This window comes from Scleropages formosus, chromosome 5 (genome assembly GCF_900964775.1).
Source record: "Scleropages formosus chromosome 5, fSclFor1.1, whole genome shotgun sequence".
NCBI lineage: Eukaryota > Metazoa > Chordata > Actinopteri > Osteoglossiformes > Osteoglossidae > Scleropages > Scleropages formosus.
Genome location: NC_041810.1, coordinates 1 through 61,817, shown reverse-complemented (window position 1 = coordinate 61,817; position 61,817 = coordinate 1). Strand labels below are relative to the sequence as shown.

Below are 61,817 nucleotides of genomic sequence, written 5' to 3'. Positions count from 1 at the left end.
CAGTGTATAGGTGGCCCTGCTGTACTGCTTCTTATTTGTGGCCGTGTTTCGCTGTGGACTGTAAGTGTCTATAGGAGTTACTTTAGAATATAATTCTGCCTCCACTGCCCATCCCCACCTTGCCCTTCTGTCTACTCTAATAAATGGCCTATTGGCAAATGAAGTCACCCTTCCTATGACATTGACAATCTCAACCAATCATGACACTTTATTAAGGTGAATATAATACCACAGCTGTAACCACAGATTAAATACTGTTATTATTAATTGATTTTTCTGACAGTTTTCTCCAAAACAACTTACAGTGTTAAGCTACTTATGTTTATTTTACCACTTGTACAGCCAGGCCATTTTTGCTGTATCACTTCAGGGTTAAGTACCTTGATTAAGGGTAACACGGCAGGAGGTGGGTTACACATCTCCTCTAGCAGCACAGTGTCCATGTGCTTTACAGAGTGAAACACGGGCAGTGATATTGCAAACTGTATGTTTCTTTTCTATCATAAACATTTGTCAAAGTATTCCAGCGTCTCCGTCTAGGGTGCCTCCTGGGTAGATGTTGGACCTCTGTGACTCTGCACTTTACAAGCAGTTATTGTGATTATTAGGTATTAATGAATGAAAATATAACACTAAAAGACAACAGAGAAATATTTTGTTCTAAATATTACAAAATATGATGGTCTTTTCATCATGGATAAAAATACTGTGGTGTTTTATCCAAGTGTGTTTTCATCAGAAATATTGTTTATTTGAGCCCCTAACAAAGGCAATTGGTCTAATAGGGGCCTAATTTGACGGAACAATTGAACCCCGTTATGTGAGCAATGCGTGAGATGTCTAAGCTTGTGGATTCTTGTCACCAGAACGTGGTAAATGTGGCCAAGACAAATAAGCAGGATGAGCACACGGTGTATGCACTTGTGTGAGAAATGTCAATCTCCCACTGTCCCCTTGAATAAATGAGCTCTAAAAACAATCTGGGGAGCTGCAGTGAACAGTTCTTTGAAGCACAGCAGCATTATGTGAATAAGCTATTCTTTTTTTACCGGTGCTATTACAGGACACATCAAAGAAGTCCCATCTTTTCCATATGCTCAATAGGAGCGTAACCAAATGTAGTTTCATAATTAAATGCGGCGCCTTGGGAGTGCAGCTCGCAGCTTCTCTAGGAGTTTCATTAAAGGCGCCATGTAAACCAGTGGCAATCTTATCACTTCCTCCCGAGCTCGATTTATTGAAGCGTTTTACATAACAAAAGAGCCGCACAGCTTACATTTAGGGCAAAAAACGCGCAATATGGGAGAGAAAAATCTTATCGTGTTACTTCTTTCCGAAACGTGTTATCAGGCAGGAGGACACTGTAGATTTATGCAGATTGTGGGGAGTATTTTAGTGAGACTCACTTTTTATGAGTTGGGTTTTATGAGCAACTTTTATAAACAACTGCTTACTTGTGTCTCTGGGTGTCTTATCTCCCAGGCCAGATTTGGTGAGTTAAAATGAAATCCTGGGTGGAAAGTAGGGGAGTCTACTTCCCCTCCTCTCATATCCAGGTCAGCATGGTGTTTATACAGTAAAACTGTGTGTTGCAGGTTCGAATCCCACATCCTACTACGCTACCCTTCATGAAGCTACCTTTCACGAATTCATACAGTACAAATTACGCTGCTATATAGATGGGTAAATCAGTGTAAGTCGCTCAACACTAAGTTGCTTTGGAGAAAAATGTCAGATTCATGGACAAATGTAGGTAGTGAGGAGTTCAGTGGAAATTAAGTAGCTAAATATTATTCCTTTTGATTTCCACAGCAGTGCTATGAATCTTATTTTGTAATTTTGTGATGCCCAGTTTGATATCAACGGTCAAACTAATGATTTCATTAAGTGTTCACTAAAATCAAAAATAAGTCAAAAAAGCATTATATTTTGTTTGTATATCTTCTCCTCTGGATGTTTCCGCTGAGCATATTCCTACCTAAAAATTTAATTTGGATTGTTAGTAATTTGATCGTACTATGCTGTGAACCTCTGGAGTAAAAAACAGAAATACCAAAACAACTCAGAAATGGCTGCTATTATTACAGCCCCGTTGAGAGCAAACACATTTTATTATTCTTTTCATAATTTTGAGGGATTTTAACTTTCGAAGCGCAGTGTGATCTTTTCCATGCACCTTTGCTGAAACAGCTCTCTTTTTCACACGAGTGACAATGTGTAACATGGTAATCACAAGAAATGCTATACCTTGGCACCTCGACACTCTTCCTGCGCAGTGTGCCAGATACCTTGAGCCCAAAGATGAGCACAAGAAGTCTTTTCTTTTCTTTTCTTTTCTTTTCTTTTCTTTTCTCAGAGGAACCTCTGACGTGCAATATGTATGGTTTCTACTACAGTATCAGTTCAATATGGTTTGCCTGCTGGGATGTTTATTTATTCATTGCTTTTATTAATAAGAATGTTTACAATCAAACAGGAGTTATGTCAATTGTGATCATAATCCTTGTATTACGCAAAATATAAAATGACAAACTGACAAGCGGGGTTCCTGTCATGGGGTAGTGTCAAAATAAAGGGAAGGCCTATTCTGCAAATAATTTAAAGCTGTAAGGTTCTTTAAAATTTAATAAATTAAATTAAATTTGAACCTGGGCAACACGTGGCACAGCAAGTAGTGGTGCTGTTTTGCAGTGTCTGGGTGGTGCAAGAGAACGTGGGTTTGATCCCCGCTCAGTGTGTGTGGAGTTTGCACGTTCTCTCTGTGTGGGTTTCCTCTGGGTGCTCTGGTTTCCGCCCACAGTCCAAAGACTTGCTGTTCAGGTTCATCCATAGTGTGTGAGTGACAGAGAGAGTGTGTTCTGCTGATGTACGGATGAGTGACCCAGTGTAAGTAGTGTATCTAGCAGTGTAAGTCACCTTGGTGAATAAGGTGTGTGGGCTGATAACACTACATAGTATCCATTGGAAGTTGCTTTAGAGAAAAGCATCTGCTAAGAGGATAAATTTGAATTTCCTTATTTTCCATCATTAATAAATATATTGATGCTTGTACTTCCAATGTAGAAACTTAGCGAAGACCCTGGAAATGTTTCACATGTCTCTCTAATATTAATATCCACAGTCCCACAGATTTTCAGACCTCTTTGCATGAGGAGGGATGGAGAGCCTGATCTGTGTGTTAACTACAACAGAAAGATGATTGAGCTCAAAAAGCACGAGCACCTCAATTCAAGCAGATGTTTGACACAGAGTCTGAAACACGAGGCAACTGGTGGAATTTGTGAGAAAAAAAGGAAATGAAGCACAATAGAGCAACAAGGATACAGATTAATAACCAGAAATACACTTAAACTCTTCAGTTTCCTTTCTTTAAAGACTACTACAACCTGTTCAGAGATTATTACTGTGTGTGGTAACAATACAAAAAGGAATCTTATATGGTAATATGACAGGGAAATTGTTTTAATAATTTGAATTATAATTATTTCCAGTCAACGTTTATTTATACCACTTTGATGTACAAGTTCACCATGTAAAACCTTGAGCTTTGAAACCACTACAGCAGACTTGCATTCAGAATTAATAAAATTACACCAAAAGCATGTCAAATTATACATATTAGCGGGGAAAAAACTTAATTCCTGCAATGTATTACCAATTACTTTTTAAAGATATGAAAGTTTTATTACATTTACTTTTACATGTATTAATTTAGCGGTGGCGCAGTGGGTTGGACCACAGTCTTGCTCTCCGGTGGGTCTGGGGTTCGAGTCCCGTTTGGGGTGCCTTGTGATGGACTGGCGTCCCGTCCTGGGTGTGGGTGGGCCTTGTGCCCTGTGTTGCCGGGTAGGCTCTGTGACCCCGTATGGGACAAGCGGTTCTGAAAGTGTGTGTGTGTGTGTGTGTGTGTGTGTATTAATTTAGCAGACGCTTTTGTCCAAAGCAACGTACATCTCATCAAAAGTACAATTTATGCATTACATTGAGAGAAGGACACATAGCTGCAGACATGTGATTCAAGTAAACCTAGTTTGTTACCTACGACTTGCCGCACCAAGGTTCATCATTCAAGTAGGTGCATAAGACACAGGACAGACAAATCCCGATACTCTCCCACCAATTTTTTTTTTTTTTTAATATTATAAGATAGACAAATGAACAAGTACAATGCCAGAGTAGTGGCTGAATAAAGGTTGTATCTGGGGATGCTTATGGAATTACAATGCATGGACAGCTACACTGTAAATGAGCTGGAGAGATCTTGGGCGAAGTGGATCTGGAAAAGGTAAGTTTTCAGACCCTTCTTGAATGTAGACAGTTTCCGCAGTTCTGAATGAGAGGGGGAGGTCGTTCCACCACAACGAAGCCAGAACTGAGAACCTCCGCGCTTTACATAGCTTTATAGAGCTATAGGTTCCAAAAGTGGAATACCTGCCAGTGCTCTGCAACTGTGATGAAGAGGAACGGATCGTGAAAATGTTTTGCGTTCATATTTTCACCCCTCATTTCAAAGGTCTGAGTTCCATGGGATCCTGCATTTAAGAACCAGAAATCTCTAGTGATAAATCCAGAATTTATAATAATGATAATAATAATAACAAACAAAACAAACAGCGAAAGAAACACAGGACAGAATTAAATAAAGCGGGGAAGCATGGGGAAGCAGACTGCTTTGACAGCCATCATATTTTTATGAAAGCGCTATAAAACTAAATATGTTTCCAAACATCTATTTCATAAGTGCTGTTCACTTTTTATACCCTTTATTTTCACTTACAGTTTACTGAAAATAGAAAAACTTGTACGTTTTCAAATGTTTTTCTGATGGTTTGTTCAGTTTGCGAGAACTAAAGTAAACGTTTTTCAGCTTACATTCGGTGAGTATATAAGCGAACATCCAGAAATGACCCTTGTGTCCCTGGCAGGGTCCAGAAACATGGTAAAACAAGAGTTTAAATCACACATCAGCCCTGTGTGGGACGGATTATTTTGTGTGATTATTTCATCATTAGACGTGTCTTTGTCTGTCAGGACAAAGCTTCGGCCGACCGGCTCTGACCCCACATGAAAGCGGGAGCGGCGAAGCCCCTGCGAGTTCAGCTTGAGTTCCTGGCGCCCGCACTGGGAACTAACAAGGGCAGCCCAGCTCCGGAGCTTTCATTAGGAGCTCTCGAACCCGCGGGGTACGGGCCCACGAGCAGCGCGCTGACACCTTAATCTCCGCAACTCCTAGAGCCTCCGTGTTGCTTCTTTTGTTCTTAAGCCTGGTGCTCTCATTATGTGGCTCTCGATGGGCCCTCACGTCCTCAGCGTGACGAGCGCTCAGCGGGGCGAGACCGCGGGCCCGGCCGCCCAGCTGCGCCTACAAATTGGTCGGTTACAGGTGCGACCCAGGGGTGGCAACCGGAGCGTGGCATGCAGGGCGTGTGCTTTTCATACCTCTTCTGTGTTTGCGCGACCTGCGCAGAGGCAGATCTGGTCCTAATGCAAATAATAAACTGATGCCCGAAAATAAAAATTCCATTAAATATAGGAAACCGTGAATGAAAAGATTAGGTTAGATTTAAATTCAACTAGATTGCAGGTTGCTTGGGAGCTCGATTAATGTGTAAAGAAATTATATGAGGCCGCGGCAGCAAACACCTAGAGCGGCGTAACGACGGAGACAGTGGAAGCAGACTGGAAGCAAATAATCACTTTTAAAGAAATATGTAAGAACAAACAAATGCATGAAAATTAACAAAAGGAAATTAAAACGGAGGCGATACCTTGAAATCACAATAAATACGTTTAAGCGTATAGGAATTAAAAATACGCAAAAATGAATTAAAGAAAATAACTGGAAACCACACGGCATCAAAAGAGTCATCGACAGGCCCTGTGTTACAGGATTACTTCTCAATGAGAGGAGAAAATGGCTTATGAGTAAACGCAGAGCTTTGGAGATGTGAGACGTCTCATTAACTGAGATCCACACAAACAATGGCGGTCGCATCCAGTGGAAATAGCCGTTATCAGCCTTCGGCTCTCGATAACAGCAAATCAATGAACATTTGGGTTCAAAGCCCCTGTGACGCCATTACATCCTCAGATCGTATCTGACGGGATTCGCTCAGCCTGTCAGTGGAAACAAGTTTTTGGGGATCAAACATATTGGCCTGGTTTGAGGCAAAGAGCAAAATCTGAGTTTTAAACTGATACTGATGGGAAGTGTGCGCATCCGTGCATAGAGCTTTGCCAAACGGACCAATCAGCATTCCTCTAGACAGTGGTCCTCCAATCAGCATTCCTCCAATCAGCATCCCTCCAGTCAGCATTCCTCCAGTCAGCATCCCTCCAATCAGCATTCCCCCAATCACCATTCCACCTGTCAGCCTTCCCTCCAATCAGCATTCCTCCAATCAGCATCCCTCCAATCACCATTCCACCTGTCAGCCTTCCCTCCAATCAGCATACCTTCAATCAGCATTCCCCTTGTTTTTTTTATGAGACCACATACCTAGTGCCACGCGCAGTGCTGCTCTGTTCGGATGAAGTCATTTGTTTGAGGCAGTTGCTCCGTCGGACCACCTGTGCGAATTTATCACCCCACCTCATTTGCATGCACGGAGCCGTCTCAGCGCCCGTTCACCACTCTCCTTTAAAGAACACGACGAATCAAGTGCCAGAAACCAATTGAGCCGTTGGCAAACAAGCACGGCATATCAAAAAAAAAATGCTTCACAAAAATTCTTCATCAAACAAAAGAAATATTTGCTTAAGGATCTGGTGTATCTGGTAGCATCTGGTGTGTCGTACTAGTTAGGGAATCAGACGTTTGCCAGAAATTCATGTGGGGTACAGCTCTCCTATTACTGAGCAAAATAATTTGAGCAACAAAATTATTTCAGCCGAATGTTGTCAAAGCAAGCTTGCTTGTGTTGGTTCATCCTTATGATGCCTTACTTTTCTCAGCAGTATCATATATCTTACATTACAATAACTACATCGAAGGACAATAAAATGAACAAACAAGCAAATAAGCAAATACACAGAGGTTTTTTGCTTTTATTGACTGCATAGATGCTAAAGGAAACTGAAAGTGACTAGATGCTGACAAATGTTGCACATGTTAATGAAAGATAATGAACTGAAGGTCTGGCAATGGATTTGCAATCAATTCACAGGGTTCCCTCCTCACACACTGCGTTTTCCAGTATAGGCTCTGGAACACAGTGATACTAAATAGGATGAGCATTTAAGAAAAAGCAAATAAATAAATGAAAGTGTCACGGGGCATTTTTTTAATTTATGACGGCTTTAGCTAAGGTTTTTCTACAGGTCATAACGAGTGAAAAAATCAAGGGATGTCTGTATTATTAAGCTTTTATTGATTGTAGTGCAGTGGTTGGATTTATGACCAAATTGAGTTACAAACAGATTTTCGGTCCCGTAATATACTCTGCTGTATACTCTCCACTGCGGGCTGTGTCAGTGATCTGCAGACGTGAACGCAGTACAGCTCCGGGGTCGCAGACCCTATCGCTCGCACTCCTTCCAACTTTATTGTGCCATGAGAAACGTGATTAGCTGCCTCACCCAGTGGCCTAAATGAAGGAAGCGATCAATTTCTTGTCACCACAGCAAACTCACTAATGAGCTCCACATACAGGCCTTCAGCACAAACAAGAAGACATTCATCGATAGAGCACAAAGCAAAAGAAAAAATAATAATGATCCTCATGTGGACACGTATGGTCATGGGCTCCAATATATTGCACTTTTAAGGTGCCTTTATTTTCAGATAGCCTTAGACATAGAATCAGTCACCCATGACATTCAGATGTTGGTGCAAAAATCATGGCAAGGAAGCAGGTAAGACTAGGCCAGCGTGCTTCCGTTGCAGTAGAGTCATTGTGTGGAAGCGAAGGTATGACATGCCGACAGTCCAGTTTCCTCCCAGACAGCTTGTAACAACGCGACGCGCTTCTACTTACGTAACACAAGTGTGATGCTGTTGATTATGAATTCATATATATGGATTTAACTATATACAGTGATTGCCTGGTTAGTGTCAGGGATGGCTGTACATATTGTTATTTTAGTATAAACTTGTTGAAATAACTCATTGCACATTAAAAATAAGCACCAGAGTTGCAAATAAATAAAGTATTTGTAGTTCGTAGATGTTCAGTCATGCTCCTCTTCGAGTGTGACCAGAGTATTTGGTGGACCACGGAGCTCGGACTGCTCTTCATTCGCTTGTTGCCTAAAGCGATTGTATTTGCATGATGTGTTCCTTTCACTATTTGTTTAGTATTTTCAATAAAACAGTCCAGCTCATTCTGCCTCACGCCTAGACACCCCCCGAATCCAGCTCACCCTGTGTGCCACAGCTTTTTTCAGTAGTGTTTAATAACTTCTTGTATTTGTCCATGACATCAAATGATGTAATACATACACAATACACTTCATCATAAAATATTAATAAAAGTACAAATGTTTATATTTCTTTTACAGTTGATTTTGATGTATTTTTACTTCCTCCTGCCAAAAATGCAGAGAACCGGAAAACCTCACCTTCTTCATTTAAACTTCCGTATACATTATAGTGTATCTTTTTGCTCTTTATTTTCAAATTGTTAATGAATATTGGTGTTCCTTTGGGGACTGTGGTGGCACAGCGGGTTTGGCCAGGTCCTGCTCTCTGCCCGCTGTGGGGTTCAAGTCATGTTTGAGGTGCCTTGTGGTGGACTTGCGTTCCCCTCCCCCCTCCAGCCTTGCACCCAGTGTTGCCGGGTTGGGCTCCGGTTCACCCTGACCCCGCAGGGGACAAGTGGTTTCAGACCATGTGTATGTGCTGGGTATTTCTTTTACCATGTAATCAAAGCACACATCTCAGCTGTCCTGCCCACAAAGAGACAAGTATTGCTGATAGGTCACACAGGTTCGGTCAAAGGCATGAGCATTAATGACAAAGTGACCTTTAGTGGACATGGGCCAAAGAGAGCATCACCCATTACCATGTATGGCTCTATCCACCTAAATTACCTTTATGCATTTAAAAAGACTGCTCCTCTTGTAACAAACTCACAAAAATCTGACATTTACTTTCTGGAACCACACAGGAAAGACGCCCAAAAACTGGTTCTAAAATTGGCAGAATTTCATTTCAAAGCGAGGATGTGCTGAACTCATTTTAAACATGACTCGCCTCAATAAGGTGCAGCTACACTTGGGAGTTCTAGTTCAACAAGTTCCACAAGTATCTGTGTACATTTCACTGATCACAGTACAAATAAAAATCCGTTCTGTGTTAAAATTACTCTTGGAACCCGACTGCCTGATTTGCCTGATCACGTGTGGTCGATATGGGCAGCTCAGTTGAATGCAGTAACCTTTTGGATAGAGACATCACTGCAAATCGACAAATACGAAACGTGCATCAGAAACATCAACCGTACAGAACGGTGATTCACATTCCAACTGTACACCCCTGTAATGGTAAAACTGGTAGAAAGAAACCCTAAACTCCACAGGGTGCTGTATACAATTTTGTCTCATACAGTTATTCTATTACACACACATCATCTGAACCGCTTGTCCCAGATGGAGTTGCGGGGGAGCCGGAGCCTAACCCAGCAACACAGGGCATAAGGCTAGAAGGGGAGGGGGCACACCCAGGACGGGACACCAGTCCATCACAAGGCACCCCAAGCAGGACTTGAACCCCAGACCCACCGGAGAGCGGGACCCGGTCCAACCCACCACACCACCGCGCCCCCATATTCTATTACCTCCTCCTGTAATACATAACCTTCTATACGGTATAAAATACATACCGTCATGCACATAAATGCACTGAGTAAATTTCCCTCTGGGATTAATCAAGTTTCGCTTTGTTCATTCATTCATTCATTCATTCATTCATTCATTCATTCATGTGGCTCAAGACATAGAGAGCACCCAGTCCCCAGACCCCGCAACACACCTGAGCCCAGACTTGTTCAGGCCAGCCAGGTGCAGCCCTCCTCAAACTATTTAAAGCAGCACTGCTCAGATGGAAACAGTTGCTTTGCTGTGCTTTTTGGTGACCTGGAAAAGAGGTGTATTTTTATTTTTATTTTTGCGTTTCTTTTCTCTGCTCGCTTCCAGGCTGGACGTGGCCCAGAGCACCACACGCTGTACCGCGGTGGAGGTTGGCTCTGCTGGCTTTTCCCGACTAATAGTCTGACGATACTTATACAGTAGTCTAAATATAATGCTGCATATTAATGGTTTAAATTACAGCACGGGGAAGAAAGTCACTGTGCATTCTGGGATGGTACTGGCCGGGGTTTTTTTGGATTTGGTATTTATCACTTTCCTCTTTGCAAAGACATAATGAATTGGTTTCAGCTTTGTTCCATATATTTTTGTCCAAACTGAAACCAGTACAGCTGCATGCAGGGTCATACATAACTTTTCTCGGAATTATGGAAATAAATACATTGGAACACTTTTCAAGGACTGATTTTACTCGGAGGCAGTTTACAGTCTGCATACGTTCAGCGGAGCTCATTTGAGCAGTATTTAAAACATCAGACAGAAGCATGAAGTAAGTGATAAGAGTATAATTTGTGTAATGATAAAAATGCCACTTTCAGAAATGTAAACTTCAAAGCTTTGCATAGTTTCAAACAAGCAGCTTCGCTCTATGTGGTCCATACTTGCTCATACATAAAGGGGTTTTCAGATTGGGTTTTTTTTTCATATTTTCTGTCTCCAGTAAGAAAAAGTTTAGTTTTCCAAGACCTTTTTTTTTTTTTGGAAATTATGCATAATTTCTTACGTCCTACAAAGATACAGTAAATAAGGCGGCCAAGGTGTTCATGGTCACCATGCTTTCCGACACAGTACATATGTGTAATATTGCATATGGAAAGATGTGACAGAAATATGTAAAACAGTTTGTAATTAACATGAAATGCAGTGCATGTACAGTATGTTCATGCTCCTCTGCTATAGATTTATTGTGTGTAAAGCTGCACATGCTATGTATAACTTGCTTCAAGCATTTGTTGTTCTGCCAGCGAGCAAATTTAATACATACACATCATCTGAGATCCTTCACAGCTTTGATATTTTAAAAGGTAATATGCTGACAGCCTGATGAGATCATCGCAAATTACGGGATTATGAATTTTCCCCGCAAGTCCTCCTATTGCAGCGAGAAACCTGGCGCCGTATGGATATTTAATAACCCCGGCTGAGACCGGAGGCCTAATAGAGCGACTGCATTAATATCGAGGCTCCCGCTGAAGTGTTTACAGGCGGATCGCTGCCACTTGATTAAGCGCACATGCAGAGTCACAGGTCCAGGGGATTTCAGCGTTTCCCTCCAAAGTGCGATCGCCTCTCTCCCGTAATTAGTCCGCTCCATCACCTGGCCTTATTTCATCATTTGCGTGCAAGGAGCGGAAAGAAGACGGGGCAAAGCTGCGCACCACCTTCTGGGTCCTCAGAAGGGACGGAGGCCCGAAGAAGGAAGCCTTCACACCTTTCCGCTGTTACGCCCGAGCTCACCTGCGCTCGGCAGGACGCCGCGCCTCCGTTTGCCGGCTCCCGCCTTCCAGCGCTCGACACCGCACGCACTCCAGAGACATAGTGCTCGCGGATTGCTGGCGGTTATGCGGAGTTACACTGCCTCTGAAGGACTGGTCATAGGAAGTACACAATCGATAGGAGTAATCCCGTGTTGTCGGGCCTGGGTTCGAGTTTGCTTTGATGGATTGTGGACAATTAAGTGCGGGCAGTTGCCTTTGTTTACTTCGGCTCTGTGCGATATTAGCCGGCTCTTCTGTGCCTCTTTCCGCCCTGCGTCTCCCTCCTTGCGTGTGCTGTCTCATTATGTTGATCTCAGAGAGGCAGCGAGCCGAAAAACCTGCTGGGAAGGAAAAAAATCACAAACATATTGAACCTTATATGTCTGGCGCACGTCCAGCTAACTTACAGGACAGAAGCTAAAGCAGCTTCTTTTTTTTTTTTTTTTTGCAAAAGTAGGCTTGAAAACAGATATTCATCTCAGCAAAGGGATGGACAGTTTCCTTAAATGAACTGCGCTTTAATGCTAATACTTAAAAATAAAATAAAATAAAATCAACTTGTTGTGGTTTCGAACACAACAGGTTGTCCCGTTTAGTTTCAGGATTTTGATGAAATGCAAAAAAAAAAAAAACCAGAATCCGGTCGGAAAAATTGAGAAGTCACCCAAATGAATGAATGAGTAAGATTTATGAATGAATGAATGAAATTTCTAATACAAATGAATTAGTAAAATGCATGCAAGTTAGTGTGGTGGAACAATGTATCTGGTACAGAACAGAACGGAAAAAACGAAACCCTGCACTGCTTATACAGAGGATCCCTTCATCTCTTTCTTTTTCACTCATGAAAAATAACAATAGGAATGAAAATGTTATTTTGATGTACGCTAAAACACTGAGGCGTATTGCTCACTGTCTCTAGGTGCTGCGGAACGTGGCCATGGAAGCAATTAGAGTAACACCTGAGCGAGTGTGAGCCGGCGCACGGTGGCCTTGTGGGGGGCGTACAGGTGGGACCAGGTGTCACAGCAGGTTATTCGCAGGTTTGACAGACGAACCAAAACCTCCTTAAAGAAGGTACCACGGCAGAGGACAGTGAAGAACAATCTGGAAAAACAGGTGGGACTTGGGGTGAAAGCAGAGGTGAATATTACAGATTACAATACTGCTATAAATGTCAACAAGCCGCTAAAGGTGGGCACACCTTTCCTCGGATGAGCGATGTCATAGCAAGGGATCTTTCTCCACAATAAGCAACACAACATGTTTAATATGTGATGGTGGAATAGAAAAGAACAGAAAGTCGGATCTGGTCCAGACCACACCGAGAAAGATATAAAGTGAAACAGTTAATGATTTGTGACGTGTATCGTGTGCCATTAACTGCACCATCCCCCACCCCCCACCTCCCCGAAACCCAGGTTTGAGATCCTTTAGGAATGTTCCGGCACTATGCCGTATATACAGTATTGGCAGTTTGTTCCTGGAGCAATAGAGAGGCTATGAGCAAAGCTCCTGCAATTGTCTTTTTATTGTAAATGAAAAATAAGTCATAAAACGAACGATGTTTGTGGGCGATACAAGGTGCGAAGGGTGAGAACGTTCAAGGACAGATTGCGCGAGCTCTTTTGCTGCAGGAAACGCTTCTGCGGCATCTGAGGGGGTTTTTATATGGCAGGCGAAGCCCAGCCCTTCTCCGCTTTCCTGGAGTGAGAAGCAAACACTTTTGTCTCAGGATCTGCTGCCTTTTTCTTGGAGAAAATTTGGAGAGATTAAGTGCAAATGTGAAACACTGTAATAAAAGTCAGGTTTTTGGGTTTTTTTACACTTTTACTTTCCGCTTGCATGTGGATTTCTTTCTGTGTGTGTGTGTCCTGTCCTCACTCTGTATTGTAATGACCCATGTTACTTGTTTTGTGTAAATAGTTGCATTCTGGGAAATCTGTAAATAACGTGTGTAACCACTGGGGACACGTCGGGGGGAAATGGAGGGTTGACTGTGGCCCCCAGTGTGGTGGGGAGATAGCCCTGGCGGTGCTAAGTAGGCTAGGAAGACTGGCTTGGTGTAAGTGTAGGTCCTAAAGGAAATGGGTTCTCTGACCAAGAGCATGGTTTTCCTGGTGCTGTTGTTCTAATAAATTGTTCCTCATGAATGGCGGTAGACCACTATGACCCTGCACTGGACAAGTGATTCGTATGAATAGAACAGAGTCAAGTGAGCTCTGCCATGTTGTACGGACTGAGCACAAGAGCGTTAACCAGGTGGAGTACTAGTGAGCTAATCAGTCAACTGTCAATGGACTGAATGGTTAAAGAGAAATACCCGTGCAAAAAATGAACTCCCTGTAAATCAGAATCAGAACGAGCTTTATTGCCAAGTATGTTCACACATAAACAACTAAACACATAAAAGGGTGATCGAATGAATAAATACATATAATGAAGAAATAAAACATGTCCCTAGAGGAGGTCTCGGCGAATGTTCTGAAACACGGATTCGAGCAGAAGGATCACGCGTGGAGGTGAAACGGGAGGGAGCCTTGGGCTGCCGAAGGTCGGCTGAAGGACTCGGCCTGGCTGCGCTGGGGACGCAAACAGCTGCGTGCGCTCCAGATGTTCCCACGGAGCGCCCAGTCACGCTGAGGGCGCAGATGTATGGGCCCTTCACTCTCGAACCGCCTCTTCTAAACGTACATAAAGTGCACGAATTAAAAATGCATGCGCAAATTTGGATAGGTCAGATCTTTACAGTGCTGAAGCTCTCATGAAAATTTAATGCAAGCCTCCGGTCTCTGGACTGGAGGTGCTGCAGTTTGCTGGGTTTAACATAATGTTAGGAATTCATTAGTAGTCAGCTGATATTCCCATTAGGTGCAAAATGTAGTGAAGTGAGAGCAGACAGTTGGAGCGTGTGCGGGAGTCAGGAACGCAGACAGGTAAAAAACAGGGTATAATGTCTTCCACAAAGTCTGTCAAAACAAAGTGTCCAGTATACGGATAAACGCGTCCAGTTACTTATTACCGATTTTATAAATACAGCGCGTGTTGTGTTTACGACGTTCGTCAGTCGTGGTTTCCTGTGATGTCGAGGAGGACTCGCGCTCGCGTGTCAATGAATGGCAGCTGCGGGTATCCGGCATCGGAGGGACGCGCGGAACGCCACGCCGTGTCCATGGAGACAGGAGCCACTCTCGCTGCCCTCGACGTGTTGTTTGCCTCCATCCCGGAATATCTTCGCATCGATTTGCTCCATTTCACCTCAAGCGCCTGCAAGGAGCTCTCGGCCGTGCCGCGCGCGGGGGATTAATTACCTGCGAGCGTCCGCCCATTGGAGTAGCCAACATGAGTAGCCACCTGTCCTGGTCACCTCACACGTGAGGGCCTCGCACGTGTCAAACTCGGCTCGTGGGGGTCTGGGGGTGACCCTCCGTCTCGGCTGCTCCCCCAAAGTTGCCGTGACAGGTGTGCGGCCGCAGGGCTGGCCGAGAGACTGCCCCCTAGTGGGTGAAAGCTGCCAGCCGCCCTTTGCCGCTTTTTTAAACACGGGACGGAACGGAAGCTTGACCTACACGCAGGCCACCGCTTCTCCCGTCCGTTTGGCCTCGTTTCCCGAAACATAGCCACTGACACGGACACACGCCGCTCCCGTTGGGTTTAGTGGCGTGGAATTACCATAATTAACTGACAACATTAACATAATTAATTGAGAAGAAAGGATAAGGTGACACTTTGCTGGCCAAGTACGTTGGCACACACGCTTCACTTGATGTGGTGCTCATTTCGGACACGCCGGTAACAGAGCGATGCAGTCTGAAAAAATGCATAAAATACAAACGAGCACAGTTATTTACAGAGAAAAAATGTATCTCAGTAATTTGATATATGAACGATATGAGCTATGAACATGAAACAGGAACCCATAGAAAACCAGAGCTTTGTACAGACATACTGTATGTTTTAAGTTGAGTGCTATGAGAAGACTGGGATGAACTGATCTGAAACAAAATGTCCCGAAAGCCCAGTGCTGCCACCTCGGGAACCCAACTGAGATGCCCTCTGGTGAGTTGCGACCAGCTCCCTGATCCCCTGGCCACCATCCCCACGTGGGCCACCTGCACAAGGGACTCAGCGGACACTTCCTTCGCTGAGTCTTGTTCCTACGCCAACAAAGACTCCAGACTCCTCTCCTACTGCCATTGTCCTGGAGTCTCCTTCCAAAAGTGACCTCTTCTATTTGCTCACGGTCCTGTGCTGACGTAACATCGAACGACTGATTGAACTGATTGAGAAGATTCTTCACCGTAAATAAACTTCACACCAGGATTCACCTCCAGCCCACACGTCAGTGTCATTTTAAAATAATGATAACGGTAAACAGGACCTGTGGTAATGAAAGCTCCACGTGGGGGAGAAATTACCCCAAGGAGTGTGTAGGGGAGTGTAGTGGACAGTCTTTTGGTTTTTGGGCCCCAGACATCTTGATGACTTATTGAATAAAACACCGATATAATTACCCTGTTGTGCAACAGAGGTAATTGAACGGGATGGGAAAGTTTTGATACAGATAAATGTATATAATAGAACTAATGTCTCTTTGATTTGCAAGCTGAAAAAAGCCAGACGCCTCAATGGATTTGGGCAGATAATAAAGAGGCTTTTATTACACGCCGTGTCCTTTTCACCACATATAAATTCTCATAACGGAGGACTCGGCAGCCACTGGAACTCAGACCTTAAGGAGGAAGATTCATACGGCTGCATTTCACTCAGCTGTCACAAGTGTTCCGTGTCCAACCGCAGTGTGTGTGATCATACACTCATATACCATTATTAAAAACCCATGAATATTCATTACATTAAGATTTATTTAGCAGACATTTTTCTCCATAGCAATTTAGAGCTTTAGGCTACACGTAGTGATTTATAGGTTTACCCTTTTGTACAGCTGGGTAATTTTTACCAGTTAAAGTTAAGTATCAGGACCAAAGGTTCAGAAGGTGAGATTTGAACCCAGGACCTTCACATACCAGGCAGCAGCTCTGACCAGTATGCCTTGCTGCTACCCTGTAGGGTTTTCACCCTGTCAGAGGACCACTCGTATGATACACAGCGACACTGTCCACTCCTACATGTCTTCACTAGTGTGTAAGTGATGAGTTGCTGCCAATGTTTTGGAGGGTCTGACAGGTGTGAACAGCTGATGTGATGCTTTCCAAGCCCCCGGTGTCTTCCGCGTATTGCCTGGTCGTGTGGTTCTCATGGCAACGGGAGCCACGGACTGCAGGAGATCACTCCTTGGGGAGCTTGCAGGAGCTCTGTTGTCAGATCTGGCTGCCATTCAGGCGGAGCATGTAGATGACGGGATGCAAACCCCTGACCCTTTGGCACCCCTTCCTGTGTGGCTCAGCCTGATCCTTGGGACAACATCATTCTCCCACACGCACACCCTTGTCACGCCGAAACGTGTCGCCAGGTCAGACTCACACCTCAGACCCGGGGGAAGGGACTGTACAGAGACAGATTGTTCAGCGTTCAGCATCTCCTATGTGCAGAAGCAGAAATTCTCTCCGTTTTGTAGCTCAGACATAGTTCAATAGTGGGCACAAGGTGGAGGCCTGTCATCCTCAAAGACATATATAATGCATATATAATACATAATTGAAATGGAGCATGGGATTTGTGGGGAGAGAACACTAGCAGCAGATGACACTTCAATAAAGTAAAATGTGTTTTATTTTTCTTAGCAATAATAAAAACCGCGTCTATTCAAAAACCTTATAACTTTCAGCTCTAAATGAAGACGTAAATGCAGATTTACCCATTTATACAGCAATTTTCACTAGATCTATTCACAGTAAGTACCTTGACCAGGGGTACTATAGCAAGAGGTGGGATGTGAACCCAAGTTCTTTGATTTGTAGCCACCGCACCACCTACCTGTAAGTTTTTGGGATCCACCGGACTCAAGCATGTAATGAGATGCCTCGAAAACTAGATGTAAAGATGAAAGACTTAACCAATGTGGATGTGCCTTACCCAGAGTGCCTTAAAATGGGGCCCTTCAGTTGACCTGTGCACTGTGGTCAGTGTCAGCTGCAGCACCCTGTAGAGCTCCATCCTGAGCTCATCACCAACATGAGTAACACAGAGAGGGAAAGGAATTTGTTGACATGTGTTTACGTGTGTGTGAAAGGTGGTGGTACAGTAGGAAGTGGACAGTAGGAGATGATCCAGTAGGGGGTATGGCAGAAGGTGGTACAATAGGAGGTACAGTCGAAGGTGGTACAGTAGGTGGTACAGTAGAAGATGGTACAGTAGGAAGTGGACACTAGGAGATGATCCCGTAGGGGGTATGGCAGAGGGTGGTACAGTAGGTGGTACAGTAGAAGATGGTACAGTAGGAAGTGGACAGTAGGAGATGAAGATCCAGTAGGAGGTACAGTGGAAGGTGGTACAGTAGAAAGTGGACAGTAGGAGATGAAGACTGAGTAGGGGGTATGGAAGAAGGTGGTACATTAGGAGGTACAGTAGAAGGTGGTACAGTAGAAGGTGGTATAGTAGGTAGTACAGTAGGTGGTACAGTAGGAAGTGGACAGTAGAAGATGAAGATCCAGTAGGGGGTATGGAAGAAGGTGGTACATTAGGAGGTACAGTAGAAGGTGGTATAGTAGGTAGTACAGTAGGTGGTACAGTAGAAGATGGTACATTAGGAAGTGGACAGTAGAAGATGGCACAGTAGGAAGTGGACAGTAGGAGATGAAGATCCAGTAGGAGGTACAGTGGAAGGTGGTACAGTAGGAGAGGAGCTCGTGACCCTTTGAGCCAAAGCACAGCAAAGCTGAAGTTTGCACTTTGAAAGCTCTCAGAGCATCATTTCCAAACTCCCTCCCCGTGGATCACCATGTCTGCTGCTTTCATTTTAATCATGTCTCAGAAATTAAAAATATAGAATTATGGATCTGCTTCTGGACATGAGCTCAATATGCACGCAATCAATTATGAATAGCAAACACAACACGAGACGCATTTCTGCTCGTTTTATAATGTGCTTCATTGATCAGCAGTTTAATGGCTTTAAGTTTAAGGTTACATTGCAACGTGCCAGTTATTAAAAATAAAACTGCTGCAGCAGACAATAACCGGAGCCGCGTGTCTTCTGCCTTGGGTAGTGTGTCCATCGTCTCCTGCTGCCTGCGCGAGCTACCCTTGCCCCCTGTGCACGGTGCTGTTGGCGCTTCGAACCGGTGGCACGGGTGACACGAAGTCGTCACGCTCCGCTGACATGCTGCTTTCATACACGTGTAATGAGACATGTTACCTTACCCATGTCCACACTGCACGCGCGCACACACAAAAAACTTAATTTTATGGAAATATAATACATACAGATAATATTGTACGGTATATTTTAATTCAAAGTGCATAACAAAAGATGCAAGGAAACATTTTTAATATTTTCAGCCGCTGGCTTTAAGGCTGCTGCTCATTTATGTCGACATTTATTTAAGAATGTAGGAGGGAAAGCTTCTCATATTGAAACAAAGTATAAAAAATTCATTTTAAAACTCATCTTCAATAATAGCATCGTAATAAAAGTAAAAGAGAAAGCCATGCCTTCAACATGTTATTGTGTTAATATTTGTATATAAATATTAGGATATCCCCATTCGAGTGGGAGGGAAGACAAGGGAATTGCTCCCCCCCACCCCCACATGGGGCCCCCGCACGTTTAAGGGGATACAGTGAAAACATAGAGCCATCAAGCCGACAAGGCACAATATCATTTCTGACATAATATCATCAGTTCTTCACACAACCACATGCGTCCGAATCCCCTGTAACAACACTGCACAACCAATAAAAGGTCACAAAGTGCTGCAGGGCTGGCAAAAACCTGTTAAAGTGTGGTAAAAACATGAAGAAACGCTGAACTGTACTGTAATTCCCTCCTTAATGCAGACCTTTTTCATGACAATGTTTATTACCTGGTGTTAAGTGATTCTTAGCATTTATCAGCAGGCTTGTCAAATAAGATATTTCATTATATCGTCAAGTGTATGTATTCATGTTTAGTGGCAATGTGTTCGTGCATGATGAGTAAAGGCGGTTAGGAAATGAGATCTAGAGTTCAACGATGAAGAAGGGGGCATGGCGGTGCAGCAGGTTTGGCCTGTGCCTGCTCTCTGGTGGGTCTGGGGTTCAAGTCCCACTCGGGGTGTCTTGCGCCAGACTGGTGTCCTGTCCTGGGTGCGTCCCCTCCCTCTCCAGCCTTGCACCCTGTGTTGTCGGGTTAGGCTCCGGTTTGCAACGACCCCACTTGGGATGTGTGTGAGTGTGAGAACATTCAATAATGATGTTCCCCTAAAACAGATGCTGTTAGGACCCCCTGCCAGTGTAAGAACATGAGGGGCTGCACAGCTGTGTCCTCAGTGAAGAGCCATGAGGATGATGAAGAAGCGAGGACCTGCATCACCCTATTTCGGGATTATAATGCGCCGCAGAGTCTTGCGCAGCCGATGAAGAAGGTTGTTCTTAGAGGAGCGACGAGCAGCAGAAAGGCAGCGACCGACACACACCGCGGAGCCGGTGCAGCCGGTCGGCGTCTGCAGCATCCCAGCAGAACATGCGCACAAACGCCAACAGTCTTTACCAGGGTATTCAGGACACTGAGACATCAGCACCTGTGAGCAGAAACAGGCCGCGTGTTGGGTTGCCTCTCGTTAACGTTACCGATCATTCATCTGGCTCACGCTTTTCGCCGAAGTTACTTACACTGATGTACCCATTTGTACAGGAGGGTTGTTTTCACTGCATCAGTTCAGGGTAAGTACCTTGCTCGAGGGTACTGCCACAGGAGGTGGGATTTGAGCCCCGGGGCCTGCGAGAGCTAAAGCAACAGCTCTAACTGCTATACCCCCCGCTGCACTGGGTGCTGTGAGAAAGTGCCGTGAGAAGATCTGCGGGTGACAGAACTCGTCATTATCTCATCTGGATGAATGTGAGGAAAGCAGGGAAAACAGCAACGAATCCGAAATGCGAAGGATGCGACGAGTGCGATGTTCTGAGAGGGCGGGCGTTGCGAACTTTCCGCTTTTCTCATTTTAACGCCATCCTCTCCGGTCTCCGAGGCTCTGAAACCTCGTGGAATTACCTGGTGGTCCTGAGGAACAGGAGAAGGGCTGTGAACAGGTGAGACATTTGGACCAATCGGAGGGCTGCTGCGAACCGTGAGCTATTAGTGTGTCCGAGGGCACAAGGAAAGACGATTTAAATGCTAAAGAGCCGCGTGACGGACATCCATCTCGTAGCGTGACTTCCAACATCCGGTCTCATTCATAATCGCGCACTAATGAGTTCCCCGTCAGAATTAGTGTTATACGCAGTGGTGAGGGCCTTCGCCCCACCTCGAGGAAACCACACACACGCGGCCGAAATGAGTGTTTGATCTGCACGATAACTCGGAGGAATTCCAGAGTGTGAGGGTACTTATTGAACAGCACCACGTCATCGTACCTGTGAGACAGTGTGACCTTTTGACCACGACTTGTGGACACGTTCAAAATTTCTGCGTGCTGATTGTGTCTGTGTTGCAGTGACTCTGTGCTGCTCAGGAAATTAATATAATATATATACACACACACACACTGCTTGGCCCAAACGGGGTCGCGGTGAACCAGACCCTAACCCAGCAACTCAGGGCATAAGGCCAGAAGGGGAGGGGACACACCCAGGACAGGACACCAGTCCATCACAAGGCACCCCAAGCGGGACTCGAACCCCAGACCCACCAGAAAGCAGGCCCTGGCCAAACCTGCTGCACCATCGCACCCCCCAATACAGTGTAATATAATGTACACACGCACTTTCAGAACCGCTTGTCCCATATGGGGTCACAGGGAGCCAGAGCCTAACCTGGCAACACAGGGCATAAGGCCGGAGGGGGAGAGGACACACTGAGGACAGGACGCCAGCCCATCGCAAGGCACCCCAAGTGAGACTCGAACCCCAGACTCACCAGAGAGCAGGACTGTGGTCCAACCCACTGCGCCACTGCACCCCCCATAATATAATATAATATAATATAATATAATATAATATAATATCATATAATATGCACAAGTATTGAAGGTTTATTCTGGAGTTTTTTCAACCATTTCATGGACATGGTGAATAAGTTGTCATTGAGCACTATTAATCCTGCTCTTAATTGTACTCCTCACCGTATATATTGGTTAGCCCCACGTTTTAAAGCAGTAATTCTTTATGTAACGGAGAGCACAGCATAGAGCTCATCAGTGGCATTATTTTTACGTACACAGCACACCTGACAGCACGTGTTCCTGTGGCCGTTGTCCAGTGCAGGAATGTACCCGACAGGGGCCTCCTGTACATCATGGGGTCTTTTCATAATATTTAATAATAACACGGGACACTTTTCTTTTCAAAGGTGCTCCTGTTTGCTTCCTCTCTCATATCCTCATAGGAATATTTATGAAATGTGCATAAATTCTCCAGCAGTGAACCTCGCTACCCCGCGGAGCTCCAGCTCACTAAACTGGATGTTTGATGCAAGATGCTCCTTCAGAGCAGCTCCTCTGGTTTGTATAATAACGCAGTAAAAATAAAGGAAAGATACCAGATTATTCTGTCGGCTGCTTTCCACACTTGGCGCTGTGTGCTGTGGGTGTCATTTGGACCTCGATGGATCAGAAACCAGGTCTTTCTAAGCTGCTCATCCTCAGACAGCTCTGTTTGCGGTATTATTCTTATGTTTAGTATACTTATTAATAAGGATTAGGGGGGTGCGGTGGGTTAGACCACAGTCTTACTCTCGGGTGGGTCTGGGGTTCGAGTCCTGTTTGGGGTGCCTTGTGACGGACTAGTGTCTTGTCCTGGGTGTGTCCCCTCCCCCTCCGGCCTTACACCCTGTGTTACTGGGTTGGCTCCATGGGACAAGCGGTTCTGAAGGTGTGTGTGTGTGATAATTAGGCACTGCAGCAATTAAATGTGATTTTTTTTTTCCTTACAAAAAATACTGATCGTCTTGTTTCGGGGGTGTGGTGGCGCAGTGGGTTTGGCCTGTGCCTGCTCTCTGGTGGGTCTGGGGTTCGAGTTCTGTTTGGGGTGCCTTGTGGTGGACTGGCGTCCTGTCCTGGGTGTGTCCCCTTATGCCTCGTGTTGCTGGGTTAGGCTCTGGCTTGCCATGAACCCGATTGGGACAAGTGATGTGTGTGTGTGTAAAATCTTGTTTCATGACTAGTTGCGCTCTTTGATAAAGCCGACCTGTACTTTTGGACATTTGGAAAAAAGTTTTGAAAAAGTGACAATGAAAAACACATTGCAGAGAAAAGGACAAACAGAGCTCACTGTCTGCCAAAAGCGCTGCCGACTCCTTTTTCTCTCTCATTCTGCATTTATTTGGGGGAAAAAACGTAAATCTTTCAGAAATGAACTTTTCAGCAGTGGACCAAAGCCAGGGACACACCTCCACCTGGTTTTAGTAAATGTGTAAAAGGCTCCTGCTGCATTTAATTTTTCTGAAATAATTAGCAAATGACTCCATTTCATACAATATATAGGAAAATGTAGAGGGTGCGGTGGCGCAGTGGGTTGGACCACGGTCCTGCTGTCCGGTGGGTTTGGGGTTCGAGTCCCGCTTGGGGTGCCTTGCCATAGACTGGCGTCCCGTCCTGGGTGTATCCCCTCCACCTCCGGCCTTACGCCCTGTGTTGCCAGGTAGGTTCTGGTTCCCCGTGACCCTGTATGGGACAAGCGGTTCTGAAAATATGCATATGAATTTTGGAGCCCATATTCATGACTTCATACAGGAAACTGCCCACTCCCACAAACACTCCCTGCTTGGACTAACAGGGCTGGGAAATCATGAGTACCAGGTGTGGTCAATTCTGAGCGAGAACTTTCTAGACACACCGACGGTTGCGCACTGGTTTTACTTCGCATCATCTTATTTTTCCTAGTCTTCTGGAGAACAGAACACCGTAAATCAAAGTCTACGTTTTTAAGGCTTGCGCTCGTAGGAGGGAATTGAAGTGAATTACGGAATCTGAGCTCTTAACTGCGCTCCTCGCCTGGTCGCTTCAGGAAGGCCGCGTACGTCGGTACGTTACAGCGCTTTCGGTGAAAATTCAGGACACGGGCGAGAACTCCTCGCATGAAACTTTTGGGACAACGCGTAAGGAATGAAGGAGGCTAAAAAAAGGTGCCTACCGAGGGCTGGCTGTTCTCACTCAGTGTGGCCACTTGGAAAGAGTCCAGACGGGTGTTTAATTAGAGAGGCTGGAGAACATATTGTACCCGCCATATATAACCAGAGAATACTTTCATAACAGCAAAAAAAGAAGTTTCTTTGCATATTTTCCCTAATGCGTAATCGTGGTATAAAAGTCTCTTGTGTTCACACTTGTTGCAATATGATTGAACCAATATTTACATATTTAAAGCAGAGCGGATCGGACCGAGTTCTCCAGTGTCATCATACATTTACATTTATTTATTTATTTTGCGGATGCTTTTCTCCAAAGCGACTTCCAATGAACTCTATGTAGTGTTACCAGCTCACACACCTTATTCACCAGGGTGACTTACACTGCTAGATACACTACTTACATTGGCTCACTCATCCATACATCATTATACATGAATACAGTTTTAATGTAATTTAACTCAAATGCATTACAGTAACACTGAGGTCAGTGTGTCTTTCCATAAGCGAAACGCCCTTGACGAGAATGGCGTACACCCAGCCAAATTGGCGTACCGGGGTAAAACTTCCACCTTCACCTAGTTCACTAGCTGTTGGTGGTGTCAGAGTGTAAATCGATTGGCGCCGCAGGCAGCGTTTCACCTGTGTGTGCGGCTCATTCCGCTTACTGGAACAATAACTCATCGTGCCGGACTCGCGGAAAGCTCTGGAATTCTTCTCTTGGTTTGGACAGCCGATCCGCGTGCTTTCGTTCGTTATTGGATTCCATGGAAGAATCTGCCAGTTGCACCTTTGCTGCCACTATAACACTAATAACACAAAGCTGCAGAATTTCCAGGCTTTGTTCGAAACATCATTATAAATTATATATGTACTGCATGTACACAGTAAATGTACTTTGTTTTCCGAAAATGTTTCCCTGTATGTTCTGAGAGACAAAGATAATAAGAATGAGGTGCGCGTGGGAAAACCTGGTTTTTGGACAGTTATGACCAAACTCGAGGTATTTTGATGCTGCTTGCCGTTTGAGGAGTTATGTACCACGACTGCTGGGAAAATCCAGTGTTAAATTGCATCTTGTCATCTGTGGAACTTTCCCACGTAAACGAAAAATGACAAATTACTGCATATCTTAGATGTGTGTAAAATGACCACTTTTCCATCTGATTGTCAGTTCCTTTAAACACACAGGGCATCTGAAACCGCTTGTCCCATATGGGGTCGTGGGGAGCCGGAGCCTAACCTGGCAATTCAGGGTGTAGGGCTGGAGGTGGAGGGGACACACCCAAGACGGGACGCCAGTCTGTCGCAAGGCACCCCAAGCGGGACTCGAACCCCAGACCCACCGGAGAGTAGGACTGTGGGCCAACCCACTACGCCCCCCCCTTCCTTAAAACACTTGTTTTAGAAAATATACCCAGTAAATAGAAGTAAGCTTTGTAACAATTTACTTTTATCCTCAAGTCCTGAAACTTTATAAAAACAGCTGAAAATACATTTTTTTATTTTTGATAATTATTATTAATTATTTATCATGCATTAAGAATTGGCAACAGGTGGCGTAGAAGTTAGAGCTTTAGCTCACAAACAACCCAGGCTAGAATCTGAGCCACACTGTAGTAATGTTGAAGAAGGTATTTACCCTGCAGTCATACAGTAAAAAATAATCTTGCTGTATAAACGATCAAATCAAAGGGTCAGATGAATAAATACCTAAAATTCATAAGTGGATGTACATTTTTTTCGTCTGCTTCTGATAATTCTTCCATACTCTGGGCACCAGACTCGACCACGTTCCCCCGCAGACTCGACTCGAGGGAGGCTTCGGCACAGCAGCCGCGCGGTCACCTGCGTGAGAGGGGGCCTTTCCCGAGGCCGGCGACAGCGTGTCCCGGGTGCGACTGAAACGGGAGACGATTCCAATAAATGTATTTCTGTCAACACTGGTACAGTGCGTTTCTAATGCAGCCCCTGAGGATTATGGGCACATACAGCCCAAGTCCAACTCGATTTCCCCAACCGGGAGAACGTGTCACAACAGCGGAGAGGTCACGCGCCCCGTCTGGCTTCTCCTCCTCTTACTTGTTCATTAGGGCTTGTGCTGATTATTTTGTGCTGCTTGGTACATGGAGATCAGTAACAAATTCCTCAAGACAGGAATTAGCGTGAACAAAGCGCTCACCCGATGCGCTCGGTAATCATTACGAGAACATGCGCTGCCGTTCGCATTCGCACCGCATGTGTCAAGGCTTCATCGACGGATTTGGAGTCGACCGACCGGCTCCATCAGAAAGATGAGAGGTGCTGGATTATCGTAAACGTATACGTCTCTTCGTCTTTATGGATTCTGGACTCATTTTAGGGTATGAATGTGGATTTCCATTTTCAGGGTTGGAGTTGTCCAGAGTCCATCCCAGAAATGGGGGGTGTGAGGCAGGGTATACCCTGGACAGGACAGCAGTCATCACAGTGCAGTCACACACACACACACACACACACACACACACACACACACACACACACGGTTCTGTTTAGTCACCTGTTCACGTGAAACGTGTCTTAGGGAGGAAACCTGCACTAACATGGAAAGATATACAGACTCCGCAGAGAACAAGCTGGATTCGATCCCATGTCTAAAAAAATTTAGTGTAAGTAAAATGTCAAAGCATCGTGATGTTTTTATTACGCGTAATAACCAAATAGGCTGTTAGGTGTCAGAAAACGTTAACATTTCAAACGGGAATTTTTTTTTCAGAGTTTATCGCGAACCAGCTCCTTCACCTGTGCATCGTGGAAGGGAAACTACAATTGTTAACACCAAGAACTGGGGCAGGCATCTCAGCCACATACGGTGAAATGAAAACTGAAAGATGTCTTTGTTTATGAGGGGTCTGTGTATCGCTTGACCGTGAGTTTATGTGCGGAGGAAGTACTCTGGAGATGGGCAGTTTTTACTGCATCAATTCAGGGTAAGTATCTTGATCAAGGGTTCCTACCACAGGAGAGGGGATTCAACCCCGTGTCCTTCGAGCTCTAACCGCTGCGCCCCCTGCCGTCCCAGTCCCATCACTTTATGGTCTTGCAGTTCAGTTACCCCATTAATCCCGAGCTTTTTTGCCTGTTAAATCCCCATGTCTGTGCATCACAGTTATTGCCTTTTGATCCCTTTTGGCTTTTTTGTATTTATGGACTTGGCGTTTTTATGAAACCCTTCATTTTTTAGTTTTATGGAGCCCTTTACTTCGTCTGAATACGCTTCAGCGGTGTGTTGCACTGCTAAGGACTTATGGTCGGTGTCAGACAGTGGCGTCAGCGTCATGTCTAAAATGTGATACTTTATGTTTTCGAAAGAGGATATTTGTTAAACGGGCCAACAGATCTTATGGCTGCAGTGAGTTGCCGTCGGGCTGTAATTCCCTATGTGATGTCACAGCGGACAAGGTCGGCCGTTGCCTTGTTGACGCCCGTTGCCGTGATACTGTATCAGTTCTTTGCTCAAAGTGAATGAGCAAGAATGTGGAGCCACCTTATTAATGCAGGTACCTGAGGACAGACCAGGTGTATCTGACTTACACACACAAACACACACACACACACACACACACACACAGATTCCCAGCTTCTGTTTTTCGCTCTCGATCTCCTTCGTAAAAATAACTTGTACATCACTCTTTTCTGGTTATTCATATGAGCATCATTAAGGTAAATGTCGGGCTTTGGAGTTCAGCTGAAAAGATATAACTCCTAGAAATCATTTTCCTACCTGAAAAAAATTTGGATTATAGCTATTAGTGTTAAGCATGTCTTATGATGATTATGATGAGCTGCAGGTACAGGCACTCCAGGTGTTTGTGTAAAGCCCCTCCCACTTCTGTCACATATTTGCCTTTAAGACCATGTTTTCTGGCACAGCTTCACATGAATATTAGTCTGTATTAAAAAAGCTTTTTTTAAACACATAATGTGTGTAAAGTGTTTCCTAAATATGTACCACGGTAGGGGGTGCGGTGGCGCAGTGGGTTGGACCACGGTCCTGCTCTCTGGTGGGTCTGGGATTCGAGTCCCGCTTGGGGTGCCTTGCGATGGACTGGCGTCCCGTCCTGGGTGTGTCCCCTCCCCCTCCAGCCTTACGCCCTGTGTTGCCGGGTTGGGCGCCGGTTCCCCGTGACCCCGTATGGGACAAGCGGTTCTGAAAATGTGTGTGTGTGTGTGTGTGTGTGTGTGTACCGCGGTATTCCTGTGTGTCTGAGTGTTTGGGAAGAGGTGAACGTTGCCCTGCTCTGTTTACTGGAAAGGAAAGTTTACATTTATTCATTTAGCAGACGCTTTTCTCCAAAGCGACGCACTTGTACATCTCACAGAAAATACAATTTGTACATTACATTAGGAGAAAGAGACATAGTTGCAGACTTATGACTCTTAAGTAAAGTTAGTTTCTTTCCACTACATGCAACGATATTCATCACACGAGTAGCTGCATAACACTCAATACATGAATCCTGATCATTTTCCTACAATTTTTTTTTTTTTGTTTTATAATGAGGTACACAAACATTTAAGTACAGTACAGGAGTACCCGCTGTATAAAGGGTTATCTGGGGCATGATCGTAAAGTTATCGTGCATGAACATCTACACCTTACATGAACTTAAGAGATGATGGGAGAAGTGTGTCTGGAAGAGATGAGTTGTCAGACCCTTTTTAAATGTGGACAGAGTTTCAGCAGTTCTGAGTGAGAGGGGAAGGTCGTTCCACCACAAAGGAGCCAGAACCGAGAACCTCCGTGCTTTACATTTTGTGCGCCGGACCACCAAGCAAGCAGAAGTAGATAAGCAAAGGGGTCCGGCTGGGGTGTAGCGGTTGATCAATTCTTTTAAATAGCTGGGAGCAGTTCCATTGATGCATTTGTAGGCAATAACAAAGGTCTTGAATTTGATCCAGGCAGCTATAGGAAGCCAGTGCAGAGAAACGAGTAGAGGAGATACATGGGAACGCTTCGGCAAGTCAACACAATTCAGGCAACAGCATTCTGTATCTTCTGTAGAGGTTTGATGGCAGTAGCCGGAAGGCCAGACAGGAGATACTTGCAGTAGTCCAGATGGGATGTTACCATGGCATGGACAATTAGTTTGGCAGAGTCAGTTTAATGTGTACCATATACACAGAGAAAGAAAAATATTGGTCAGTTTAATGCCTTGAATGCCAAATGAATGCCTTAAAAAAAATCCATCGAGTTATCGTTCGTTAAAGTAACAACCAACAAATAACACCGTGCATTATATTGAAAAAACAAAAATAAAAAGAACTGAAAAACTGTATGTAGACAAGCAAAAAGGCAAAAAAAGGAAAAAAATACTACAGATGCAGTGATAATACAAGAGGAATGGAGACAAAAAGTGCCTTTTCTCCAAGGTAAATATTAAATTATGGCTGAGCAACAAAGCTCATTAGAGTGATTACAGAAAAGGAGTCACCTTCTTAGTGCGATTGCTTTGTACGCCGCTATAAAAATCAATTTCCTGGGTTTCACTTCCATCCGTTAATTAAGAGAGCTTCTCCGTGTAACACCAAGTCAGCTCGCATTGATTGATACCCGATTTAGCAATCATGTGAAAAATGGACACTACGGCAGGGCTGGCGCGGGGGGGGGCGGATGAAATGAAGTTGCCCGGGTGCGAGTGTGACAGCAAAGGCCCGGAGAGCCACCGCTCGGGCGATCTGTGACCTTGGCACAATTTTACCACACGTCTCAGAGCTGTTACCGTGTTCGCCGCTCTGCGCGCGCGCCCATGCAGCTGGAGTCTTTCTGAAGAACTTTCCGGAATGGTGCTGATAGTAGGTGCAGCACACGGGATGCAGCAACAGTGCATCGCACGAGCCTCAGCGTTGCTCCGGGCACAAAAGAATTTTTTATACTGCGTAAAATGCGGAAAGTTTTCATTTTCGCTTGTGGTTCCATCTTTACTGCATTCCGCCTTCTGGCCTCAGAGAGGTATCTTAACTTCGTACCATTTTATTACTGTTATTTCCTTTCCATAACGCAGGCGTCTTTCTGACATCTTTGCTTTTGCGATAAAGGCTTTATTAAACATTTTTTTTAATTCAATAGTACTGACAAGCACTGTGATGGCCAGATTTAATAAGTCATAATTACCGTTGCTGCAGTCACGGTTATTTACCATTGTGTCACATTTACCCTGTTATTCATTTCTGATGTCACGTGTGTTCTGTCTCTGTCACCAGGCGTTTGTGAGATGACAGACGATAATTCGCTGTGCCGTTGAAATGGGCCTTTGGATCTAAGCTGCTCTAGTGGGGGCCTCTTCTCTAGCCGAGCTCCCCCCACTAGAGCAGCTTGGCGACCGACGCTGGGAAGATTCACTTGAGCCGTGCGCAGCTCCAGCGTTGGACTAATTCTCTAGTAATTAGCAATTCTCTAATGAGCACAATTGATGTAAATGCGGGGAAAACGATGCTTCGAGGGTCACTCACCGAATGGGCAGGGCACCTCACGACAAACACCTTCTCTGCACTTGTGCTGCTCCTCCAAGCCTAATGCATATCATAATGATGACATAAATATTAATTTCCCCAGGGCTTATGGTAAACCTGGAGAGAGCTTTAATTTAGCTAAATTACCCATTTTATTTAAAAGGGGGGGGGGGGGGGGGGGGGGGGGCACGGCGGCGCAGGGGGTTGGACCACAGTCCTGCTCTCCAGTGGGTCTGGGGTTCGAGTCCCGCTTGGGGTGCCTTGTGATGGACTGGTGTCCTGTCCTGGATGTGTCCCCTCCCCCTCCAGCCCTACGCCCTGCATTGCTGGGTTAGGCTCCAGCTCACTGCAACCCCATATAGGACAAGCGGTTCAGATGGTGTGTGTGTGTGTATTTAAAATGGTTAAAGCTTCATCAAGACACAACTAAATACCACTGACTTGGTGGGCAAAGTAACATCAGTCACTGGCATCAGTCATATATTTACAGTATCTCTGTTGTTATATATTTTGGATTCATATCAAGGCAATGTGTCTGTGTAAACACACACACACATATATACACACACGACATATTAGAGCACTTGTTACTCTGAGAGTTTCACATAAGCACAATATATGGAAAAATCATCTCTCACTTAATGTACCAACCTCAACTTCCATAGTGTTTAACGTGCTGCTCCAAGCAGCATTATCAAGATCACTAAGATTGAAAAACTGATGATAAAATAAATTCCTAATATTTTTATGACCACAGTGTGGCCGCTTCCGGAGGAATACATCCAAGCCACTCAAGGGTAATTTTCCCCATATCTAAGTAGTGAAAACACATTATTATCAACATGAATGAGTTGACAAAGCAGCAGGGCTTGTTTGTGTATGCATACGTGACATGGGTATATCCACCGATGACGATGATGATGATGATGATGACAGGAATGCCACGCACGTATTTGGCGAGTTGGCAGGTTGACCGGAACATTCCAATTTACACTGTAATGCAGCCCCAGGTCTATTACAGCCCTCTAATGGACTTGCACTATATTAGATTAAATGTCCATAGAATTTCTAAGGCATGAAGCGTTTTAATAAGAACTTGCGACTGTGTGGAATCTTTTAATAGGAGAGCGATCCATGTGTCCAAGCCCGGCCTTTGGTTCGAAGAGCTCATTCGACTTTTCCCTCTGATGTGGATGACTTCATTAACTCTCAATTATACGCAATTGGGTAAAATACTACAATATGTCAAGTGCTTGTTAATAGCCTTGAAGTTCAGTTGAAAGGTGGAATTTATTTTAAATGCGTGTTTAAATTAATCATCAGACTGAGTGAATGCATGGGAGTTCAGTTCCGCTGGCTTTTTGGGTTTATATCACATCATTTCAGAAAGTTATTTCCGTGCAGCTGTGTAATTTTCATTTTGTTTCATAATGTCACCTAATGCAATGGAAGGACACAATTCAATGGGTCTGCAAGTTAACGCAGTGCCTCTGACACACACACACACGCACACCGCACACACACACACACACACACACACACACACGCACACACACACACAGAGTACGCCAAGTATTTGGCTTTCCTTTTCACTCAGAGCTCTTGTTATAGAAGAGCGCTTTATTCTGCCATGTACACTGAATTATTAACATTCTCTAACGTTTTGCCATAATGCATTAAATACAGACGACTGGATTAGAAAAACAGCGCGTTTTGGCACAGATGGGGTCTCGCATTAATAATGGAACATCCTTTTGACACGTCTCGCATGAAAACTGCATGCGTGTGACTTGTTACACGTGTAGCTCTCGAGAAGAATCACAAGCGCCGTCTCCTTTGAAAATCCACGCTCGGAAGACGCAAAATAAATATTTATAAGACGTCTGAGCTGAATAAAAGATTGCGTCGATTCGTCGGCACGTTTCGTCTTCTGTAACAATGGGTAATGTTTGGGAGACATCTAAAATAAGAAATAAACGTTAAAACCCTTAAAGGCGGAAAGTCCTGCCGTAAAAAGAAGTACGTCTAAAATATCGCGGCGCTCCTCAGCGCGGCCTTCCTTGCTTTTAACATCCATTAAAGCCTCAGGCTCATCTAATATTTACTAAGTGTGCATTAGACAGGTTACTTCTTGACACTGCTTGTACTTCACAGGCACTTGTGGGTCAGAAAGCGGCTCCCTGTTTCTCAGAAGATACCCAGTGCAGCCCCATACTGAGAAATGGGGAAAATACATTATTATAACACGTGGCTATTTGTACAAGGAGCAGACAGACTGCGGTACCTCCTCTACAGGCGCTGGGCGCTGGCGTACCGTTGTTGTCAAATTTGACGTGGAACAAGCCTCATCCGGGCCCCAGCGCTCCTGCATTCATAAAGCGCGTGCGGTGCGCATGTGGGAGGGAAGAAAGGTAACAAAACGTAGTCAATATAGGATATGATTTATATCATTTATATCACATGTATCCTCTGTTTTTCTAGTGTCTATTATTTCTCTCTCATATGAAAAGTATACAACGGAAATCCCTTTTATGAATTAAATGGCGTGTCAAGACATGCAAATGAACCTGCTTGGGTCATAATCCCGGGGTTAAGCAGCGGCCGCTGCTTTCTGTAGCTCATGCAGTTTGTAGGTCGTGCGCATTGTGCTGAACTTGTGTTATCCAATATTCCCGCAATCAATATGCAGTATATGCATGCAAAGTGGACCCTTTCAGGGTGTCTTTTAGATTAATCTATTTTAATAAAGGCAGAATCTGAAAAGTTCTTAATCATTTATGACATAGATGAATTGGACTGGAGGCAGGATATGGAGGCAATAATGTGTTTTACCATAGTAGTAGAGCGATACTCTTTAAAAACCAAACGGCCCTTTGAAAATAGAAACCGAGTGTCTCCCAAATATCGTTTAATGCACGGTCCGATTTTTCCCAATGAAACAGACTAATCGTGATTGTTTATCGCTTTCTTTATTGTTCCATACCGGTCGCTTACTGTTACGGGAAGAACGATCAGCTGAAAATGTAGAACCCCAGTGCTCCCATGTCGTTAATTCACAAAAATTTAAATTAATTATCAAGAGGGATAAAGACCACTATGGCTAAACGGAAGTGAAGATTGGCACTTTGCAGATGAAATATCGGCTTTCTGGGCAAGAGTCATACTCTGCAAGGGAAAGGATGCTTTAACAGATTCTTTGTTCTTCTGTTCCAAGTAATGCACTCGGAAAAATCTGAATACAGTACAGCAATACAATGCAATGCAATTTATTCTTATGTAGCGCTCTATTGTGAAGGCAGGCCAAGTGCTTTCGCACTAACACATAAAGCAAAAAGACAAACCATAGCATGCAACACATTAGCATAAGATGTCATACAGTAAAAAATAGGAACTGCTGGAATAATAGAAACAGAAGCAAACAAATAGGTGATTATAAAATTCAATAAATACAGTAGTATTGAAGATGTCCTTTATGATGAGGAAGTGGCCAGTGGCGGTGGAAGGGAGGGAAAAAACATTTTAAAGATATGAACACATTATCTGAGGTGTATTTTTTATGGAGTTTATCGGTCTTTTTAAAAACAGGATGTACTTAGTATGTTTAGAAAAACTGCCTGCTGTCAGCAATGTAATGGAAACACGTATGCCATTAATATCTACTGAGAATAAGAGGACATTTTCAAAATGGACTCAGTATAACAACAGTTCGTAAAGCTCAAAACGGTTCTGCTGAAACAATGCTGCACACGATTATGCTTCAATAATTGATATTGTTTAATATATCCGTATTGTGACACAATGATTATCCGACTGTACCGTAGTTATTATATTGTATGGAGACCAGGGCTCCATGGCGTGAACAAATCTGCTACTGAAAGAGACAAATTTGCACCAGATTAACAGAATGCGAATGCTGCAACAATATTAAAATTATAGTTATACACGGAATTAGGATAAAACGTGTGTATTTAACTATTCATTTTATTTCGCTCATTATTATTGATCGTAATTTAAAATAATGAAGCAAGCATTCCTCTGCATTGGCCTAACTTGTATTTTACGACATGGTTTAACATAAATGAGAAATATTGACAGCATAAGTAGTATTTGCACTACTGATGTGATGGGGCATTTGCTTATTTTAATGTTAAACGTATATTTGGAATGGGATTTATTTCAGACAACGCTGAAAATGCAGAAATCTTATTGCGTATGCCAGCGTGTGGAGACGTTACAGTTTGGGCCAGCAGCGGATATGAGTATCATACTGCATTTTAAACAAATGAACCTATCTGCCCTTGTCATCTCCGTGTCCCGCAGGCTGCGGTCTGTGTGGCGTCTCCAGGGACCCCCCGTGTGCTTTCAGCCGCGCTGAACGCAACCTGAGAGGGCCCACGGTGACCTTTTTACCGCATCTGCTGGTTCCTCAGTGGCTCAAAACGGCAGGGGCCCAGCGTACAAGTGTGCGGAACTCATGGCGTGAGCTTTTAAAACCAAATTTGATATTTTCTCCGTGCCAGCCGAGCTTGGGCATACAGGTGTTTCAGGCCAGCGCTGAATTGAATATGTCAGTATGATTTACATATTTATATGTGACTCGCGCAAACCTGTTTTGACTTGAGTAAATTTAGATTTAACAGTTTTGAATCCTTATTCATAATTAAACGAGTCACATTTAAGATTCATTCCTCGTCAGTATTCCGTTCAGACCGTCGGGTATCTGTGGTTTCGGACAGAAAACTGAAACTGACTTTTCACTTGTTTTGGGAACAAGATGAATAATTATCATGTGCAAAAATAAGCACTCTTTTTTTTTTTTTTTTTTTTAACAGAATCTACTTAATTTATACATTTTAGCTGTATAATAACTGTAACACTATCGAAAGAAAATAAATATAGATGTACAAAACAACTCAACATGTATATTTTTAATATGGAAATAAGTTGTAAATTAAAACTAATGAAGAAGTAACTAAGGGTGAAACTGTATTGCAGCAGTTGTGCTTTTCGATGTGGGTTTGAATCTAGCTGAGTGTGTTTGGTGCTCTGGTTTCCTCACACATTCCAAAGACATGTTCAGATTCAATGCTGACTCTAAATTGCCCACAGTGTTTGTGCGTGAGCGACCAAGTGTGTGTGATTGCCCTGCGATGGACTTGAATCCTGCCCAGGGTGCACCTGCCTGCTTTCAGGGTAGGTTCTGAACCACCGCGCACAAGCAGTTACTGAGCGGAAAATAACAGAAGGAAAAACTTAGATGCGCTGTATGTTTACCTTTGTTCTGCGGTCAATTTCAGACATTACAAGGTGTTTTGTGTTCAACCGTGATACAGTTTTAAGGGGTTTATACAGTGTGCGTTGCACATTTTTGCTCCGGTTTTTCATTTGCACAAGCACCACTACCCATGTGCTCTGATGAGCGTTTGCCCGGAGGTCCTACCGGAGCACACGTAGACCCCGCTACCCTCCCGCTGCGCGGCAGGTGAAGGTGGATCTAAGTTAAAGTGCCCTTCGTTTCCGTGCTGCTTGGGGGCCACCAAGGTGCAGACAGAGCGGTTAAAGCGCGGGTGGCTGTGTCTCCTTGGAGGAGGCCCTAATTATACAGACGGAGCTATGGGTCCCCTGCAGTCTGAAGGTGGGCCGAAAACATCGCCCGTGATGCGTGTGGTGGCCACGGTGCTCTCCTTTAGTGTCCCGCTGCCTTTGGGGACGCAGCTCTGCTTTCAGCCACTTAACGAAGTAAAAACAAACTCATAGTCAAGAGCCGTTTCAATGTCGTCGGCAACCCGTGAGCCCCTTTGGCACGCCATGTGTAGCCTCCGCCTTTCCCTACAGGTGTGTGGCTGCGGTTTGTTGCTCAAATATGTGAATTATCTGGTATCTGGATGCTTTACTCTTAACTGGCTGACTTGACACACTCTTTTTTTTGGCACAGTCTGCCAGGTTTTCACTGGAGTAACAAAATTTAAAATCAAACTTTAAATGTTTGAAAAACAAAGCAGCAGGTGTTGTAGTTACATTGGGGGACTGGGCTTGGATCCGACCTCCTGCTGCAGTACCCTTGATCGAGGTGCTTACCCTGAACTGAAACGAACGGGTAAATCAGTATAAGTAGCTTCAGGTTGTGAGTCACTTTGGACAAAGGCACGAGACAAAGTAAAAAAATGTAAAATGTTAGTCTTAATACCGGAGTATTTCTGGAATTTTATTGTCGCTGTATCTAAAACTACTTTATTTTGAATTTTGCCAGTATTTCATTTGGGCTTCCCTGAATTATTATAATTACCACAAACATGAATCTGTGCGTAGCCATTCAAGCAACACGTTGTCTGGCTGTTTCTCCCCAGTTCGGTAGAGAATGAACGGATGAAACCGTTATTGTAAGTTGGAGTTGATAAGGAGTCGTGCAGATCACGGGTGAGGTACGTGTCACCTTGGTACCCCATGTTTCAGAGCGTGTCTCGTCCCACAGAACTATTAATACACTAAAGTCCTGTCATAACCAGCTCTGTCGTGCGTCTCGCCACAGGGCTGTATTTCAAGGCTTATCGATTGCCGCTGTGTCTCTGCTTGATTAATGTTGCAGGAAGGTGTCAGGACCCGAATCCATAGTCGTCTTTGGTGGAAAAGAAAAACGCAATAATGATATCATCCTCTAAATGTATGAAATTTCAGATAGATTCACAGAAGGAAGGCCTTTGAGACAATTGGGAGTGAGCTCAGTGCAGCCAGCGGGACACAGGGATGGCAGGCAGGGCGTTGCGCTGGTGGACATGGCCACCAGAGCGAGTCCTGAAGTGTCCGCCAGGAGACGTGAATGTGGCCTTGCAGATATGTGGCACCTAAAGTGTCCAACACGAACGTGTTCATAACTGTGGTGACAGGGCTTTGACTCTGTTTGATCCGAGTTAGCTTTGAGGTTGACCTTTCAAACTCGAGTTATTGAAAAATTCACATTTTTTTCTTTTTTTTTTGTTTTTTAGCAAATTATTCAGAGTATCGAAAATATTCTCTCCTGGCCTTTACTGTAATCATTATGTCAGAAACGCGTTTACAAACTGCAGAAATGGGGTTTCAGAAATTAGAAAATGCCCCCAACCTGCCTATTTTATCCTCCCCCCAGCCCCATCAAAATTACAGTTTTACACACACACACACACACACACACACACACACACACACACACACACTTTCTGAACCACTTGTCCCATACGGGGTCGCGGGGAACTGGAGCCTATCCGGCAACACAGGGCATAAGGCCGGAGGGGAAGGGGACACACCCAGGACGGGACGCCAGTCCGCCACAAGGCACCCCAAGCGGGACTCGAACCCCAGACCCACCAGAGAGCAGGACCCGGTCCAACTTGCCGCACCACCGCACCCCCCATTACAGTTACATTCTGTTTTAATTCTTTTTCTATGGAGTTAACCAGTTTTTTTTTAAAAATCTTTTGGCTGGAAAACCAGCTGTCATACTAGTCCTAAAAAAACTTGTTAGAACTGAATCTGAAGAAAGTTTAACTAAACCCTTACTGTATGTCCTCAGTAACTTGAGTGTGATTTCAGATCTGCTTCTTTAGTGAAAATTCTGAAATGTGTTGCTCTGCTGGAAGGTCAAAACAACTCATCTTCCACTGAATATTATTAGCCATTTCCATCAGTTTTTTTTAAAACTTGATGCATGAATATGGCAGCTCTGGTGAGAACTGTTAAAGATTTATGGCTGGCAGCTGACGGTGGCTTCATTTGAAAAATTTTAATATTGAACAGAAGTGTACCACTATGTGATAAACAATAATAAATATTTTATACTGTGAAGAGGAGGACATCACTGGTTTCTCGGGCATTGCATGTCATTGATTTAAATCTTAAGTGGCTCGAACACGAATTTGCTATAATTTACCTGTGGGTCTGTCAGAAGGTGTTCCTCAAGGCTCTCTTTTTGGACCCATTTTAAACATAGCCACACTGATTGTTATGGCATATGCCATAACATGATTGCTGAGAAATTTTGAGCTTGCTGCATATTTACTGACTTGATAAACAAAATGTTACTAACTGAAAAAATTATTGCAGTGACAAACCTTTTGTCTTTAAACAAAACTCAATAGCTGGATGCACATTTTATGAGACCCAACTGCAACAGTGTTTATGAGCTTCCAGGCACATTTTCTGTGTCCTAAAAAGATGACACAATTCTTGCATTGCCAGAAATGCTGGATTTTTACTGAAATTTTCCATTTGAGCCACACATCAAGCATCTGTGTGGAAAATTGCTGGTATGGGGTCATCTTTCTTATTCGCTGATCCCGGAAAATGAGGACGGTTCTTTGTAGCAGTCTTCTCTAACAAGTGATGCTGTCCTGGTGTTCCAGCAATACAGACATTCCAGAGTACAACCATACATCTCCACTCTCACACCTCCAGCACGGATAGCATAACTCCTGTACTTCTCAGATCTCTGGCAGAAAAGCTCAGAATAATCAAAACCACCCTGCCCTCCATGATTCTCTAAGTCTTTTTACTCTTAAGTCTCATTACTGAGCCTCTGCAGCCATCAGTCCCTGGGATCAGCTTGCTTGAAGGCTGCTGATTCCAGTGCTGCTTTTGTAGACCTAATGACATCTCAACCCTTTTAAACCTAGAGCTATATTCAAAAGTGAGTCAGACTTACTGTATTTCTGGATCAGTTTTGACCAGTTGGCAGAATAACTTCGCAGAAATGATTTTACGACCATCGGAATTGTATGTTACCTAATTTACAAGCATTCAGATAATTTAGAGTAGAAACTGCAGTTTGCAGTTCATAATTCCTGAGTACTAAATTTATATTCTGATACACTGTTTTCATTACTAAACCAATATTCTATTATTTTGGCTATAAATTGAGTTAGAAGAAAAATTTCATTTGTGCACTTGACTGATATTGGCTCGTATTGGGGACTGGCAAGGCAAAACTTTTCAAAGTCCACCCCAGACTAACCACAAAAGTGATATGTGCTTTCCTGAAACTAATATTAATATTGAGAGACTGTATAGTAGCCATGCACACATGGGAAGATCAGGATGTTGCATTTACATTCTTTGATATCAGATCTTCAATTTGTGCATGCAAATCAAGACCTTATTCCTCAGAGAACTCATCATGCCCAGCACTGTATTTAATATCCCACTTACATTCCAACAATTCTTTGTCTCTTTCAATATCGTCACGAAATATCTGAGTAGCTCCATGGACAGTGAACCGCTTACTTGTGTTTGAACAGAGGTGGATTCAGAGTGAAGCATGAATTGGCTCCTGCACTGAAAGACCTTCTATACACAGGTTTATCACCACGATAGAGAATAGTCTGGATCAGCCATCGTTTGATCACTCATTCATGTTCTGATCTCCTGTATTGAACATATGGTCATGGGAACCAGCTCTGAATCTGAAACCAGGCTGTCTCAAGGTCCGTTGAGACACACCAACAGGCAATTTAGCATCAGCTGATTTAAATGGCATGTCGACTCTGAGGATATCATGGAGAACAGAGAACATGCAGAAGTGTTAACTAAAGGCCCGCGTTCTGTGATGTCACAACCCTTGTAGACGCACAGTCATGACTGCTCTCTCATAGGCAGAAAGACAATACGTTCCCATGAGGAAAAAGCGTACATTTTCAGGTGTGAAGTGTCTGCTTCTCCTCTGAGAATTTGTGGGGAAGTTCGTATGCACATTTGCATATGCAAAGCGTCACACTGTAAGCACAAATCTGAGGCCTTTTGCACTTTCCCTGCACTGCATAGCATTCACAGTGATCTTTCACAACCGCTGACAATATCTTTGCATAGAAAAGAAATTTAACAGATTGTATATATATTCTGTTTTTGTTGAAATACCTTTGTTGAGGATGTCACCAGGTTTCAGGTAAAAACTGATGCTACATTCTGAAATGGGTCACAATATGAGTCACTTTGTTGCACTTTGTAAAGAATCTCTCTCACACACACACACACACACACACACACACTTTCTGAACTGCTTGTCCCATACGAGGTCGTGGGGAACCGGAGCCTAACCCGGCAACCCAGGGCGGAAGGCTGGAGGGGGAGATGACACACCCAGGACGGGACACCAGTCCGTCACAAGGCACCCCAAGTAGGACTCGGACCCCAGACCCCCTGGAGAGCAGGACCCGGTCCAACCTACTGCACTACTGCGCCACCGCACCCCCCTTATAAAGAATCAACCAAAAATAATAAGTAATCATAAATGAGGGTCTAATGTGTCTCCTGTGTGTACTCAGTAACTTTCTGTAGCTCCTTTTGTGGAACCTCCTATTCTGAGACTTGAGCATTTTTGTACTGACCCGTTGGGAAGCTCTGTGGGAGGAAGTGTTAATGACAACTTGTCTAGGAGTATTTTGCTGATGCAGGAGAAGCAGAAAGAGAAACAGGTGTGTGTCCTACAATTACCTCTAGCCCTTCAGAGACCCACCAAAAGCTTCACAGTCTGTTATTTTTAATTTTTTATTATTTATTTTTTTTTATAGTATAGTAGTTACCAGTTCCCTTTAATTTAGACTCCAGTAGCAGATTTTGAACTAGGAGAAACTGAGCTGTAGATGGTCATCACAGAGACATGCTGTGATGTGTGTGGAAATGTGTTTGTCTGGGGAAAGGAGAGTTGTGATACTGCTTACATAGTTGTGATGACAGGTTTTGGCAGGTAACAACTGAGCCAAGACAAACGACATAAATAGAGATGGGACCAAGCACTGAGTCCTGTGGAACATCTGATGAGTGAGGTTGAGGGACAAAGAAAGAGCCACACCATCCTAGCTCATAATATCTAGCTCACAGGTAGCATTCAAACCATTTTAATGATTGTCCTTTGACAGGACATCATTCTTGCAAGGTGGGGGGGGGGCGGGGGTGCAGTGGTTGATTGTGTCAAATGCAGCAGAGAGATGAAGAATGAGCACAGAACAGGAAGGCAGCTCCAGCAGAGTGAAAATCTTCTGACACTGAACGATGAGTATAATTTACTACTCTCTTATGTACAGTCCTCTAAGCTTACCACCCAAATTATTTTGCACATCCAGGTTCATAGCATATTGTGACAACATCCAGTGTGAAAAATAAAAATTTGAAGCCACAAACTCTCTTCTGGGACATAATTCTTGCAGTTTAAATAGTTAAGACCATTGCACAACTCACACTAATCCAAGAGGTACGACATAGTATATGTAGGATCCATCCACATCTAGAAGGTGACAAGTGTCAGTCATGGAAAAGGGGATGCATTCCCAAGGCTGATGAAAGGAGACATAGAAATTAAGAGAACTGCAGAAGTTCTTCAGAAGAACAAGTTAATGTGTGATTTCTCTGTGCTGTATTATGGACAATTTGGAGGCCACCTTTCTGAAAAGTACCTTTAAGGTACAAGTCCCACATGGAGAATGAGATATGCTGCGCTGCCTACCTAACTTGAGCACATAGGATTGATGTACCGTTCTGACACCATGGTCACACATATTTTGTGCTTTTCCACTGCAGGAACACCAGAACTTGGGAATTTTTCAAAGAATACCTAGCAGGCACCCAAGGGTCCTACTGAATAGGAGCAAGTCCATGAATGTGCTCAGAGGGGTATTATTGATGTTCAAGGCAACTGGCTCCTCTCGTTTGTAAACAGAAACAATACTGATGGAAGATATCTTTGAGTCAGCCCGGTCCTTCATCTGCACATAGAGACCAGATCTGAAACTGATGAGCTGAGGACAAGGGATGAGTCCAGGATCAAAGGCAAGGATGGAAATGGCAAGGAGGATCTGAAGGATTAAATGAGAAAGCCAGTGCTCAGAGATGGGCAACCACAACTAGGAACCAAAGGGCATGACAGGACACAAAGACCAGGATAACAATTTAGAGAAGTAGGAAATCTTGAGACCACTGAAGAAAAAGCATGGATTTGATAGATGAGTAGGGAGCTGAAACTGAGAGACGAATGCCACTTACTGCTGGCTAATGAAGCTGTGCTCGATGCTCCTGACATCAACTGTGATGCACAGGCTTCATTGTTCATAGCAGGCCATGGGGACTTTCGACAGCAGTTGTCTGGCTCCAGAAACCTGCACTGCCCCCTGTTGTTGGGTGGCACACATGACATGTTGCTGTTGAGTGTGACACGATTTTAATTTGGTAGGGTAAAGCGCACACACACACCCATACATTGTCTGAAACTGCTCGTCCCATGCGGGGTCGCAGGAAACCGGAGCCTAACACGGCAACACAGGGCATAAGGCTGGAGGGGGAGGGGACACACCCAGGACGGGACGCCAGTCCATCGCAAGGCACCCCAAGCGGGACTCAAAGCCTAGACCCAGCGGAGAGCAGAACCTGGTCAAACCCACTGTGCCCCCCACATAGGGTAAAGCATGGTGCAAAGTCAATATTCAAATACCTTGCTGTTTTCATACACTGTATTTCTTAAATACATGAAAATTTAGTATCATGCCCTTGTATAGACATGTTTAACTGCACTGTATATGTATTAATGCATTAAACAATTAAGAAATAAGCGGTTGTCAGTTCTAAAATACATTCATAATTTACTCATTTAATGGTGGTCTTACTCACACGCAAGAAGAGAATAAACAGATCTTTTCAATTATTGATGCAAAATTAGTAACAACTACTAAAGAAAGAAATTTCTGCTGTCAAGCGATGACATACATTACAAATGAGATTAGAGGTGACCTTATCTACCTACAGCATGGGGAGACCGGCTCACACCTGTGATGATCACAGCTCTGTGGTGATCACACCTCGCGATAGTGAGTCCACCACCTGAGCGCAACATTGAACACAGACTTGTTCGCGTACGGGTCACAGAGCAACAGGACTGATCTCAGGCTTCCGCAGAGATCTGCTTTCCACACCTGCCGTTCTCCTGCCCTGCACAGGTGCACATGAGAACGTGACCAACGGTGATCAGCTGCACATCACGAACACCCGTGTGTTTGAGTGTTTACTCAGAGATCAGCGTGAAAGTCTGTGGGGACAAAGAGGATAATACTGAGGCTCGGAATATCAATGTGTCTCAGCTTTGAGATCACTGACGACCGACTCAGAGGAACCGTGGCTAAGCTTACAGGCACAGTGCGTTCGACATGTCCTCAAATCATTCCACGCGCTGTATTTCAATTAGAACATGCAGATTTTCTCTCGGAAGCAATGAGATATGTGGGACGTTCGGCAGAAAGGGAGGGACATGGGAAGTGTGACTTTGTGCTGGAAACCAGGAGGGGAAGAGTGCCCCCTGTAGGCCACTTAGCAGGGCTCCGCCAGCTCTGTCCTCATCTTGCATCAGCTTCCACATAGATTATTGAATTTAATGCACAAGCGCAAACTTTAAATTTGAAAGGATAATTTGCAGGGAGGAATCTGAGCTAAAGCTGAGAATAGAGACACAGGCTGATGTATTTCCGTCTCAGCGCTTATCTTCTTCCTCATTAAACCCAGAAAACTTACAGAAATGAACTTGGTCGTACTTAATGGTTCCGTACACTCAGAGCATTTGTGAGCCTTCGTAGATAACAACGAAAAGCAAATCTGAAATTGTGTCGACGCATATCTGATGAGTTATAACATGACTTGGCTGGACTGCAGTGGATGGTTTCAGGTAATGAAGGTGTTGCTGTAATTTGGTCGAATGGAACTTTCAGCGGCGCGAAGCGGGAACGCATCAGGTGTGGTGCATTGTGGGAAATTGTGGCCTGCAGGAGCTGTTCATCACCTTTTGCGAGCGAACGTTATGCTAATTCAGCATTTTAGTGCTGAATGAATGCCATAAATAGTGTTTTTACTTGTCCGGCATGTCCAGATGACATTTGAATAGAGGCGATGACTAACGGCGATGACTAACAAGCTGCTGAGAGGTGCTGGAAACCCTTCCCTGTCAGTGGGTGTGGAATCCCTGCAGCAGATGCCCCATGCAAACAGTTAAAGGTCGAAAAACAACATTTGCCGCTTTCATCCTGTACAGCTACACTGTAACCAAACGTCGCGTGTGGAGAAGTGTTCCTCGCCTCTCCGGTGACCAATCGGAGCGACTCGAGAATATGTGTCCCGGGTTTGAGCTGGAGACTGTATAGTGTTAATAAAGTAATTTCCCACAGCAGGTCCCATTCAAATAAAAGACTAAAGCAGGAGAAATAGATGCAGAAGGATATAAATCTTCATTACACTCTGCATATACAAGGATAGTTTACACAAATGACATAATAAATAATATTTCCTGGTAAGCAGCTCACAAAGGCAGTCAAGCAGAAGGCACAACATGTTTTATTCTTTATTAGGTATACACTGGAACTCTTACAGGCAGGAGATGCCAAAGGGGCATAACTGTGGGCCAGGATAAAGGAATACCCTTTTGCCATGGTACAGAGTCCCCTGTTGATCTCAGATATATATATTCAATTCAATTTATTTTTATAGAGCGCTCTTCTCATGCAGTGACACAGAGGGCTTTAACACAGACATAAGGCAAGAAAAAGATACAAACAAAGAAGACAGTCGACTAATGGCTACCATAATAAAGTACTTTTATACAATTATAAGTATGCCCACTGGAAACCGGAGAAAGGAAGAAAAACTCCCAACTGAAAGTTGAGGGAGAAAAAACCTCTGGGGTTCCATGGGCCAGTAGTTTCCCACTCCTCCTGGGCATTCTAGAAAGCAACAATTGTAAACCAGTGTGTAACAAGTAATAATGATTATGTTGCTAAATGGCATCTTTGATCCCCAGCTCAGCAGATGGACATCATCTGCAATCAGCACGGGATTCGTCTGTCACCAACAGCCGGCCTCCTCAGGTCTTCTGTAGCGAGGTAATGCTCAACAAGAAGATAACTGGTAGCATAGTGGTTGGTACTACTACCTGTAGACCCAAAGGTTGCAGGTTTGATCCCTTTCTCTGGTTGTAGTACCCTTGAGTAAGGTACTTACCCTAAATTGCTTCAGTAAAATTACCCTACTGTGTAAATGATTGGAAGCATGTAATAAGTGTGACCTTAATAATGTAAGTTGCTTTGGAGAAAAGCATTAGCTAAATGAATGCATGTAAAACAGAACTAGTAATATGTTACTTAAATTTAATATGCATTTTTATAAAGGTGATAAACAACCAAGGCAGGTGAAATTACATTTCGAGGTGGAATGCCTGAGTGAACAGAAACGGATGGGACATTTCTAACAGTAACTGGTAGACTATTCCGCAGTTTAGGTGCTCTATAACTAAAGGCACGACCTCCTACTGCGGTCTTATTGATCACAGGTACTTTAAGGTAACCTGCATTCAATGAACGAAGATATCGTCCTGGGAAATAAGAATCAATAATCTCACAAAGGTAAGCCGGAGCAATGCCATGTACTGTCTTACAGGTCAAAAGAAGGATTTTATAGTCAACTCTAAATGTGACCCGGAGCCAGTGTAACAATTTAAGTACCGGTGTTATATGGTCAAACTTCCTAGTTCTAGTGACAATTCTCGCAGCAGCATTTTGTACCAACTGTAGCCTGGATACCGTCTGGTATGAACAACTTGATAGTAACGCATTACAATAGTCCAGCCTGCTTGAACAAAAATATAAACCAGTTTCTCAGCATCCCGTTTACAAAAGGAATTGCTGCATTTTAGCTATGCTTCTTAACTGAAGGAAGCACACACACACACACACACACACACACTTCCAGAACCGCTTGTCCCATACAGGGTCGTGGGGAATCAGAGCCAACCCGGTAACACAGGGCGTAAGGCCAGAGAGGGAGGGGACACACCCAGGACAGGACGCCCGTCCGTTGCAAGGCACCCCAAGTGGGACTCAAACCCCAGACCCACCGGAGAGTAGGACTGTGGTCCAACCCACTGCGCCAACGCACTCCCCGGTAAAGGAAGCATGACTTAGTCAAAGCATTTACATGCAATACAAATGACAGCTTTCCATACAGCAGGGCACCCAAATTCTTGACACAATCCGTACGCTTGAAGCTAATACCATTTGTTGTAAAGACTGGCGTGATTGTGTCGAGAGGTTTGGCATCACCACCCACCACAAGTACCTCTGTTTTACTGGCATTTAGAGATAAAAAATTTTTACTCATCCATAATTTTATACTGGTAAAACAATTAGCTAATGACACCACATGTGATGGATCATCAGGCTTAAACGATCCATATAGCTGTGTGTCATCGGCATATGAATGGAAATTCACATTGTGTTTGTGAATAATGTCATCCAATGGCAACATATAGAGTGAGAACAGTAATGGCCCCAGCACAGAGCCCTGTGGCACACCATACTGAACCATAGTTGAGATGGAGGGGGTGCAGTCAATCTATAGCTATATATACATACATATATATATATATATATATATATATATATATATATATATATATATATATATCTGAGATCAACAGGGGACTCTGTGTGTGAGCTTATATATATATATATATACACAATATACACATGCACACACACACACACACACACACACACACACACACACACACACACACACACACACACACTGTCTGAAACTGCTTGTCCCAAGTGGGGTTGCAGAGAACCAGAGTCTAACCCACCAACACAGGGTGCAGGGCTAGAAGGGACACACCCAGGATGGTATGCCAGTCCGTCACAAGGCACCCCAACTGGGACTCGAACCCCAGACCCACCAGAGAGCAGGACTTGGTCAAGCCCACTGCACCACGACACCCCCTCATATATATAATCAGTGAAGTGTAACAAACCATTGAAAAACTTTCTCACTGCAGTCTTAGCAGAAAAGCAGATGATTATTTCTCTCCATCACACAGTTTCCTATGTAGTACAGTCATTAAATTATAAGACAAGATGCTGTGTGGCACTGCTGCTGGGGTTCTTGGCTGTCAGTAAATGTAACATGTAGCAAAAAGTGTCACACAGTGGCCAGTCTTACAACTTAGTGACTGCACTACATGGTTCAAATGTGTCAGTGGTCCAGTGGGGGGCACTCATAGGCGCTGGGTTGATGGTTTGAATGTGCCGCAGTTGGGACCAAGCTCCTGTGTTGTGTGGCGGTCCTCCCACCATCAAGACAGAATTAAAAGCTCAGTTCCTGCTGGACATACGGTAAAAGAATATTCTAGAAAGGTTAGCCCACCCCCACACAGGAGCCCAGGCAATCAGCCGTACCATATGAAACAAAGAGTATTAAAAGAAGAAGAGCGGCACGTAATTTGAGCTGCTGCTCGCAACACTGTAAACACTAACGCACTGGAACGCAAATTATGTGTTATACATCAATATATCCATCTGCCAACTATATGACTTTACTGTCATGCTCAAGTCACCTGAGATGAGATCCTTTGCTCTGCAGCTTCTCATTTTGTCTCAGGCTCCCAATCCCAAGGCCCTTAATGTATTTCCAAACACATAATTCACAGTAAACATATTTATCACCCGCTCATGTATTTAGCCCACAACACGTCAAACTGTGTAAAGGCCAAAACACGTTTAAGGTTTATTGTCATGTTGCTATTCATGGGTGTACAGCACAAATGAAATATGATTTATGCAGGTTCAGGTGAGACCAAAATCATAAATATAAACATGTATTACAATACACAATATAAAGACAAAGCCCAATTACGTTTTCACAGTTCAGGGTGAAAAATGTTAAATACATAAAAAGAAGCACAATTTTAACAATTACCTACCAGTAGGTAATTAGTAGGTGTAATTATAAATTAATTATATTAAGCTATTAATAGGTCACATAAGCTAAAATTGTAGCAGATGACACAAGCAGTTGAGATGCAGAAGAGAAAAACACATCTAAACGGTAAAACTGAGATTATGAATATTTATATGGCCACTGTGTGCACTGACTGTGACAGTGTTTTGACATGAGATTACGGGAAATATAAATCGCTTTGCCTGTGTTGAAAGGGTAGTGCTGGGAAGCGGTATGTGGGAAAGACACACACACACACACACACACACACACACACACACACACACACACACACACACACACACACACACACACACGTGTTCACTCTTTCTCTCTCTCTCTCTCTCTCTCTCTCTCTCTCTCTCTCTCTCTCTCACTCAGGAGGCCTACCAGCAGTCCATAGCAAAGTGCCACAGCGACCGGATGGGAAACATGCGTGGAGTAACACGCTGTACCGCGGTACATCACAGCTAGAGCCTGACAGTTGACACAGATGTGCAGTGGAATGTGCGACGGATTGCCCCGAGGCCTTTCCCGCTTCTGAGGGCTGTGCCGTCACACCGGAGCACGTGGAGACATAAGCCGAGGCACGGGAGGGTGAGATGGAGCTATCTGACAGTGACATTTAAGCACTGGGTGGAGCCACCCCTGGAGGGTGCTCTGGGGGTGCATGGGGACAGGCTGAGCCTTGGTGTTTGTGTCGCCTCCCCACTGGACACAACCGATACCCTCTGCTGAGAGGTTGGGTGGCCCGGGGATCAGACACAGGCGCTCAGATGGGTCATTGTATGAGGAACGCTGCTCTCGTACCCTTGAGAAATAGGTCTACATATGTTTATTTTGTCTCACTCTCGAGGACTCCTGCCTTTGAACCTTGGAGAAAAGCATCAGATGGAAAAAAAATGTTTTGTCACAGTACATATGCTGTATATTGCCTTAGCCTCGTGCGATTTCCCCCCTCAGATGAAAGTTTTTGTTTATTCAACATAATATATCTTACGCTTTTCTCCAAACTGATTAGTGTTAAACTACATACATCGATTTACTCATTCAGCAGGGTAACTCTTACAATTCAGGATAAGCACCCTGATCAAGGGCACTACAGCAAGGAGTAGGATTCAAACCCAGGTCGCTCAATTCGGAGGCAGTAGTGCTAACCAGGGGTGCGGTGGTGCAGGTGGTTTGGCTGGGTTTGGCTGGGTTGTGCTCTCTGGCGGGTTTAGGGTTCGAGTCCTGCTCGAGGCGCTTTGCAATGGACTGCCGTCCTGTCCTGAGTGTGTCTCCTCCAGCCCTGCACCCTGCGTTGCCAGGCTAGGCTCCGGTTCACTGCAACCGCCCCCTTTACAAGTGGTTTCAGACAGTGTGTGTGTGTGTAGCTCTAACCGTTGCAGCACCTGCTGCATCAGTTAATATTTAGCTGGACAACTTGCGAAAAGTAAGAAGTCACTCATTTGCTGAATTTACAGATAGGCAAGTGTAATAATTTAACAGGTCACCGATATTTGAATATTCAAAAGCATTTCAGCAACAGGTGGACAGGTGTGTTTGAGGGGGGCAGAGCTGGGCAGTGAACAGGTGTTCCTTTAACCATCCTGGTTCTCGGGGCCTCCGGTGCGCTCGCCTGCCGGAAGATCCACATCTCGCAGGAATCCATATTTTCCATATTAGGTTCCACATAACAACTTGTTGGCGAAAATGTGAATTTTTGTTATTTCTTCCCTTCCAATTATTATTTTCCCCTTTGCCACAGAAATCAGCTCCTGTTTGCACTGCTCTGTCCGCGTCGCACACAAGTCGTTCTCACTTTAAAAGGCAAAATCCATTCAGGGAATATTTGCGTTGCGGGAATTCTTAAAGTGGAACACAGAATGTTCTAGAAAGAGCCTGTGTACGCCACCCTTAAAATATGAATATATTCTTGCGTGTACTTGCTTAATGATAACAGTTTACTAGGGATGAACGTCAGAAAGGAGCATTTTAGAAACGGTTTAGATGGATAAGGTCCAAAGGTTCAGTCCAGGTATTAAAAATGAAGTCTTGAAATGTTTTCTGTGCTTCCGTATAAATTATACATGAATTACGAGCCGGAGCAGAGCGCGCGGCGGACCGAGCCTGCAGGTCTCAGCCCATTAAAACATAGCTGGAGACGCTGCCCCAGGGCGCCGAGCGCCCGTTTACCAGGGTACGGAACCCATCTACTCGGCACCACGTTAATACGAGTTGCTCCATTTACAAATAGCAGTGGCCCCCTTCTGCAAACACGAGCGACTTGGAGAAAAGCACAGCTCATTTCCATATCTTACGCTGTACCAGCTGGGCGTCCCGCAAACAAGTGATTTTAAAATTGCATATGATATATTTTTATTTGAAAGCAGAAGGGAATCCCGCGCTCCGGCCGCGGGGGGGGGGTGGGCGAACTCCACAAGGGTCCTGTGATTGACAGGTGTGGCCTTTCACGTTTCGCTTCACACAAGAAGAAATTGCAGAGCCAAAGGATGAGTTTATGTATATATATATATATATATATTTTTTTTTTATTCACATGTGTTAAAATCTCTCTGCAGTGAGCCTGTCTGCGGCGTGTGTGTAAAGTGCCTTTGCAGAGGTCGGTACACAGACAGAACACACTTGGACCGTACAACATGTTACAATAATATTTATAACACTACATCTGTTTGGAGCAAACGGAGGCATTTTATTTTACGTGAGTACTAGCATACTTTTGATGCCAAATTGTCATTTTTTTACTGCACGCTTTAAATGTGATTCTCACACATTCTGCGGTTAACGAAATGCTCAGCGAGTGTCACTCTAGTCTAGGTACTACGGTAATGGAGCGGCTGGCAGTTAAACAGTTTAAGAATCGAGCCGAACAAGTGGCGGAGGGGAGGGGCTGCAGTTCCACAGCGTGGTATAATTTACATGTTCAAAGAAGAAGCGGCAATTAAATATAGATGAGGTTTAATAAGGCACGGCTACATGCTTATTCAATAATATATTGCTCTCTAAAATATTAATGCTTTAAAGACGGAAGCATTCATCAATACATCTGTGCTAATATTGTCACAGGAATATTTCGCACTTCTCTTTTCGTTAAAATATAAAGTAATAATGCACAAGTACACGATTGCGCACACAAACGAGCCGAAATCACACAGCTGTCCTTCGCTAACGGTTAATACATGGATGAGTAGAGAGGAATACAGTGTTGCACAAATTGGGTATTTGTTTTAATTATTAAGGTCTGCTGCGTTACCCCTTCAGCTGATCATAGTATTGTATTTACAAAGTTATTAAAAAGGAGCTTTTAACTGTCTTATAATTAAGATATAAATATCGATAGTGGCGTTAGGTTTTCCTGATAAAACGTAAACACCCGAAGCTAGTGTTTAACATATTATATAGTAATAAGGCGAATGGTCTGAATTATTATTACTATTCAACTAGGCCTCCTTTTTACATATATCTACAATGTCTGTTATACACTTTGTCCACAACGTGAAAGACGAGACTTTGAATAGACTATAATTTACAATACAGCATCGTGTGTAAAATATAATATTGTCCTTTCTGGTAACGTCAGGTGTTTGGTGTCGCGCTGTCCGGAATCTGAATATACTGAAATACTTAAAGCAATTCGATGTCTGCGCTGAACCGTCCCTTTCAGCTGAAACCGGAGAACACACATCATAATTTAAAAAATACATCTCAACAAAATCAAGTGATGTCAAATACTAACCGTGTTCTCGTGGTTAGTATTTGTAACAAGCAAATCATTTTAAACAAGTTAAACACACGGTTTGTCAACAGCTGGAATATGTACATGATACTGTGGAAGCACATGCTGGTGAGACAAACTCTGGGAATTAGGTTTTCCCTTACAAGGTCCGAGTGTTATTTCTGAAATGAATTTTACACTTTAAATATGGAACACGTTACAGTAAAATACTGTTTAAACAAATGGAAAACAATTCCGTCATAATTAAAACAGCCGTAAAGATACGGGTACCGCGAGCTACACTTCATCTGTACACGCAAATAATCAATCACAGCTTAATTCGCACAGGAAAGCCTGGAATTCCTCTGACGCGCACACACAATATGATAGTAAAATGTCAAGTGTCACGTTGACCTTCGTGTGTGCTTCATCGTTTCTAGTTTAGAAGTAATCATTTTGATACAGTCAGGAAAACACAACAAAAATACCATATTGTAATTGTAAATGACAGAACTACATAAGTTTGACTCATTAAAAAAAAGCAGTAAGTTCTATTATTATTCAGGCAAATCGTAATTGATGCGACAATGCTGTCCTCCTCTACGCAGCTACATGGCAAAAATCATTCGGCAGACTTAAGAAGCAACAGTGAAATGATATATAGTGAAAATGACGAATAAAGAAAAATGTCTGAAAAACATCATTGCTAATAATTCCTATATGCAGATGCATGAGTAGTTTGTGGGCGGGAGGCGTCAGTTTGGTCTTATTGCAATTGCTCGTATAACCTGTAGAGGGCAGTGTTGTCCTTTGTACTGTACATTCGATAGCAAGCGCTGCAATTAGGAAATTAACTTGTCAATCATTTGTCCTGTATGATGGAAGAAGAAGAAAAATCTTGGTAAAGTCAGAGGTCTCCATCAGAAAAGTAACTGGCGACTTATTAACGTAAAAAACAATTAACTGCTGGCAGCAACAAGAGACTTTTCTGAGGTATTGCATGATGTGTTTAGCATTCTCAAGTATTTTTTTTTTAAATGCATATATATGCATAATCCTGTGTGCATATGCATGGTAAAAACCATCGTGATTTTCTGTGTACTGTGGCAACATCAACAAACAGTGTCCGCGAGGGGTTTTGTAACCTGAGTGCTTTCACAGAAAAAAGTAATTGAAATCAGTGGTGCGTACACCATCAAATCGCAATAAATAAAATACATACAGACAGCAGGTTATACAATTCGCACAAAAGCCTCGTCAAATGCGTGCGCAGGCTTCCCTTGTATAACAAAAACTCTGATTTTTGTACTGTTCTCGGGCAGCATGGTGGTACAGCGGGTACCTGAGTGCTCCTCTATTCTTCAGACGTGGGTTCGATCCTGCGTGGAGTTCACGTGTTATTGGTGACTTTAAAGTGTTGTGAATGAATGAAACGGATGAGTGTGTGTCTGCAACAGAGGGCTGTCCTGTCTACAAGGGTGTATGCCACCTCCTGCACTGTGCTTGAATGGATTCTGGTGTTACAGTTTCTAAATGCTGGGATTTGCTACAATTTTCTTTAGAGCTGACACTCATGTTTTTATTGTGATGCACATTTAAAAGCTGCCTTTAAATAATCTGTATTAAATATTATTATTACTACTAATACTACTACTAATAACAATAATAATCATGAAACTCTGCCATAAAGTGGCAAGTGGCATCCAAAAAATAACTTGTAAAAAAATAAAGTGGGGTCGGTTTACTGCATGGTATATGACAAACAGTATTTTTTAGTCAGTCTTTGTTACTGTGTGAGGAAAAAAAATCATATACTTTCAATTATTAGACGTGCAGGAAATAGATCAGTTTTTACAGATAAAAGATTCACGTGACAAATAGAAGTACTATTAAAAGTGATAGGATAACAATGCTAAAACAACCCTTTTCAGGCGGAAGACGGGATCCAATCGCATTATATCTGAATGTTGGCGTTTCACTGTAGTAGTATTATTATTGTTATAGTGCGTGACCAGGAAATTCCCATAACTACTGTAATTACTAGTAACTACTAGTAACGCACATAATCCTCTCTACTGAGCAATTATTAACGTACCATTTGTGATAACGATAAATCACTGACATTCGTAATGACGTTGCCCTTCAAGAGAATTTTGTGTATTTTATCCCTTTGCCTTTCAACTTTTATCTTCCTTTAAAACTATGTTTGGCTCATTGTTAACATAGATAAGGAGTCACAAGATTTCCCAGATGCTGACAATTTGGCAGAAACAGAGGAAGCCACGCCCCTCTTGGAGCGGGGGGGGGGGGGGGGGGGGGGGGGGGGGGGGGGGGGGGGGGGGGGGGGGGGGGGGGGGGGGGGGGGGGGGGGGGGGGGTGGGGGGGGGGGGCGGTTCTTCTCTTCCATCGTCGCCAGAGAGCACACAGGGGGTGACCTGCTGTATGCTGGTTCACAGGGCGTTTCTCCGATGAGTGAGAGCTCACAGCTTGTTAATGTTCATTTGGGCACCTACGAAAACGGGGTGCAGGCTGCTCACAAGTCAGGATCCTCGTAAAGAGCTGTTCGTTATAAAAGGGAAGCGTGTATTAATCTGCATAATACTGCTATTTTTCGAAAAGACCCACTACCATCATATTTAAGGCAGTGTATCTTTGGTGAAAGGTTAATGGAAACATACTTTCAGAATTGACTAATTCCCAAACGCTTAGTGAAAAACAACACGCGTGCTGAATACGCACAAATCAGATGGCAACAGATGACATTATGACTGATGACTAATAAACCCTTTCTGTGATGAGCCCTGCAGCAGCAGTGTTCTTACCCTTTTTACCATGAAACTGAGTAACAGAAGAAATCAATGCTATGGAACGTGTACAGAAAGAAACACTGTATAGTGTTTGACGCGTGGTTAAATACGATGATGTCATATGCAAACTGACGCTCCTGATGAGATTAAAATATGACCCTGTTTGAATTTTTGAAGGCCTAGAAAGCTCCTGTTGGGTGTTGTTTCTCGCATTGAACCTGATCCTTCCTGACCCCAGACCCTCTTTATCGGGTTTGTGTTCCGATGCCGCGCACGCAGCTCGTACTTTGGCAGCACTGCAAGGTTTGCAACGGTACCGTTTGTGGGCGGAGCTTAAAAAAGGGCGGAGCTCGTCGTCTTCGCTTTCTCACTGCCGTTTCACCTCGAGCGACTCTCAGATGTTTGTTTCCCGCTGAGTGAGCGGCTCCTCCTTGTCGTCCTGCACGTCCTCGGGGTCCGGGGCCTCGGGCTCTGGCTCGGCCTGGTTGCGCTCGGCCGCCATGGCGCCCTCGTGCGTTTCCTTCTCACTTCGCTCGCGCTCCAGCAGCCGGTAGTTGATGGCGTTGCCTATGAAGAGCCAGATGCTGGAAAGGATCACGACGGCGCCGCAGCAGAAGTACATGTACTTGTAGTTCTTAGTGACGTCGACCAGCTTGCCTGCGGAAGAGTACGAAACGTGAATCACCTCAGACTTTTAAAACGTGTCAAAAATCGACTCTTTCTACTTCTAACGTTGATCGAGGTGCTTTTTTACACACATTGTAAGTTGCTTCGGGGTAAACTGTCTCTCTTGAATTTTCATTTTATTCGTATTGATTACTTGCCAGGAACCTTTTCTTTACATTAAGTTAAACATAGTCAGGTCATCATATACATACGATCTGAATTAAATAAATCTTGTTCGAAACGTCTCCTTTCTGTAACAATAAAAAAGTGGTGACACAGCGGGAAATGAGGTACTTCTGGATAACAACACAATGATCCATTTTTAATGCCCAGTCCACATAGCAAGGACCATAATTTTGGATTGCAGCTTTGTACTGTCATGAATTAAAAGGGGAAAAGCTTCAAAAATCTCTCCAAGGACCGGGTTTGAATCCCACTCTTGTTGCGGAACCCTTGAACAAGTACTTTCCCTGAACTGATATAGTAAAAACTACCCTGTTATAAAAGAGGGGAAATCGTGTAATTGCTTTGGAGAAAAGTGTCAGGTAAAATAAATAAATGCAAACGGGTCGGAACGGAGCGTGAGGAGGGTTGTTCCAGAACCTGCTAGCGGTGGACCGATGAGGACGGGGCAGCACTCCACGATAGTGACGAGGCCTACGGCACTGGAGAACCGCTGGGCGCCGACGAGGTCCATGAGCGTCTCGAAGAGCACCGAGCTGACCATGCCGAAGGCGAAGCCGAAGAACACGGAGTAGACGACGAGGCCCGTGTATCCCTCCGCCAGCGGACACAGGATGTGGCACACGCCGTTGTAGAGCACGGCGAAGCTGAAGAAGTACTGGATCTTGGGGCGGATCCACCGCGAGTTGGCCAGCAGCCCCATGGAGGGCCTGGCAACCATGTCGACGAAGGCGAGGATGGAGAGCAGGAAGGCGGCTGAGTACTCGTCGACGCCCATGTCCTTGGCATACGCAGCCAGGAACACGATGGGCGCAAAGAAACCCAGGAACATGATGACGTTGCCCGACAGGTAGATGAGGAACCCACGGTGCTTGAAAAGCGACAGGTCCAGGTACTTATTCACCATCTGCCAGGCGCCGGTTTTACCGGCTTTGTGGCCCGGGGCGACCCCGCCGCCCGTCCTGCCCGGAGGCGGCCCCAGGGGCCTCATGAGGGATCCAGCCACGCAGCAGTTGAGCAGCAGAGCTCCCAGGATGAGGAAGCTGCCCCTCCAGCCGAAGGAGTTGAACAAGTACTGGTTGAGCGGAGCCAGCGTGCTCAGGAAGACGGGGCTCCCGGCCATGGCCAGCCCGTTGGCCAGCGGACGCTTCCGGAAGAAGTACTTTCCAATCATGGTCAGGGCTGGCTGCAGGTTAAAGGCGAGTCCCAGACCTAGAGAAAAAAAAACCAAAGATGCTAGAAATACAGCCAATAAATACGCTATAAATATACCCAGTAACCGGCAGGGGGAGTGCTGCTCTAGAGGCCCGGCCTCCTGGGGCTCGAACCCGTGCCACCCCATCAGATGCTCGACGTCAACGAGCGATTCGCTCACCTCCAATAACTCCTATGCAGATGTAGAGCTGCAGCACGTTGTTGCAGAAGGAGGCGGAGACCATGCCCACGGCACACAGTAAGCCGCCCGCCATCATGATGGGCCTGCAGCCATACGTGTTCACCAGTATGCTGCTGATGGGACCTGGAAAACAGGGAGACGCACCACACTTCGCTCGTGGGGGAAACAACCCGTAGTCACAAATCAGCCTCTGAAACTCTTGGACGGGAAGGTATAAAGGTCATTTAGGAGGTAAAGAAGGTGTTTTGGTAGGGATCACCTTCCGGACAGCGTACAGATGATTAGTGTCCCTCGTGAATAAGTAAGCCAGCTGCCCTATTGTCTGTAATAAGCACAGACAAGTCGATTTCTAATTATAGTATATTTTTAAAGCATCCCGTCCAGGGAGTACCCTGCCTCGCGCCCTGTGCCTCTGGGATACGCTCTGGATCCCCGCGACCCAGAACTAGATGACGGACACAACGATGATGGATGGACAGACGTAAAACTGCTAAATAATAGACACACACACATTTTCTGAACCCCTTGTCCCATACGGGGTCGCGGAGAACCGGAGCCTAACCCGGCAACACAGGGCGTAAAGCCGGAGGGGGAGGGGACACACCCAGGACGGGATAATAGACACATTGCGAGTTATTTTTTCCTCCATCCCTTCCCTCCTGAACAAGGGAAAAGGAGGGTGGTATTTTTGGACAATGCTGATTACTGCATACAGTAAATGATGAAACAATAATAAACGCACATTTCCGAAGTCACATTTAGATGCACGAGCGGTTTAATTATTTTGTAAGCAAATGAATGAATGAGACACTCGCACGGGTTTGTAAGGACAGTTCTTATCTCTCTGCTCTCTGCTGTTTCTATCGTAAATACGAAAGTTGATGCCTTTGCGGTCGCTTGCCACGGCACCAATACTCCTTCCGGAAAGGGCAACACTATTGCTTTGGGCTTATAATTTACTCTTCTCCCTTTAACCTACTCTTTAATTTACTCTGTTTCCTAATAAAACACTGCAAAAACTTCGTTACAGGGACTTTGAGGGGTTTCATTCCACAGGAGGTCAAGCACAGCACAAGGTACTCTTTATAATAAGGGGAAAAAAAAATCCTCCAGCTTTAGCACCACTTGAGTAAACCAATATTCAATGTTTAATGTCAATATTTACAGTATCTAGAAGTCATTGCGGAAGTAACTGGTTCGTCATGTGCTCCTCATGTGTCTTACAGTAAAACAGTGTACTGTGTAGTAAACTCTGCAGCTGGTAAATCACCCGTCTGTCTTCTCCCTCGGCAGACAGAGGACCTTCCACACTTACGAAGCAAATTCCCACGTGGCTCAGAAGACAAGCAGCAGAACAGTCTTAACACCAGCAGGGGGCGTAGCGCTTAGAGACGGTGTCTTCCGCTCAAAGGACCCAGGTTCGAATCACGCATCCTGGTGCCGTACCCTCGGTGAACGTACTAACCCTGAGCCGATCCGGGAAAAATGACCCTGTTGTATACATGGGTAAATCGTGTTTAAGTAGCTTAGTGTACACACCTCACAATATAGGTCATGGCAGCTAAATGAACGAATAAGAAATGAATGTTAAAAGCGAGCAGGCAGCACCGTAACCCCCGTGCGCTCCTCGTCAAGGACAACGCCGGGCTGAAGGGAGGGGCCGCATTCCCGTGGTCTCGTGGTGGTTTGGCAGCGCTGACCGAGCACTGACCGCTCCGAGAGTCACCTTCATATCACAATCGGTCAGAATCACGGGACTGAAACGGGACACCAGGGACAAAGAGGCCACGTTCGCGGACAATGTCCACTGTCCACTGGAGCAAGAAAATGTTCCACAAGGGATCAGCTGATGTAATAGTGAACACACACTGTTTACCGTGCCACGTAGTCATGAAGGACGTAGTGCCGATTAAGGTCCTCAAAGACATACGGCGGAACAGCAGAGCAAAGTGTGCACACATTACACGCAGCCCGATTCAGCCCGATGGGCTCTGCTGCGAACTATCTTGGGCCCTCCCTTGGACACCCCCCACCCCCCCGCACTGCTCTCTGATGGTCCAGCCAGCACCTGGCAACTGGTTCTGCCCTACTTGCCCCATGAGGGTTGGGTCTCACTGTCAGTAGCGTTTCTGTCACCTCTCACATTGAGCCGAGCCAGCGGACAATCTGTGTGTGTGTGTGTGTGTGTGTGTGTGTGTGTGTGTGTGTGTGTGTGTGTGTGTGTGTGTGTGAGGTAGGGGAGTCAGGTGCCTCCACATGACATGCAGAACATATCGGATCAAGTTTATGAAAGCTCACCAGCAGCCTGCTGATTCCCCCCCAGACTGCATTGGTGCCTGGAGGCAAAAGAGTGCTTAATGTTCATACTCCTCATGGTTATACTCTGTTTTTACTGTGAAAATGAAAAGTAGAGCTCAGATAGACATCAAGTGTCATACGCAGGCGTTTTGGAAAATGACAAGTCTATGTCTGTCTATGTGTTTATTATGTGCGGGGACACGGTGCTGCTGCACAGGGCAGGAGGTGGGATCTTACCGATGGACAGTTCCTATGAGCCGTGTCCTGTCCCGCCCTAATCCCCTCATGGCCTAATGTAGACCAGCTGCTACCAATTATGGACAACTTTTTTGGCAGCTGTTCTGAGGACTTTGGGGGAAGTCATGATGGGAATTTGAGGGAAAAGGCTGGACTTGCAACTGATATGCTGGCCCAGTTTTGGTCCTTTTTGTATCGTCTCTGGTTCACAGAGTATCTGTTAAAGGGGCGCTGTCTCATATTTGGTGTCAAACTGTCTCGTTTTGAGGGTGAACCCTGCTTTCTGGGGCCTCAATGCTGCCCAGGTCGCTGCCTCTGCCCGAAAACCAAGTACACAATCTACAAATTCTATTTATATCTATATCTGGTTGGCACAGTGGCACAGCAAGTAGTGCTGCTGTCTCACGGCACCCGTGTGGTGTGAGAGAACATGGGTTCGATCCCCGCTCAGGCTGTGTGGAGTTTGTATGTTCTCCCTGTGTCTAGTGTGTGAGTAACAGAGCGAGTGTGCATGTGTTCCACTGAAGTATGGATGAGTGACCCAGTGTAAGTAGTGTATCTAGCAGTGTAAGTCACCTTGGGAAATAAGGTGCGTGGGCTCATAACACTACATAAAGTCCATGGGAAGTTGCTCTGGAGGAAAAATGTCTGCTAAGTGAATAAATGTATATCTATATGACACAAATATATCTATAGTCTATCTATATAGCATAGATATATCTATAACTCTCTTTCTATTATTTCTAAATAAATAAATGTAAATGTAAAACGAAAATTTCTCTGTACGTCTTCACTAGACTATAACAATGCTGGGGAATGAAGCTGCACAACAGGTTACTACACTATTTCCGTCTGAATTCCGTGGGCAGGATACTACCAACGAATTAATTAGCATATTTTTTTTCACAAATGCCATGTAGCTTGCTGCTTGCTGGCACAATGACCATGCTGTTAAGAGCACACGCTCCACCCACACCTGTGACGATTTTCAAGTGTACCGAACCGGATTTCCATGAGCGCCCTGAGAACCTGCACGACAGGTTAGCAAATCAGGCTGCAAAGACCTTGATCACCCCCTCGAGCCAAACGAGACCTGTCTGTCCTGAGTATCTTGGCAATGTGTAGCACATTCCCCTGCTCACCCTTACGTGTAAAGGTGAAGCTGCAGTCGCGTGCTGCCACTCCCCCGTGTGTCACCCCACCACATGCTTCCTCCTGACTGGCTGCCCTGAGCACATCTCTCGAGCACACGCTGGTGTGTTTAAAAGGACTGCGGTTGCATTCCCCCGCTGCTGAGTTTTGCTTGCCTCCAGTGTGCGTCAGCTCTGCTGCTGTGTGACGTGTCGCACCTGTTCACCGCTCACAACCTTGGGTCCCCTTACCGCCATTGTTCCGGTTTCATAGCAACAGCAACAAACTGTATGTATTGGAATATTATTTTGCCCTCATCCTGTGACCTCGAGGAGCGAGAATTAATTATAACTATTCTTATAAACTTCACCCAAATGCCCAGATTTACAGTGACACCTGAGCAAATTACTCCGGAAGCAGGGCTGGTTTTAATCACGCTGATACGACCGAGGCGGTGAACCCTCGTAAAGCACTGTTAAAAAGGAATAAATGCATTTAAAAAAAAATATAAACACGACACGTGACTTTGAGAGATGATCAGTCTTCCGTACCTCCAGCGTACATGACTGCTAGCATGATGGACGAGATCCACGCGATCTGGCTGTACGAGGCATCAAAGATCTTCTGGATCTCCTTGAAGAAGACGGTGATGGCTTTGGGGAAGGCGTAGGAAAACCCAATGGAGATGAAGGCCCCCAGGACCACGGCCCAGCCCCAGCCTCCATCGGGGGGCTCCACCGCCGGCGGGCCTCTGGCTGGGGGTGGCATCTCTACGCGACCGCGCAAGAAATCCTCACTGGAATACGGGAAGACGGAAAGAAACGAGAACGCAATAAAATGACCCGCAGGAACCTGATTTGCTGGGAACATAACTGATGATCAACATGACCAGCAGCAGCTCCATTCTTCTCCCACTGCGGGTAGGTGAGAACTAAGCAACACATCACCTTAGAAGGCCCACGGGTTACTGAGACCATGATCACTTTTTGCTCCTTGTGGTGAAAAAATAAAAAACCAACCACCTTTCGGGATATTTTAGGAGCACAGTGTTCCCATTATACACTCTAGGTGGGCTGTCAGGACACTTACGAGTATGTTTAGCTTGGTAATTACCCTAAAGAGCATAGTGTGACATAGTATTTCTCATGGCTTATGTCATTTCTGCCCCCGACAGGCATGACGTTCATTTTCCACATAGGTGATTCAAACACGTGATACCATCTTTTGCGCAGCTTTCATTATTTACAACAGCTTCCGCGACATTTATGCATCTAAAAGAAAACGGGAGCCTTTCTGCTCAGACACTGTTTTTCCAAATCACTGAACGGACATAAGA

The 61,817-nt window shown here is 44.6% G+C and overlaps 1 protein-coding gene across 1 annotated transcript; it reads right to left on the bottom strand.

Moving 5' to 3' along the window:
• Positions 1-54,554: 54,554 nt before the first annotated feature.
• Positions 54,555-61,790, bottom strand: LOC114910607 (monocarboxylate transporter 2-like). The gene is made up of 4 exons (XM_029252531.1): positions 61,033-61,790; positions 56,795-56,938; positions 55,840-56,631; positions 54,555-55,227 (listed from the first exon to the last, which is right to left on the bottom strand). Exons 1-4 carry the CDS (start codon positions 61,349-61,351, stop codon positions 54,965-54,967), a joined length of 1,518 nt encoding a protein of 505 aa, XP_029108364.1. The 5' UTR covers positions 61,352-61,790; the 3' UTR covers positions 54,555-54,964.
• Positions 61,791-61,817: the final 27 nt, after the last annotated feature.

Excerpts from the sequence above, each read along its gene's own strand:
- LOC114910607 (XM_029252531.1), bottom strand. The coding sequence starts at position 61,351 with ATGTTCCCAGCAAATCAGGTTCCTGCGGGTCATTTTATTGCGTTCTCG. Across the intron at positions 56,632-56,794 it reads CTGCATAGGAGTTATTGGAG|GTCTGGGACTCGCCTTTAAC; the intron begins GTGAGCGAATCG and ends TTTTTTCTCTAG. Across the intron at positions 55,228-55,839 it reads CATCGGTCCACCGCTAGCAG|GCAAGCTGGTCGACGTCACT; the intron begins GTTCTGGAACAA and ends ACTCTTCCGCAG.